General features: G+C 37.7%; 1 protein-coding gene and 1 long non-coding RNA gene across 4 annotated transcripts; both read left to right on the forward strand.

The window, feature by feature from the left end:
- Window positions 1-8470: 8470 nt before the first annotated feature.
- LOC148653382 (uncharacterized) lies at window positions 8471-12706 on the forward strand. Its single transcript, XR_015941651.1, has 2 exons — window positions 8471-8906; window positions 10703-12706. It is a non-coding gene; the product is annotated as an uncharacterized LOC148653382 (long non-coding RNA).
- A 15950-nt stretch (window positions 12707-28656) lies between these two features.
- On the forward strand, window positions 28657-60369 carry LOC148653383 (phospholipase DDHD1-like). Of its 3 annotated transcripts, XM_088648322.1 has the most exons (15): window positions 28657-29839; window positions 33423-33599; window positions 39741-39842; window positions 42758-42886; window positions 44917-45064; window positions 48223-48332; window positions 48781-48887; window positions 49757-50016; window positions 50475-50550; window positions 51368-51517; window positions 52062-52126; window positions 52298-52476; window positions 55122-55307; window positions 55807-56001; window positions 56048-60369. In XM_088648322.1, exons 1-14 carry the CDS (start codon window positions 29023-29025, stop codon window positions 55986-55988), a joined length of 2688 nt encoding a protein of 895 aa, XP_088504448.1. In that variant the 5' UTR covers window positions 28657-29022; the 3' UTR covers window positions 55989-56001; window positions 56048-60369. The 3 variants fall into 3 exon arrangements, with proteins under 3 accessions (XP_088504448.1, XP_088504447.1, XP_088504449.1); XM_088648321.1 differs by having other exon boundaries at window positions 55807-60369; XM_088648323.1 differs by lacking the exon at window positions 39741-39842 and having other exon boundaries at window positions 28658-29839; window positions 55807-60369.
- Window positions 60370-60948: the final 579 nt, after the last annotated feature.

A 60948-nucleotide genomic window follows, 5' to 3' on the forward strand; every position in this document is an offset into this window, starting at 1 on the left:
TCAGACACTCCAGCAGCTGTGAGCCCTGTAGTGGATATCTCAGAGTGCCAGGAGTAGTCATGTGATATCCTTGCAAACCATTCTTGGAAGTGTCTGCCCTGGGCAAAATAAGAGAGGCAGCCATCCAATCTGTGGTCACATCCCAGGATAAACATGGAGTCTGGGCAGAATTCCTGCTCAGTGAGAGTGAACTCTCAGACCTAGGCTTCACCACACTACCCTGACCCTGTAAATGTTAAAGGAACCAGACCTTTTGTTAATTTTAACCCCCTTTTCACTGTTAATGATGTAATTAAAACTAGTTACACTTGTTGCTGTGTGTACTTTATTTCTGTTTTCATTTATTTTTTCTTCTTCATGACTATCTACAATGTCCTAGGGTTCAAAAAGGTGCTTTATAGATACAAATTATTATTATTGGTATTGGTATTGTTATAAGATGTGTTTATAATTGCAATCCTGGCTAATTTGGATTCTACCAGACTTTTCCCAGTATAAGTCTGTTCTTAAATGGTTTGTTTACACTTGTATGAAACAGGAGGATGATTTTCCTCAGGAAGAAGAGCCATTAACGTGTATTTTCTAATCCAAAGAAGTGCTTATATTGAAGACCTGCTGACTCTGTGGTGTATGACAGCATCATTGAGCACAAATGCCAAACATAAATACAAAGGGATTTAATGACATTATTATATAAAAAATGCTATAAAACAGACTTTATTTTTTTCACAGTATGACATCCAAGTTGAAACTATTTTCTTGTTTGTGTTCTGTCTTTGAATTCTATTGCCAGATTGAGTTTTGGAAAGGGAATTTCTTTCATTGTTCCAGTATATATCCTCTGTGTATTTATACTAACAAGTTTTCTGACTGTATCAATGACCTAATTTTGAGGATGCATTCTAGAATTCATTTGGTAGAGTTTACACTAAAGTTCTGTACTGGAATACAGTGCCTGAAAAATTTGTGCTTGTGAATTTCACCTCTGATCAGACAAACCAGTGACCTGCCATGGTGTCTCACTCAATAAAATAGTCAGCTGTCCATTAGTTCCATGTCTGTACACACAGTTGGAACAACCTGATGCCAGCCAAAAGTCTCTGTTTTTATCTGCTGAAGGCTCTTGTGTGTTCACTGTGGTCCTCGTGTTACATCTTGTGATGAGATGAGCCACCCTAGGTTCACATCAGGAGATAAGTGATCAAAAGCACCGATAAAACGCAGAGCTGAGAAATGCCACACTTAGTAAGACAGTGTTGAGAAACTTTGCTTGTGAACAAATGGGAGAATAAGATTTAAAAACACGATCAAAGCGAAGCATGATTTGAAAACAAGATGCCACACTTTCAGAAGAAAAACAAATTCATAGAAGAAACTGTGGAATGACGGTCTTATTCCACCAGCTGGTGTGGAGCTCCTCAATAGCCTACAGCTTCCTCTTCCTCTGGCTTTTGGTTATTATGTGGCCCTTGGATCCAAAGTCCACTCTCAGCAACTTTTGAATAAAACAATAATACCTCTGCAATAAATAGGAAGTCTTTCAAACGATGATTATGAAGTGTTTGAAGATGTTGCTTATGAAGATGAGATCCTAATCTTCCAGACTCCTTTGAGGATCAGTTACACATCATTCACCCCACCCCCCCTCCCGAAAGATGGTTTCTTGTCACGTAACAGTTTCACGGTCTGCTGACAAAAATGTTATTCTCTCCTTTTGCAAACCGTTTATCAGCTCCAAGGTCATGCGCTGAAGAAGTTAGACTGTAATCTTGTGAATCTGAGATGTTTTTTTTACTTTTCGTGGCAGGGATGCATGAATGTTTGTTCCCAGCTTCGGTCAAACGTACACTGGATGGTGTGAGTAATAGCATGGGATTCCTTTTTAAAATTCCTTGTAAAGATGTAACTTTCCATTGAGCATTTTAGTTGTGTGTTTGAAAAAAGAATCAATTCCACTAGGCTTAAACCTGGATTACGTTCACCTTCCTGGTAACTAAATTAGAGTAATTATCTTGTGATGGATTATCTATACTGTGTATTGCTCAGCTACTATTCATACTTTAATTACAGAAAATATTCCCAAACTTGAATTGCATAAAAATGACTAAACAATGTGTTAAGTGTATCCAAAAGTGTTCCCAGTTAACGGCATATGATGAAATAATATGATTCATTTTTATTAATTTTCAACAACATTCACACACCATTCATAATTAAAGAACAATAGGATTAAGAGAACAAAAAACCCACCATACGCAAGGAAATAGTATACCATATCATAAACAGAAACTAATCTTCAATTCCCTTCTAGCTCTCTAGTGACATCAGTCCCATCTCCTCTCCAAATCCAGTTATCCTCCCCATCCAGCATAACTCAATTATATGATTCTCAAAAGAAATGAGATGAAGATGAAAAATGCCTTTGCATATGATCGATGAGCTCTGCCTAAAATAACACAGCAGAAAACCATGGTGATAGACAACACCAAACAGTAGCCTATAGTGAACAAGTAGGTTTATGTCAGTTTCTCTCACCTGAAAAGTAGATTCAGGCCTTGGATCTATGGCTACATAGGAGATGGGCAGCATCTTTTGGAGAAGACGCAAGATGCAGCACTACTTTGGAGTGTGAAATAAGATGGCTTTCCTGCAGAAGATACAGTACCTGACAGCAATCTGATAGTGGCTTCAAGTGATCTGACTACATTGCAAAATCATCTCATGGCCAGACCGTAATTTTGTGATTTTGAGAAGAAGCAGGGACAGTGGTGCCAAAACAGCAGACCCAAGGAGTGGTGAAACGCTTCTCACCACCAGCCCACACCCATCATATAAACAGCTTACTTTGCGCTCCCATTTCCTAGTTTGGAGTTAAGCAATCCAGCACAGATCATTAAATTCCTGGTACTTGCTGACAGGAAGGAAACCATCTGTGGAACGGCTTGTGTTAATTATGTCGGAACATACTTGAAGAGATGATGGGGTAGCTTCTTAATGACTCCCTCCCTTGGTGGTGGGGCAGAAGCTGGAACTCAGCAAATGCAGGGGTTTTGTGAGAAAGATGTGTATGCAGTGATCTGCGGGACTACTTTATTCTCCTGTACCACCTGTAGGACTAAAACTGAGAGTTTTTATTATATGGGCTGTCTGAGGCCACCGAAGAGACTGGGGCCTGGATTATTCATTTATCCTGCACTGATCTTCTTAACAGATCAAAAGAAAATGAAATGACAGTTTTTGTCCAAAATGGGAACCTGGCAGAATGTGACTACTGCACTGTTTAAGGAGTGCAGAGTATCACTCATGTAATAAGGAAGGGCAAACCTGGAAAATCTGGTAAAAAAGGTGGTTTTCCACACCAGAATCATGTCAATGCATAATCAAACATTGCACTTTTAGAGTGCACAGCATTGTTTAATTGACCTTCAATGCCATATCATTCAATACTGAAACAATGTATTAAGAGCTTATATCCCATTTACTGTAATTACACGCACCTAACCACATCAAATCAAATAATAGTGGGCTGGTTCACTTCCAGCGACAACAACAGCAACATACTGCAGTACTGATCCCATAAAATAATGAGCATCCAATTCTGGTGCTGTTGATTTTTGTTTTAGCACAGCTCTTAATGAACTAAACCAGTTGGTTGCTGGCTTAACTGAACTAATTTGACAGCTCCTCCCAGCTCTTCAGGTGCTGCTACTTCAAAGAGACCTTTGAAAACCTGAAGACACAATCCTTTCATCAGATGTTCATGGATGTCAAGGGAGAGATTACAACTTGCGATTATCCAGCTAACAGCAGTTGATGTACAGTAGTTATGCGTGGGATGTAGGTAACCTCTTACAAGACTAACTTCTTATGACTTGAATTGTGCTTGTTAGCCATCAATAAACCCTTATGGCTGTCTGAATTGACACATAACCTAGATCTGTTGATGCCTTCAGAGAAAGACCAGAGACCACATTTCAACAGCCATGTCTCTTGGGAGTTAAATTAGCATTCTTTTCCATATTCTTTTCCATAGTTGAACATAATGCACCAAATGCTGATTTGCTATTACTTTACACTCTGCCTCAGTGATGGGATCTACTATGTGCTGTGCCTTTTCCACTTTTTAGAGGATGGATGGGTCACTACCGTGGAACATATCCATATTTTGGAACTGCAGTAGATATATTACTTGGAAAATAACGTCCATCTTACATAAAATAACATTAAGTAGCTGATTGGTAGTAATGTGCCCTTAAAAAAGGACATTAAAGAAAACTCTCTTAATGTTAATCTTTCATTTCTATCAAACCCAACCCACATATTGAGATAAGGAGCTGTGATTCAAGGCTTATCATTATACCTGAGAAATGCTTTATGTTATCAAAGACTAGTCACATACTCTGCAGCAATTATGTGGAAAAGACAAGATAAGATTCTTCAATGCTGGGTTTAATAGACATTCTATAGACTTACTGTGCCAAAGATGTGGGCTTTATCTGATAACCTATTACACCAGATAGCAGAATCTGTAGGTTCAGGCCCATTGGTAATTAGACAGATATGAAGAAAATATGTGTATCATATTTCTATCACTTGTCACCATATATTTCTTCTTAACTTTCGGTACAAGACTCAGGTGAACTAACTCTACACATTCCTTACATTGAAAATGTATGTAGTGCTTTACATGATTCACAATTAAATAGAATCTTCTTTGAAAAGTCTAAAAAGGTACTAAAAAAGGCTTTAGCCAAATGACTTGTCAAAATAAACATATTGCAAATTCAGTCAGTCTTGGTTTAGTTAGTTGAGTAAAGATGTTGTCTTTGAAGCTGTTGTACAATACATCGACCAGTTGATTAATTGAGACAGTAAAGTTCAGGTTAAATTAGCCTTGTTTAAACTCATGAGATGATAATATATTATAATAAAATACATTTTGTTGCTTTTGTTAACTTCTCAGGTTCATGAGCTGCAAAAAAACAAACAAACCAAAAATAAATTAATAAGTACTAAAACAATAGCACACTTGTGCAGTGTGGATCCTAATTATCATCATGCCATATTGCATGTGCCAGCTGAAAGAGCTAGGAATTACACTTTGTTGACATTTCTGCCTCAGTACATCTGCTTTCTTTATTTAAAAGATAGTCCATCCTGGTAAGCACTTAGATCCTTCTGACAACCATAACAATACAGTCAGGCAGTGCTGAGAGGAAATCACTGGGGACTCCTGGCAAAAAAAAAAAAGAACTTGCTTTACAGGCTGAATTCACTTTCCCAGCCATAAATCACAAGCCAGAAACTGAAACAAATAAAAAACAGAAACAATGCTTGTGGTCTCAGATGACAGCTCAGACTATATGACCTCTGTTTCACTGTTCTCATGTTGGTGAAAGGAATTCTTTGCTGGCCGTCCAGCAATCCGTATGAAAGTCCAGTGTTGATTCCAGTGCAGCAAGGCACTAGAGCTGAAAGCTCTGCTTTAGACACACAGATGGTCTGTGGCGTGAATCCAGCCTGATCTAGTTAGCAGCTTATAGTAAATGGCCACACCTCAAAATCTCCTAAGTACAGTCTGTGTCAGTCTTAAAACTGAAGTTACTTTCTACTGTTATTACAGTGCATGTCTATGTTCTAAAAAGTAGACCTTCAGAGCGTTTTATTCTTTTTTAAAGGACACAACTAAATAACTCAAGGATTTTGGACCCAAGCTCGGTACTGAAAGTAAAAGGTACCTGATAATCCTCTCAAACAGTTGCAAAGGCACTTAAATTTGAAGGATAAAATGATTGCACATTTCCTCAGAGAGCCGTGTGTTTCAGCAGAATAACGTGTTTGGGTTTTCCACCACTGAGGGGTCTGCGCTGTGCTGTGGGTTAAAGCAGTCTGAGAGCACAGACTCTTCTCTCTGTTAAGGCAGGAGCTGGTGCTCATTACAGTGTAAAGTTGCCAGCCATCACAGGGAGTTGTGGCCATCTGGGGATAATAAGGGAAGCATTTGGATCATAAACCTTTCTTTTACGCAATTTCAGCCGCACATCATTGCTGTTCTCCAGCTAACGGCCTCTGGCACTTCTACTTAATACTTCCGTTTTAAATGCTGGGTGGGGGAAAGACAAGCAAAAACAAACCTTTAAACAATGTGAGATGGTGAAGGAAAAGTTTCAGCTTGTGCATCTTTCACAGGGAGTCTATGTAACTTGGAAAACTATTTTTTAAGCATGCAAGTAGACTCAAATGTATCCTATGTGAACATACAAGTGCACATGGATGCTGGCCCAACGTATGCCAGTAAAATAAGTATATTTACTAATACACATATAAACATGCATACCCATTCGGAAGCACTTTGTGTTGGACAAGAAAGCTCCTATACATATATCTTACAGAAGGCCACCTCATGGTCGTTATATTATTGTCCTTCCTGCTCTCACAGACATAGTCAGGCTGATCCACACACATGCTGGTTCACTTTCTAAGCCTCTCAAGTTCGTTAGGTATACGAACTCTGACATCCCCAAGAACAATCATAGTTAGCATCGTACAGTACATTGTCAGGAGAATAAGCTCACAGCTGGGAAGCTGGACACTAGTGCTGCCAAATCTCTAACACATGACTCTTTCTCCTTGTCAAAATCACCATGTGTGCAATAATGTGATTACAGCCTCGTTACTAAAACAACATCTTCTGTGGAAGAAACACACTGTGGAATGTACGTTTCGTGTGTGTGTGTTGGGGTGGTCACGTCTAAGGAATAGTACTGACCCCCTCCCCTCAAACTCCCTGACGTCAACACTGTTTTTCTCTCAGAGATAAGCTGGGGCGGGGGGGCTTTGGGGGCAATGTCTCTGTGTGGAGCCCTCCGTTTTCTGAACTATGTCAGGATTGTTATGACGAATCGTTCCATTGAGTTCAAAATGAGCGAGTGGTAGTCGGAAGTACGAACGTTGCCATGACGTCAAAACTCATCATAGACCATTATGCTGAACTTGAATGTGGATTAACCCCATGCTAAAAACCAGTGTGTTGAATGAAAGAGTAATCTATGTACTTCAGGAGGTATTTTATTGCTATTTTTGGGGGGTGGGGGAAATCTGGATAAAGTTAGTCATTTTAAAACATTCAAGGAATTCTGTTGGTGATGGTGATTGCTAGACTTTCTTCAGTAACCCTATGCTATCATATGACAAAGGGAAGGCATGTAGGTAAGTAATAGCAGATGTAACCACGACTATGCCACAGCAGGCTTTATTGGAAGCCTATAAAACTGGATAGTTGCACACTTATAACTGTAGAATGCTATTTCCAGTAATAATACAATACTTCTGTGCTGTTGGTAAGTACTAAAACCCTGGTCCCTTTCAATTCTGTATTTAAAGAGGTAAACAGTTAATATGCCAAACAGTGCCGTGCAGGCAAACCAAAATGTTTAAATTGCTGCTTTGTTGTTTAAAATTGGATGCTCTGGACTGAATCAATCAAAATCTTAATAAAAAGAACATTATTCAGGAAAGGTTCTTACAGTTGGAAAAATTCCGCCCACAATCCAGGAAAGCTGAAAGGAAATTTGTTAAACTTGGAGCTGTCCCCTCTCATGCCAGCCCTGTGCCAAGGAAGCATTACAAATACTTTGGATGCATTTGAATGCTAAAAAGATCTGCAGTACATGCCACCCATATTGTGATTATAGAACACAAGCTGTTTAAAGTCATGAATATGAGATTACTGTTTCTAGCCTTTAATACTGCAGAGGAATGAATTCTGGAGGAGAAAGTGTGCTGGTAAGCTGCTCTAGAACAATTTAATTCCCTGCAGTTTTACCTCTCAGAATTAAAGTCCTTCAGCTTAGTGTTAAGCTCAGAGACTGGTCTTGGCACTTTGCACTATAAGGAAATAAAAGGGTGGATTTTTTCAGCTGCCTGGAAAGGTCAAATCAATCACAAAACATAAGTAATTGTTAACACCCCATTGAATATAATTTTTAAATATTTTTTTCTTATAATCAATGCCTTGTTTTAATGTGAGATTTTTGTTAAATTAATTTCCTGAAACTGCTTTCAGAAGCACGTTCCATCAGTCAAGAACTGATATATATGAAGCTACTTGAATTTGTGAAATACACATTCATTCTGTGCAGCTTTCCAATACAGTATTGCCTTTGTTTAGCTTTTGTATTTTCAATATGAAATGGAATATGTTCAGCCTCTAAGCAAAAAGAATTAATGTGTTTTTGTTATCTGCGTTTCCAAGTTTATTTAAAACAATATTTGAAAAAACACATTGACTTTAAGAAGCATTGGAAGATTTAAAGTGACAAAAGGTGTGCTAAAAACATTGAAAAAATTGAAGAATTGGAATTTAGCTCTTTTTTCCCAGCCTTGTTTTTTTTCTTTAAAAAAATCAACTGTACAATTTGCATATATTTAATTATGTACAGTGGCAGAAGCGGTTAGGTGGCTAATGTTTAGATGTGTTGGACTGGTTAACATTTTTTTAAACATGCAGTGATTCCGTTACAAACAGATTTAATGTTGTTTGAGTGGCCATGATCCTTATATAAGCTTAATGCCATACTTTTATGTTAGCAGGCACACAGTATACTGAGTGTTGTAATGGGATTTTAAGTGTCTGTCTTGAAATGATAAATGGCATGCACCTGCAGTGCACAGAGAAAGCTCAAATCAAAACAGCAACATGAGAGCTCACCTGCTTAGGCACAGTGCAGTAAAACCCCTCCTTCTGCTTCCTCAAGACCTTCAGCTCAATCAGAATGTTTGTCTTGCTAATGTAAGATACCTTGAAAAATTTGCCTTTAATGCGTGGAGACTTGCTGAACAGACACCCCTGCCTCTTTTGTGTTCCAGCTCTTGATAATGCCAAATATTTGCAGGCGGACTGAGAGGTGAGTATTATTTTTCAAACAGAATTCCTTTAATTAATCAGTGTGTTTAAACAGCTGGGGTGCTCAAGACACTAGTAATGGGATTCTGTAGTGGAAGTGTGGATTAAAGACACAGATTCAGCAAAACGTTGTCAAGCAGTGAAACTCCAATAGGTCAAATTTCCTTTAGAAGCGAGTCAAGGGTTCTTTTAACGCCACATGCTCTAATGAAGAGACGAGACAAAGGAGAAAGAGCGAGATCGAAGGGAACAATCTCCAGAACAAATGAAAAGTAAGAAACGACAGTGAATGACCTTTGTAGGCATTTATTGATTTTTATTCAGTTCTGCTTATAACAGGCATCTTTAAAGTCTGTGATCCTGTGCAAAATCTGAATTGTTTAAATTGACATTCTTCACTGGGTCTTTCAGTTGTTTAGTCAAAACTAGCAAAAACATTTTGCCATTAGGCTTATTGAGGTAACATTGCTTTGGCAAAGTTCACCAGCTTGAAAGCTCGTCAATGGGCTCCATCTAAAACCCTGCAGTTGATTGTGATTTGCAGATGCTTACTAGAGGGACAGGGAGGTGGCAGTGGTGCAGACAGGGGAGGGAGGGCAGTGTAAACAAAGGAGAGGGTGAAAGAGTGAGTGGGGAGATTGTTTTACTTCCAGATGTCATCTTGGGTTAACAGGAAAGAATTGGGAACAAGTTCATTGAAACGGTGTGCTGATCCCTAATTTCCTGCCGTGTCAGAAGAACACATGTTGAGCTCTCACAGTCAAGTCCCCCCCCCACCCCCAACTACAACTACCCCCACTCCCGCCCCCGACCACCACTAATTCGGAACAATAAAAAAAATGGAGGTCTAACCCACCCACAGGCCTTGTTATAAACATTGTGATTTTCCACGGCCCTGATCAGCTATCCAGGAGCACCCAGACAGAGAACAAACTGTTTATACAATACATTGTAGCTTAGGGGCTGATTTTCATGTATGTGGAATGTACCAATTAGGCCATTGTATTTACCTATGAATTTCCTCTCCCTCGGTACTCATGCACAAGTCAGAGCATACTTCTAATTAAATCAGACATGAAAAAGGCCAGTAAGATTCAACATCCTTTATGGTAGCAGAATTCTTTTATATGTGGACACTGCACGGGACCTTGAAAACATTCTGTGGCTTGTTTATGAGGCTAATCCATATATAAAGTAATCAGCTGCTAAACCTAAAACCTGCATTTATTGTTTCATACAATTTATAGCTCTTATAGTGAAACGAAAAGCCCTCCGTTGTTTTAAGAATACAGATCATGCCCGCAATAATGTTTGGCAAAATCATGCAAAGGTTTGAGCATTTGAGAATTCAATAGTCAGCAATAAACGAGAGTCATGAAAAATTCAGTATCACTGAGTGCAACCCACAAAATAAACTAAAATAAATACAAAACATAAACATCTTGTTTATTTTTCCATTGACAGCCTTATAAAGTTTCACCACAAAGCTGGTGCTGATTTTCATTATTGCTGATTTTGTCATGCTGTAGAGAATGAAATGCACCAATGATGTCCCATTTCAACAGTAAATTGTTACAACAGTGATTGTTAAAGCAGACAAAGGGTATATAGATGTCACAATTCCAACTGACTGCAATCACGCATAGCTTCGGTGTGTATGCACAGAGTGCACTGCACCGTTCAGGTAACAGCTTGACATAGAATAGGGCTCTATAGCAGCAGAGTTAAGCACAGTTTAGGAAACATGATGCATTTCACCGTCAAAGTCTGAGTTTGGAATGTTTTGACTCTTTTAAGATATGGAAGATGGATTCGTTTATGCACTGAGTTTATTGGATCAAAGGGGCAGCAGTCTGAAATAACAGTTAGGGCTCTGGACTTGCAGTTGGGAAGATGTGGATTCCCAAGTGGCACTCAGCTGTTGTATCCTTGAACAATGCACTTCAACAGAAACGCTACAGTAAAATAGATAAGTATTTAGAAGTCACTTTGAAAGAAAAATTAGTAGATTTGTTGGCAGTTCTGAAGTTGTGATGAGCAGTTACCCATCTGGTCCTTCTCGAGACCCATAGGCCAGAAGCATACATTAGGGAAGGTGGGGTTTGGAGAGAACAGCACAAGAGGGTCTCATTGCCCAGCTGAGTGTCGGCTCCCACAGCCCCCATCTCTACCCCCACCACCTTCTTGCCTTTCGTCTGCACAGAGAGAGGAAACGGACGAAGGATTTACTGTTGGGTCCTGACTTGTATGCATTCCTGGTGTTGTTTTTCTCTGTTTTGGCCCCTCAGCCATACAAAAGGCCTCTAAAAAAACAGCCAGAGAGGTTGTGACAGCTGGCTTCAGACAGCTTCTATGGTAGCTTTACAGTAAATTTCCAAGCCATGGGACATTGTCACTGGAGAAGGTGGCTGTGGTGTAGTTGGTGTCATGATGAAATGCATTGGTTTATTTAGCCAAAGTCAGTAACAAAATCTTTTTTTCTAATCTTTTCTTCTGGAGAAGGATCATATGAGAAAGTTGAAATATAGGGACTAAAGTTAATGAGGGCTGCTGTGAATCTGTCTATACAGTGTACTGTAGACGGACACGCTCGCAGTTCCAGGTGGAGCTCTGGCTTTGAAGAGCCGCTCAGCTGCTTGTGGAGTTCCTAGCCGTCCAGGTGTGTGAGGGGTGGACCAGCCACCTGAAAGAGCTTTTTGTCTGGACGCTGTCAACCAAGGGAAGAGCATTGATCTCAGACTCCCACCATCCACCAGCCATGAAAGCTTAGATCTGTAAGCTGGGAGCGACAGTCAAAGCCCTCTCAAAGAAGGAGGGGGGTTTTAGGCACTAATAGGATAATTGGTAGCACTCCACAGGTGCTCTGTTTACGAATGAGGTCACAGCTCAAGTGTGGCTCTCTATGGGAATAAGGAGATCAAAATTCCTTTTGCTTGGAGACACCCGCACGCACACACTCTGATCCTCAGTGTACACACACCTGCCAAACAAAAAAAAAACAGACACTGACGTGTACAGTCTCTCATGGTAATGTGTCACTCTTTAGGGCAAAGAAAATATTTTAAAAATGAAAAAGAAACGAGTATGAGACAAAAGTTTTCTAATTACACAAACTAATTATACAGGCCTGTGCTCACTTCTAACCATACACACACTCCTAAAAGGCAAAGTGCTAGTTCTTTCTAAAACAAAAGCAATTCTAGTTCCATTTGTACTATAGTAAATTACAATTAAACTGTTCTCACATTTTACAGATATCAATCAATATCATCAGACAGCTGTTGCTATTGTGAGGCCAAAGAAAACTTAATTTGATATAACTCAGTTAAAGATCAGTAAAAGGGTAAAACAGAGGAAAATATGTTTCTTGTAGGTCACATGATAGTGGCAGTAGTCTATATAAGAAAATAAATGACAGTGTTGCACTTAATTTAAAAGAAAAGCTATATCAATTAAATATAATAAATAACATAATACTCTATTCAATTTACAGAATATATGCAATATTATGAGATCTTACTGTTACATAGACCGCAATTATATTTTAATAAAGACTAAAGTTTCCCTCAAACAGAAAACGATGAGAATTCCAGATTGTAAATACAGTAAATACAGTAAATATTGTATGCTGTTGAAGTAGAGGAGAGAGCAGTTGTCATTGTTGGATCGTAATGTGCCTTTATTTTTACTGGAGCATGCAGACACCCACAGCTGGATTGTGGGGTTGATGTCTGTATCCTATGTTGGAAAACGAATGGAAAACAATATTAATTTAATAAATGACTCATTACATCACCAGTACATTTTGTGTATGAGTTTGTATATTAAAGAAGGAATGTTAAACTGGGGATTTAATTAATCTCTTATACTGTATGTTTACGAGAATACAAAAAATCATACTTCTTATGATCTTAAGTCTATATGCAAGTGTATAATTATACAGACCTGTGACAAGCTTTACTTTGAAAGTGATCACACACATATCACTGAAACTGCTGAATTTTGAACTTGCACAGGCCTTTCCCATTTGGAGCTTTAAATCCGTTTTTGGAAGTGAAAATCAGTTTACTTTGTTTTTCTTTCCTAACTCACAGGAACCATGTTGTTGCAAGGAAGTGCTTCCATAGGGGTTTTATGGTGCGAATACGCCCAGTGCCAGGTTGGGCAAGAGTCTGTCTGTGTCAGTACAATCTGAGGTACACCGAAAGGCATCTTTGAAGGCTGAGGAGGCCATGCTGATGTTTTTTGGGTTTCTCAGCCGCACATATAAGAAACCCCATGGATGATCTTGGCCAGTTACAGTGTGAGAAATGCCTTTTATCATACAGCCTATAGAGTGCATGACTCCCACACATGATTAGTGGATGTGGTCTGCTTAAAGTTAAGTGTCCTTTATGTTCTTTGCAGTGTTCACTTTGGTCTTTTGAACAAGGATTCTGGCAACAGGGAAACTAGCCATACAATCAAATGATGAACATATTTTCACTTGAGAGCTCCCATCTGCTCAGCTGATAGTAGGTAATAGTGCATGAAGGAAACCCACCCAATGCAGAGGGAAGACAAAAAGAAGAAAACCCTCCAGAGAGAATTAAAAAGATTTTTATTGGCTTTGATCATCTTGTCAGTTGAATGAGCTGAAATTTCAGCTCCGTGTTGAGCATTTTTGGAAGGTTAAGAGGATGTCATTCAGCAGTTTCTGGCTAAACTATGTTGGGAGATTAAAACAAATGTCAGATGACGATGTGAAGTTAAAAACCAAGATGAAATTGGGTGACGAAGCGTAATGGCAAGGAGTTGCCAGTGATTTCTGGATCCATTGTGTTGGATTTGTGGAAGAAAGTGATGCAGATTTTATTATGACAATCAGTATGTGTTCAATTATTCTTAACAGTATAACATCTTTGACATCCAAATAGAAAAGCAAATTCCCTTGTTAATGTGCTTTCTTTGAGAACATTACAGTCAGCTCACAAAAAATGACATATTTTATATGACAGGATTTATTTTAACAAGTGGCCATTAGTATTGTGTCCTAACCAAAGCCCCTCCCTCCATTCTCCATTATTATTTGAGAAAATAATAAGAAAATAAGAAAATTTTTTGTTTAGAATTTATTCTACTTGCAAATGGGTTACTTCCTTCTTTGCTAAGCATGGATTGTGACAGCAAAGGCACTCAGATGTATTTCATTCGTCATATTATGTCTCTGAATGTTAACGAGAAGCTGTATATACAGTAGAGACACACTGGGCTACTGCTACAGCTTGTTTTCTACACATCCTAGCATAGTGCTGCCTCATCCTCAGATCTTTGTGAGAGATCATCATGCCTTCCATCTGAAGAATGCATTAAAAAAATTATATCATGATCTTTATTTTATGTTATAGTTTTCATTGTCTCATCCCATCATCTCGCCATACTTTACAGTAAAACAAACCAAAAGAACTAAAAGTTTGTAAATACACTTTAACACCATAAATTTACCGAGGAATTAATAGCATATTAAGCAGTCTTGGAAGAAGAGAACAAAAAGCAATGTTTCCTAAAGGTTTTGAGAATAGGCAGGACAGGGTCCAGAGAGCACAAAATGATATACTGGTGTACAGGGACATAACAGTTTACAGATGTACTTGGGATCCTAAATATTCAAGTCTTTAAAATGAGCAGCACTAACTTGAAATTTATTCTGAAATCCACGGGGAACGTAGCTGTCAATATGGAAAAGAGATCGACACAATATAGTTAAACTAAAATGAGGCCCTCTGATTGGCTGAGATAGTGAAGTAGTCAATAGACTAGCAATTAGCAAACCCTAGGTCAGATGCAACATGGAGGGCAGAGGGTGAATAGTTTCCTGTTATTGTGACTCTGTGCCCTCCCTCAGCCAATTAGCGGTGGAATTAATATTATTGGAGCTTTCCGGAGATGAAGCAGCTTAATGAAGCACAGAACATCACAGAACATCAACAATCAGAGAAAGAACGTTTGATCCTAATTGTCGAAAGCGTTTGTATTCCGGGATGCTTCTGCCCCTATGAGCAGCAGAAAGCAGACAGGATGATGAGCAGCAGGAAGAGTGCTATCTGGGATCAGATATTGTATTATGTATGGTAGCCCATGGGAGAGAAACCCTGATTTTACGTAGGCAGATATATACAGTATGTATCATATACAGTGCCTTGCGAAAGTATTCGGCCCCCTTGAACTTTTCAACCTTTTGCCACATTTCAGGCTTCAAACATAAAGATATAAATTTTTTATTTTATGTGAAGAATCACCAACAAGTGGGACACAATTGTGAAGTGGAACGAAATCTATTGGATTTTTGAAACTTTTTTAACTAATAAAAAAATGAAAAGTGGGGCGTGCAAAAGTATTCGGCCCCCTTGCGTTAATACTTTGTAGAGCCACCTTTTGCTGCGATTACAGCTGCAAGTCGCTTGGGGTATGTCTCTATCAGTTTTGCACATCGAGAGACTGAAATTCTTGCCCATTCTTCCTTGCAAAACAGCTCGAGCTCAGTGAGGTTGGATGGAGAGCGTTTGTGAACAGCAGTTTTCAGCTCTTTCCACAGATTCTCGATTGGATTCAGGTCTGGACTTTGACTTGGCCATTCAAACACCTGGATACGTTTATTTGTGAACCATTCCTTTGTAGATTTTGCTGTATGTTTGGGATCATTGTCTTGTTGGAAGATAAATCTCCGTCCCAGTTTCGGGTCTTTTGCAGACTCCAACAGGTTTTCATCCTGAATGGTCCTGTATTTGGCTGCATCCATCTTCCCCTCAATTTTAACCATCTTCCCTGTCCCTGCTGAAGAAAAGCAGGCCCAAACCATGATGCTGCCACCACCATGTTTGACAGTGGGGATGGTGTGTTGAGGGTGATGAGCTGTGTTGCTTTTACGCCAAACATATCGTTTTGCATTGTGGCCAAAAAGTTCGATTTTGGTTTCATCTGACCAGAGCACCTTCTTCCACATGTTTGGGGTGTCTCCCAGGTGGCTTGTGGCAAACTTTAGACGAGACTTTTTATGGATATCTTTGAGAAATGGCTTTCTTCTTGCCACTCTTCCATAAAGGCCAGATTTGTGCAGTGTAAGACTGATTGTTGTCCTATGGACAGACTCTCCCACCTCAGCTGTAGTTCTCTGCAGTTCATCCAGAGTGATCATGGGCCTCTTGGCTGCATCTCTGATCAGTCTTCTCCTTGTCTGAGCTGAAAGTTTAGAGGGACGGCCAGGTCTTGGTAGATTTGCAGTGGTCTGATACTCCTTCCATTTCAAGATGATCGCTTGCACAGTGCTCCTTGGGATGTTTGAAGCTTGGGAAATCTTTTTGTATCCAAATCCGGCTTTAAACTTCTCCACAACAGTATTACGGACCTGCCTGGTGTGTTCCTTGGTCTTCATGATGCTCTCTGCGCTTTCAACAGAACCTTGAGACTATCACAGAGCAGGTGCATTTATACAGAGACTTGATTACACACAGGTGGATTCTTTTTATCACCATCAGTCATTTAGGACAACATTGGATCATTCAGAGATCCCCGCTGAACTTCTGGAGTGAGTTTGCTGCACTGAAAGTAAAGGGGCCGAATACTTTTGCACGCCCCACTTTTCATTTTTTTATTAGTTAAAAAAGTTTCAAAAATCCAATAGATTTCGTTCCACTTCACAATTGTGTCCCACTTGTTGGTGATTCTTCACATAAAATAAAAAATTTATATCTTTATGTTTGAAGCCTGAAATGTGGCAAAAGGTTGAAAAGTTCAAGGGGGCCGAATACTTTCGCAAGGCACTGTATGTCATCCACTCTCTTTGTAACTAGGAATATTGCATCGTCTTGTACAGTATGTATTTGTAATGCTGTCATCCACAGCCACAAATCTATGGAAGAGAGTCAAGTGAAGCAAATATCATAATGGCTGTTAAGCTACCAGCTGTCTTCACCTAGTCTTTTGCAGTAAGTAGTTTTGGGACTCCAAGTGGAAGCATCCCTTAAAATGTGTATGTGAGCAAAAAGCAAAGGTAAGACGATTGTAAATGTTTGGTTTAGTTTATTTGAAAGCAACACTTTGCCATTGCTAATTGAAACATGGCTTCAAAAATAAATATGACAACCTCTGGGGGAACTCACAAAATGCAGAAATATATTTCCCAGTCAAGGGGTAGCAATTGGTGTCAAGCTGCGCTGCTGGTCTCAAAGTGGGAAAGTGTCACACAGCAAAGACTATTTCAGATAAATATGCATGGGATCAACTGCATACTGACATACAAAACAGAGTGGTGATTCAGTCTGGATTTCTGGAAATAGCACAGGGGGGTTTGAAAGGGATTTTTAGTTGTCAGAAAAAAAGATTATCAGAGTAGAAATCGCACGTTATGAACTTTGCTAACGTCAACTTTAAAGCAGTCAGAAGTTTCACCTCATTTCCATATGAACTGTGAAGCAATGTCATAACTGAAAGGATGTCAGCCTGAGTGAGTACATTCACATAGGGACTCAGACCAAGTCAAGAGAACCCAGTGGGGGATACAAGGGCAGTGATTGGGAGATATGGGAGGGTGGAAAGTAGCCAATACAGGGAATTCCTGGTTAATTGTATTTTAGATGCATTTGGAAGATTAGGCCTGAAGTCTTGGTTGTGGGCTGTTTCTTTCCCTTAGCTACACAGTTTAGACTTCCCAAATATTCATTCACGTTAAGCATTAATCAAATGTGCTCCTAGAAAAGATGAAATTAGAACTGAGAAATGCATGGCCAGGGCTGAATTATTACACTGCATTTCTACAACTAATTCTGTAACGCTTCAATGGCAAACAAGCCTCACCTGAAAGTTCCACTCTCCTGCCCCCCGCTTCCTGTGAAAAACGTAGCCCCCTGCCAACAGCCATCCCCTGACACATTCCTCTGAAGAAGGGTGCCCCCACAGAAACAGACATTTCCTCACTCTCTGAAGCACACACACAAAAAAAGCTTTTACTCATTAGCAGGTGACCTCTGACCCATAGGCCACATTTTAAGAGGCTCTACTTGACTCCTGACACGCCTGTCAGCAATGAAAACATGTGTGTTCAGTGCAGGCATATGGGTAATATTGATGTCAATGGGGGTAAATATGTTTATAACAGCAGTTCTACACATGACAGACAGGTTCATGACTCTCAGACAGTTTGTTACACAGTCCTTGCCTTTACATCACATTCATAACACTCGCTTGCTGAGTGAGTTAGGTAATGGCTGCCTGGAACTTTCTGTGAAATGTACTGTGAAACAACTGAAGCTGGTGGGAACCCATGGTGACCTCCGCCTCCCCCCCAGAATAATACAGCAATTAAAAGGATAATGGTGAATCTATATGTTAAATGTAGCATTCCCTTTGTGACAGCTAGATTCAAGTTTCTGTGGGATTAAAGCTCTCAGTTTTTTGTTTTTACACATGTTCCAAAGGCTTCCATAAAATGTTTTTTTTTCATCTCGCCAGTCCACACGCAAAAACGAAGGAAGCATTTAAAATAGTACATAAAGCAAATGCAACCAGTCATGGAGTTCCGCTGTACTGATGTGTTCATTGTGCACAGGTAAGGTTGTAATTAATGAATCGACAGGACTCAGCCTCAGGCTTAACTGTACTGGTGGAGTAATAGCTTTTCATTGCTGACAGATTAATACATGTTGCCTGTTTGATGTGGTTTTCCACTCTCTTCATAATTTGGCTACTTTTTGGCAAGAGGATGTTATTCAAAAATGTGGGTTTATTTTAACAAATGATTGACAATTAACAACCTCGTTTCATGTTTTTATAAGCTGTTAACTGCACACAATATGTCTTAGCTACTACCTGTTAAATGCCATTGTGTGTGTGTTGTAGAGATTTAAAATAAACTAAGAGATGGAATTCTTACTAGCAATCATTATAGGACCCTTCAGAAAGGGACAGTAATCTCAGGTTGCAATGAGACACTTCAGATTAACTTTATTATCTAAAGAGAGAGAAGACTCTTGGGTGATTACTTTAGGAGATAGAAGTGTTCCAATTTTTTACAGAGCCAACAAATTACACAGTAAGATAGTGCTTCAGTCCCCCATACAATTTGGTTCTTGCATGCAGCCCAGCATAATAATAACATTACTGTAGAAGCAAATACACTAGATTATGTGTTCAGTCTTGGAAGTAGGATGAGCGGAGACCCTACATTAGTATGTTTCACACCGCAGACCCAAAGCAGCCTAAAAAAATAAAAAATAAAAATAAAAGTCCAATAAATCCATATCCTACTGCATTTTAAGTTGAGTAAAAGATGGGTTAAGAAAAGCTAGAAGGCGTTATAAAAAAGTAAGAAGGGAGAGAAGTGTGACATGTGCTGTGAAATAAAACAGTGGTCTCTGAGTGTAGTTCGAAGGCCCGTTTGACTTCAGCTGATTCTGTCCCCAACAGAACCTTGGCTTTGTTAAGCGTTTATTTCCAGCTTTCTCATATGCTTGCCTGCAAAGCCCTGGGAGCTTCCTATGGCTGTTTAGCACGAAATCCTACCCGGGAATAACCATGGAGAGTGCAAGGGGGACATGTGGCCACCAGATTTTTGGTTCTATCTGTGTATCACTCCCACTAGTCTACTGAAAACAGACTGTCCTCTGCAAGAACTCACTTGTCTGGCCATCCATTCTTAGCTAAGGGCTGTCTCAGGGTCTTAATAACTTGGGCTAAGCCCAAGAACAGGAACTCTATGTTTAAAATCTTTTTTCTTTAGTAAACCACACTGTAGAATCCCAGCTATTCTCTGTTATCCGCTTGCACCTTTTCACTCTTAAGTCCAAATTTAAATGATAATCGATGGGCAAAGGTCTCCAATGTATCTAAAGAACAATTCAACTCCCTTGAATGTACTGCCCTCTAGTGGCAGCTCCTTTCATAATTAATGCCTTAGCAGGAGACCCTTATTGCTTTACTGTATGTTTCGATTCTCGTATTTTTTACTGTGCTATTTTTGTCCAAAATGTCAGTATTACCGAAATGGAAATATCTTGCTTATTCTGATGACCAGTGTAAAAGGGTCTCTACATAAATTCTGTTCATATAATTTGCTTCTTAAGAATGGTTCTGGGATTATTGGGAACTATTGTCGGGCTACTTTTCAGACAAAAAATCATATTCTCTCTAAAAACAAATCCCTTATTTTAATTTTCTCCTGGTGCTGCAATAAAGAGGCATACTGCCATTATTAACTATAAGTGTCAGGGATCAAACAAAGCAACCAGCAGTTCACATACCTCATACACTGAGACTGCAGAAAGTTAAACATGCTTTGTACAAACCCATGTGAGATTGCAGCTGTGAGCTTTCAGCAGCTTGAGCAACTGTCAAGAATAAATACTGCAGCCCTGCCAAGAATATGATAACTTCCCTAATTATAAAAGCACATGAATGCTGTGGGATCCTTGGCAATGGAACAGTGGACTGAAGTACCTTTTCGCTTGGGATCATCAGACACCTGCTTGTGTTGGCCTCAGAGCCCCTACAGATCATGCAGGATGACCAAGAACTTACACAACCTCACAGCAAGCCATTGCAAGCCCATATCTGACTCGAAAGCTCATTGCAGGCTTAACTGTGAGTGTGCCAAACCATTCTGGGTGTTAAGTTATATACAGAACCACTAAATCCTTCATTAAATTTTGCAGCCTTCAACTTTTACTCGGTGAGAATTCTAGTCAGAATTTTTCAGACGTCTGGTGAAGTATCTTTTGATGCCTCAGCTTTAACTGTTTCATTTTGATCTTGAAATGAACCAGATAACTGAGAAAGGAAAGATAAACATTTCCTCTAATTATGTTATTTAATTACAGAAAGTAAGTCAATGATATGGCATTACTGTTTTTAAAGCCATTTCTAAGCAGGCTGCTTTAAATTATTCATATTTTTTGGTTATTAACATTTTATTGGATCTTAATAAACCACAAAATCTACATGGAATATGTAAGATGGACACACCTACTAAACATTAGTGATTTAAAAATTATTTGGAATTTAAATTTGAATTTCTAGCCCTACCGTGTACTACAGTCTTCATGCCCCTTCATAACTACTACACAGAAATACTTGCACCATTAACTATCAATGCTTAAAAAGCCCAGTATTTAAATGAACCTGACTAAACTATGTGTTTCATACAAGCTTATGTGTAATTAGGCAGATGTACACTGGACCATTTAAGAGCTGGCATGTTTTCCTTAATAATGAAAGATGCTACATTGTTTGTTTCATTCTTATTTTTATTGAGACTGGCAATATAAACATGATGGAGGGAATACTAATTGTTTCTATCCCATTCATGAGATTCATATGGGTTATTAATGTATGTAGCATGTTCATGAAAAATAATAACTTCATTAACTATTAATCTGCACAACTGTTTCATTTTGAGTTTTTTTAACAAGCCTATCCCACCCTTAACACTTAATAAAGCTGCCACATAGCATTTATAGACATTTTCTATTTGCATTTTTTATGACAACACCATTTATTAATTATATGGATAACATTCTTAATTACTGTACATCACATTTTTTAATAATTTGGATTTGTTGTTTTTAAAAAGATAACTACTGTATGTGCAACAAGTTTTATTAAGCACAAATTAAAGAAGGGTACTTTTATCGTGACTGTTAAAACCTCTTAAAAGTCATGCCTCATCTCACCAAACCATAAACCTTTGAAAAACATACAGATGTTTGAGTAAAACTTATTTCCAGTCAGGCCTAGGTATCTTTGAAGTACCACCAACTGGCTAAAAAGAAACTACCGGCAGTATCAACACATCAACCTTTCTCTTTATCTTGCCAATCAATTGATTTCTTCTTTCTAAACCTCATTCTTTGATGTAAAACAGCATTCTGTATCTGAAAACTGTTCTGAACTTAAGAGTTAATGTGATTCATCTCTGCTTAACCCTGTTGTAGTTCCTGCACTACATTTTTACACTTTTCATTACCTACAGTAGGACCTTGAGGAAGGATTGTTACCCAAACATAGATATTTTATAGGCACATATCTCTCCAACGTGAGGCTAGTTACAGCAGAATGTCCCTTCTTCAACCTTTTATGTCAGCAGTGAATTTGCTCCATATAATACAATTTCGATCACCGAACGACTCACAAGAGTTCGTGCTGATCTTGTGGGGGGACAGAGGGCTCTGGCTCAGCGTTAGATAAAGCCTTTTCTGTCCTATGCAAGTTAACTTCATTAAAATGAAAAACAGAAACTCATGTTTCTAGCTAGCCCAATAACTAGAACGCTTTCCATGAAATACTTTCAGGAAAATCCAAAGTGCTCCGCAATGAAATTCTTCCTGTCACTGCCTTTTCATTGCTGCTTAAGTATTACGCACTTTCTAACAATTTTTTAACACACAAATGCTTAGGGAGTAAAGGTAAAAGCAAAGAAGCAAAGGCCCGAGGGTTAAAGACAGCTGCCAACATCTGTAGAGCCATGACTTGCTTGTAATTGGGAGGCCCTGCGAATGTGCAGCTTGTCAGAGGGGGGCTGAGAGGCTGCATATTTCAGCGAAGTGTTCACAGAGTCAATTTCCTGCCTGCCATGTGGACTCAATGATTCCATCCAGGACGTTGTGCGTTCATATGAAATATTAAATCTGCTGCTGGCCCCGAGCGTGGACGGACCACCTGCGAGCAAGCGTGGCGTGCGGCGAGCACCGGATCAAATGTCTGTGCACACACAGATGCACGCACACACTCTAACACAACCTGCACACCCAGAAGTACATAACAGCCTTAGCTCTAAACAAGCAGACACCTGCTGTGCACACTACCGCTGCCACCAGTTTGCAGACCTCTCCTTCTGCAACCATTAGTTTATTAGGTGAAAACACGCAGAGAAGGGAATTGTATGATATATTGGTGGCCCACAAATCTGGGATCTTTGGGATCTCAGCGTTAGACAACCTGTTTGAGTTTCTTTTTAAAAATCTTTTATCTCCTGGTACTGTTGGTTATCAGTGAATTTTTAGCTCCTAGATTCAAATGGCTGTGTGTCAGAAAGATAACACAAAATGTAACCATATGTGTATGTAAAAAAAAACACAAAACTGTGGACAGAAAAAGCAGAAGGATGTTTCTAGTTTTGGACAGATCTTTTGCCTCCTTAGAAAAGCCGCCAAGAACATGGCCACTTGACAACAGCCTGCTGGAGCTCCCTCAGTTTACACATCACGCACAATCCTCCTATTAATCCTCCAGAGGAGCCGACCCCCAGATGTGGAAGTGTTTATGTAGGGCAGTCATCACAAGCTGCATGGACAGCCCATGAGCCCTGAGAGAGGAGCCTCGCAAACTTCATTCCATAGCTCGCCCCTGATCTTCCTGCTGCGCTGTGCCTGCAGGAGCTACTCCTCTGGAGCTGTTTGTCTTTGATTTCATGACTTTACATTTACATTTGCAGTACTCAGATGTGTAGATCCAAATATCGCTTGTTTTGGCCCCATGTAGAGCTAGTTTTAGAATTTATGTTTTTAATTTGGACCTGGACTGGACTGCAAACATACACAAGTTTTCAGGTTGTGCTTTCTGAAATCAGCTTCTAACACACCTGAATTTGCTACTTATAATATTAGATACCTTCTCTAACATTTAATACATTTTTTTTTTGGTCATAATACTCCTCAAAACCCCAAAACTGATGCTTCAGGAAAACAAAAGCCAACACGAATCAATACTGCCACCTTGTGGATGAATACCTGTTTACTGCTGAAGTTTCCTCAAATTATGGGAAATTAGGGAAAAAGAGACCTGATGTGTCTGTAGGTTGTCTAGGTCTGTTTAAAGCAGGGACACCTGAAGAGCTGGCAGAAGCTGTTAAATTTGTTCATTTGAATAAGTTAAGAACCTGATTTAGCAGAACACAAATGACAGTCTGAAACCAGACTACTCCCCAGAGCTAGGATGTAACAACCTACTCCTTTAATGGTTTTCAGACCCTGATTTTGGGAACTCCCTGTATTCTGTTTCTTGTTTATGTCAAATTTATAATCACAGCTTTATTGATATCATTTTTTTGTTTTAGGTATAGTTTAAAATGAGATTTAAAAATGAACTGTCGGAGTGAGACTTTGAAAAGGAATGAGTAGAGAATCATTCCACAATGAAATAGAGAGAAAAGATTTTTCTTTCTTTTTACTTTTCAGCATGGCACTAACCTCTACATGTTCCTGTACCGTATAACTAAAACTGTTTTTAGCTCTTAAAAAGGTTGAACGGAATTTGTAATTACGAAGTTTCAGACCTCAAATTAATGAACTGGACTTTTGTTAAAGATAAAAAAGGTTATTTGGGGAGTGTCTGATACATTATTATTTCCACCTCTGTTCATAAAGTGAGCACTTACTGAGAACTGTTAGTTATAGAAATAATGGGGGGAAAACGTTTAAAACCAAGTTTAGAAGTGACATTTTTTTATCTGCGTAATTGTTTGGAATAATATGTTTAAATGGTTGTATTTTCTTAAACTAAGGACTGAATTCATAAATGAGTAAACAAAAGTCTATACAAATCGCAGGTTAATTAAAGTAATTAATTAGTAAAGACCAACAAGGACGAAAGCCAGCCAGCCAGGAACCATTATTCTAGATACTGACTTGGATTATATACCTATCTTAACAGATGCAATTGTGGACCAAGAGGAATATTTCCCTCTTTTCAACTTAATGAAGCTCTTGAGTGCCCCAAAGTAGCATAGATTAGCGGTCAGGACTCATGAAAATGTTGTGTGTTTAAATTTCTGTTGGGATGCTTCTGTTGTGTCTTTAAACAAGGTGTGTCAATTAAAATTGCTCTCGTAAATGTCCTGCAGTATAAGCAGTTCTTCAGGTTGTCACTGTAAAAAAGAATCTGAAAAAGAATCTCAACTTGCATACCTGGTAAAATACCATTTACCCGGTAGCTGTGTTAATGCTTTCCAATTACTTTTAGGACATTTGAAATCTAGCTGATGTCTTTTGCATTCTCTGAAGTTTAATTAATATGACTGGGACAACCAGAAAACGTGACAATGGTCAATGGGCAATAATTCTTCTCTGTGCTGTTCTATACTGTATGTTGTTTTATGTACTTCTATGAATAATCATGTCCTGAATTCAAACATCATAGGTAAATGCATTTCACCCAAAAATCAGAAAAGAAAGGGTATAGGAACAGTACCTTTTTGATCAAGCCTGATTTTGGAATGAAAGCTAGAGCAGTTGTGGCATAACATCTGTGCTTCTGTTTACATAGAATATGAATTTTATGTGGTTTAATTTAATTACATTCACGGTTGTGCAAAAACAGATACCATTTTCCCTTAGTAACTCTTAGTAACTTTCTAGAAAAATTGCAAAAAAGAAGATATATGCAAAATAAAATCAATTTGTTTTGAAAGAAGCTTACATGGAAAAACTTGAACAGTAAGATAAACAGGCTTGGTCTGCATGACCACTTTGTTGTGATGTTCAGGAAAACACTGCGTTCAAAAAAGAAAATGAAGAGCTACAAAAGACAATTGCTCTTGCATTTCGCAAATGCCAAGAGACTGAAACTCTATAGTTTCTGGCTGAATACACTGTGGATAAAAACACATCTGGATTTTCAACACTCCATGATAACAGATGAGTCTGCAAAGTCTTGTGCTCCTCCTGAGACAAGACTTGAGAAGTTCCTCAAAATCTATTAAAATAGTAAAGAAGGTTTTATTACATTGCCAACACTTGGGTTATTTTGTGTGGTAAGTAATAAGTACTATTTATTAAAGACTAACTGTGGGGAAAATGGCTGTTGTGATCTGTTTTCCATCCTGTAATGTAGAAATGCTTGCCATGTGGGCTCTGTTACTGCTGCCAATAATCTAAAGCACAGGAAAGAACAGGGTAGCCCCCCAACAGCTCAAACAATGTGCAAGAACTCAAGAGGACAGAAAACCATACTGGGTATGAAAATAAAATAATTTCTGAAGAAGATGTTGGAGGAGGAATTAGGTGTCTTTGTTTTCAGCAGCTCAATAATGAATTTTAAATATTTGTTTCATTCTTACACATTCTATGTGCTGCAGTTGCTGTATGTGCGAGCTGGGAAGTTCTTCTTCTTTTCAATATTATTATTTGCTTAGCAGATGTCCTTATCCAGGGAAACTTAAAATGTATGCAAACTTGAGTTAGGTGCAAGTACAAAGGAAACAAATTAATACATTAATTCCAATACAGGGGCACAGGGGTGCCGGAGCCTGTCCTGGCAAGCAATGGGCACAAGGCAGGATTCACCCTGGATGGGATGCCAGTCCATCGCGGGGCACACATAGACAGAAACAATTACACACTCACATTGAGGCCAGTTTTCCCAGAAGCCTATAACCTCCCTGTATGCCTTTGAACTGTGGGAGGAAACTGGAGTATCCAGAGGAAACCCATGCAAACACGAGGAGAACACACAACTCAATGCAGAGTGCACCCCAGAAACTGAACCCAAGGCTCAAGTGGTGTAAGGCAGCAAAGCTAACCAATTTAATGAATAATAATTAACAATAAACAAAATTACAATAATGCTACAGTAGATTTAAAAGTGCCTAATGAAGGAGGTAGTTGAATTCTGGGAGGTCCCAGGTGATTTCCACACAGATATGTCTTTGGCACTCTCTGAAAGGTAGTTGGTGACTGGGAAGTTTTGATTATTTGGTGGAGTTCACTCCATCACTGAGGGCCAAGGTTCAAAGAATGAAGGGGGGTTACAAAAAGTCCCGTGGAAGAGGACAATAGGAGAGCTAGATGACCAATTCATTAATTAAAAAAAAATAATAATACATTGAAAATTGAAAACAATAAATGAAACAGGTTATTAAAGGACACTGGCATGCACATGCAGTAGGTCTGTACACCTTAGTAAGATGAGATCACTTTATTGGTCAAAAGATGGAATAATTTCATTAATTAAAAACCTAGTTCTGTCAGCTTCTGTATATTATTTACTAATATGTAGGAAACGTATAGAATTCTCTAGTTGGAATTAAGAGGGATACCAGAAGTAAATTAAAAAAAAAACTTAAATATTTTAGATGTTGAGCATTTGAAATGGCTTGATTTATGTAATTATTTTCTCTGTAGTTACCAGTGCCTAGCTGTTATATAAGATAAGATCACTTTATTGGCCATATACAATTTCTTGTGTTAGGAATTTGTCTTTTCACATAACCCAGCTTGCTCTCCATGAGACACACAGACAGGGAGAGAAGCCTGGGGTCAGAGCACAGGGTCAGCCATTTATACGGCACCCCTGGAGCAGTTGGGGTTAAGGGCCTTGCTCAGGGGCCCAACAGAGTAGGATTCTTCTGCCGGCCACGGGATACAAACCTGTAACCTTCCAGCCACAGGTGCAGATCCTTAGCCACAGAGCCACTGCACCCTGCTCCAAGTATCATGAATAGTACATTTTCATACCAATACATGTTAAGATTCTAAACTGGTTAATAATAACTCCTTACACTCATATATTCTGGACAGTTCACTCAAAGCTCTTTACAGGTGATGGGGACTCACCAATAGCCCCGTGATGCGACAGCAGTCAGAACTCAAACTGTTCTTTCCATAGTCTAATATCCAATTTCATCTTATAAAGATGATTGTTTGATGGCAAAAAAATATTTTATTTCTCAGAGGTGCAAAGCCATGCAAATGTTTACACAAGCAGCAGAAAAGGTATTGCACTCCTTCATGAGAAATTACAGCCCTGTCCTCATTCCATTTTTCTAACAGAATTGGCTTTAGATGAGAAAGTGATGACGGAAACGGTGTCTGGGATTGAACTGCGTTTTCCCCTAACTTTCAATAAAGTCTGGGGATTGTCCAGACCAGTAAAAAGTTTATGACACCTGTCTATCCTCAATGCAATTTGAATAGGAGCACTATATTTTGGAATTTTGAGTCCAAATATAGAATATTGCAATTAAAAGGGTAACATGTTAGTTTAGTTATCTGTTAAAGGCTGTCCATGAAGATGGCTCATTGTCTTGTCTGCTGTGTCTGTCTCTATGAACGAACTGTTAACAAAACACATATTAGGTAGCTTGGGGGACAATTCTGGTTATGATAAGGGTTATGGTTTGTTATTAACAACTTTTTACTCTACAGTAGATATTATTTAATATTATCTTTATGTGGAAATATACTTAATTTATAAAGCTATAGAAAAGCTATTTACGATCTAATGAGTTACTTTTTAATGGTCAGTGACACGTGCCGTGTGTATTTACACAGCATATGAAACACCCGAAGCAGACTTCTGTCTGAACTCTCCAAGGGTATAGTATAGTTCGGATGTACACACTTCTCTTCCCCGTTTTTTAACGCCTACGTAAATCATGGGAAGCTGATCTAACCTATCCTGTCCTCATTCGTAAACACAATGCAGTTGTTTAGTTTAATATAGGTTGCAAATAAGCGGGTGAACTGAATGTACTTTTTAAAAATACCATTTTATTTGCTTTTATCAAACACAGCTCACACTATGAACTATGCACAACATGAAACGACAAGAAATCCCCAAATCAAAGCTGTAGTCATTAATTGCTATTTGAACCAAACGCAATAATAAATCGCGATTTGAAAAACAAAATACTGCGGAGCGCCCCGTGTGCGTGCGCGTCCACATGTGGTACGCGGCTAGCCAGCTTCGCCTGCGTCTGCGGTGACGTAGAGAAGTTGTGGCCGGGCGCGTGCTCGTGTTACCCTGCAAACCGGCTAGATGTTTTGAAACAAGAGAGATCGAGCTCAGCTGACAAGCTGCTAGAGAGACAGGAACCTAAGGGGGATTTAAAAACAGGGCAGCCGGGCCCGCTGGGTTCTATGTCCGGCTACAGAAGGGAAGTTGTTCCTAGCCGGCGCCGCTGCTGGTGGTGCTTGTCGTGGGAGGGAGAGGGAGAAGGGAGAAGGGAGAGCCAGGGCTGCTAGGATCCCAAGGATTTATCAGAATAATGAACCGTAGGTATCAGAGATGCAGCCATATGCATGTTAGAAAATATTTGGACTAAATCCCGAAACGTACAGGATTGAATCCGGGTGAATTAATATAAAACAGGCATGAGCAAATACTCAGACAAGGCGTCTCTGCTTAGTCCACCTGAAAGCCCGGAGAAAAGCGGTACCTCGGTCGGAGACAGTGAATGGGATTTGGGAAGCGACGTGTTCGTGCGCTGCTATGAAGAGCCGATGGGCGGGGAGCGGATCCATGGAGGGATGCGATCGGTCCAGGCAGGCTTGGACAGACTGCCGCTTGTACGGGCTCGGCACCGGCCCCCCCAAGACGGTATGATGTTGGGCCTAGTGGAAGACCCGTATCCTGGTTTCCACAGTGGTTCCGACTCGGGCGCTGCCTATCTGGAAACAGGGGAGCCGGACTACAGCGAGAGCGACGGGAATGTCGCCCCGGTGATGGAAACGAGGAAGCGGAACCGCTCCAGCAGTTCGAGACACCGGTACGAGGTCGTCACCGAGCTGGGGCCCGAGGAGGTCCGCTGGTTTTACAAGGAGGACAAGAAAACCTGGAAACACTTCGTCGGCTACGACTCTCTGAAAATCGAAGTGATGTACCGCAAGTTCCTCGAGCTGAACCCCAGCAAGGCCAGGCGCCTGGGGGTCGCCGGTTCGGAGGAGGGCGAAGAGGCAGCAGCTGGGTCAGAGGTATCCGTGGGTGAGACACGGGATGTTGGAGGCGAGGGTCAGGTGTCCGTAGAGCAAGCCAGCAGCGGAAGTGCAGACCGAGGGACCGACGACGGAGCAGACACCAGGGAGAGAGACCTCGATTCGATTATCATCAATGTCGAGCCCGTCTGCGTTAGAGGTGGACTGTACGAGGTGGACGTTAAAGAGAAGGAGTGCTATCCGGTGTACTGGAACCGTAAGTATTTTTGACCTAAGGGATAAACTAGTGCTTTGCGTGTTTTACGTTGCGTCCTGTTTTTTTTAAAGAAACGTGATAACACCACTTCTGCTTTCTTGGGCATTGGAACTTTATTTTGGGGATAATAGAGACACGCGGCTTTAGAAATCCAGAACATTATAGGCTCTTTAACTTCCAAGACAACCCTTCTTTGTGAAATTTAAGTAATAAATCAGGGGTTCATCTCAAACCGCAGGTTCATTTACATGAATGCATAGACATGCAGTCTCGTGTTCTGGTCATGCTTTTGACAGGTATTGGGGAAGTCAAATAAATGACCTATCTCAGTGCAGTGTAAGTGATGGAAAGAGTAATGCATATAAAGGGACGTTTCATGCAAGCACTTCCATGTTATCAGTGTTGAAATTTGGAGATGCACTTTTTTTCAGAAAATCAGGACTCACACCCGCAGTGCAAAACAGCCTATGACATGGCAAACAGGTTTTACATGACGTCAAGTTTCTTTTATGTGTAAAATTCCACGTCATTAAAAGTTTAACAGTATATAACATTATTTGAAGCTGAGGCTTACTTTCTTCAAAAATCATGCACTATTTGTAGAAGATAACTTGAAATTGCAAGTACCTATAAATACATCATGGTTTCAAGGTGGTATTTACTTGTCTTGCTCCTGCACTGCCAGATGTTTCTGTAAACTGCCTGTAATCAGGCCTTAACCTCTAATCACTTCCTGGGCAACTGATAGTTGCACCCAAATCCTAAACCGCATCGCTGAATGAAATTATACAGACCAAAGAAGAGCAAAATTGTACAGTTGCCTTACTGCTTTACTGCTGCTATTTATTCTGCAAGTTGAATGCAAAGTAGTCTCACAATCAGGTTATGGCCTCTGGGTCTGAGCTTGTTTTAACATTTGCCAAAATTTGCTTATATCCCTTCTCCTGTCAGTGTATTTTATTAACACAGACTGAGTCTCCTCTAACAAGGGATTGTGGCCGAAAGACAAATTTAACATTGCAGGGTTTGCCGTCTGTAGTGTATAACCTCGGGGCAACTGCTTTAAATATGTTGTCTAAATATTCAGAATGTTTAATTTTCTTACCCATGTAATGATCACTGCTAAATACATCACATTCCTTTATTTTCTTTGGTTATTAGATTTTAAGTTGGTGGGGACCGAGTAGTGGTACTTCCATTTTAATAACATCGCCCTAATTACCGTCATTATCAACTATCAAAATATTTCATTTACACCTTGAAGTTGGGCTTGTGATTCTGAGTTTGTGGTTATCCTATTGAACTCTGCATTTTATATTCAAATTCTTGAAGCTTGATATTGGTTTCAACAGTAACTATATTAATCAGCAGCAAAATGCATCTGACCTTTGTATTTTTCGTATTATATGTCGCCTTTGTTGACTAATGATTGTGCACTAATAATATATCATTATAAATAGAAATCCTTAAATACTTAAGACCACGTAACTGCATCACTTATTATGATCTTAACACTGGGAAATCAACCTTCGTTAAAAATAGCTGGCTCATTAGGCTCAGGGAAGCGTTTGTTAGCATTTTTCCCTCAATTTAGTAGAGGTACAGGTGGCTTCCTTTGAACAATGCAAGATTTGGCATTCACTCTATACCGGATTATGATCCTGAAACACAAGACAAGGAAAGGGAGATGAAGACTTTATCTGCTCTGTTCCAAGTCAGTGATTAATTATTATAGCTCAAGAATCACTTTGAAATTCCCTTTTTATTTATGTATGATGCACATTGTTAATCCAAAAGAAAAAAGAAACGTAATGTAGCACTTTTTGTTCCTGTTTTTGATTTTGCTTCCACATTTTTGTTTCCACATTCACAGTTTGTAATCTGTTGTACTTTTAGGATGCTATGAAATGGTGTCTGCTACGGAATTGGCTAGTTGTTCTCTTAAGGTCTGTTATGCCCTGCCCTGTTCAGAGTGAATTAGCTTTTATGGGAGAATACTGTGTCAATGAGGGTGAATCCCATAATCTCCTTCCCCCCAATCTTCTCTTTTGCTGCACCCTGTTAATAATGTATAAGATTGCGTGATGCAAAGTGTGAATTAATTTACCTGAGTGCAGTACTGGCAGGGGATTCAGGAAATCCTTGTCCATTAATCTTGAAAGGGCTGTTTCTTCCTGAATGCCTTGGCTGGTATTGAGTTTTCAACTCTATTGTACTACTGAGCATCTGCTCCCCTGGTGTATTGTTTCCATTATCACAGTGTATGGTGCTAAGTAGGTTTGACTTGTGTCTTTAGATCTACTTTTTTTCTTTTGTTGATTGTTGATTTTGTATTCTGTAGGGAAAAGAATTGCAGAAACATAATCTGTTATTTCTCTTAGAATAATAATAATTGCTTACACTTATATAGCGCTTTTCTGGACACTCCACTCAAAGCACTTTACAGGTAATGGGGACTCCCCTCCACCTATCAGTGGGGAGGAGAGCAGAGTAATGAAGCCAATTCATAGATGGGGATTATTAGGAGGCCATGATTGGTAAGGGCCAATGGGAAATTTGGCCAGGACGCCGGGGTTGTACCCCTACTCTTTTCGAGAAACGCCTTGGGATTTTTAATGACCACAGAGAGTCAGGACGGTTTTACGTCTCATCAGAAGGATGGCTCCTGTTTACAGTATAGTGTCCCCGTCACTATACTGGGGCATTAGGACCCACATGGACTGCAGAGTGAGCACCCCCTGCTGGCCCCACTAACACCTCTTCCAGCAGCAACCTTAGTTTTTCCCAGGAGGTCTCCCAGCCAGGTACTGACCAGGCTCACACCTGCTGAGCTTCAGTGGGTTGCCACTTGTGTGTTGCAGGGTGATATGGCTGCTGGCTATATATATAGAATGATTTTCTTTCCTTTTATGAACTGAACTCTTTATGTGCCATAACCTCGTCAGTGTTTTGATTTGTGCGTTTTATCTTTTGTGTAGCATTGGTTAATGAGTAGAACATATATTGTATTTTGTTCTCTTCTCATTAATAGTCTGTCATGTAAGGCATGACTATACATCCAGATTGAGAAGGGATTTCTCCTGCGAAGTCTTAAAATAACTCATCATGCAAGTGCTTGGAATAAAAAATGATACCTGAAGGAAGAATGAGTTGTGATCTGAGTAGCTCCTTATCTGTGCATTATATCTCATTACAGATCAGAGTAGTGCTTGATGTAAGTTAAACCAAGCTGCACCAAAAGAGTTTAAATGATTGACTTGCATAAAAAAATCACATTTGCATTAATAGGTTAAATATGAGCATGTGAAAACAAATTTATATTGGTTCATGTTGATGTAGGGGTCTGCAAACATTTAATTTGTAAGCATTTTTCATTAAATTACATTTTTAATGGCTAAAATGAGATGAATAGGTAGAAGATCTACCAGATTAAAGAAGACCGCCTTTTCTGAACTTGCAACAAAATGTCATTTATAAAGAAAATATCTCTTTCTTCTTCAGTGTCTTTTGATCCTACAGAAAGGTGGCTGAGCAGGTCTCCTCTTGTATTATAATACTGCTCTGTCTTTTCTTACCATTGTAGAGCAGGACAGGATCCCAGTGATGAGGGGACAGTGGTTCATTGATGGCACATGGCTTCCACTAGAGGAAGAGGAGAGTGACCTCATTGAGTTGGAACACTTGAGCTGCTTCCGTGGACACCAGATGCAAAACAGTTTCGACACTGATGTTGTGGCTAAGACAGTTGACAGCAAGGACGGTGAGTGCACAAAGCTTGTACCTCATGGAGGAGGTGAATTGAAAACTGTACATGGTCTATGAAGAATTTCCAAGACAGTCATTCAGCATGTACCAAGGGGGTGGAAAAAATATGTTGAATGGATTTTTAGTGTAGTTTAAGTGAAAAGGCACTTCTATATATACTTATGTTGCATCCTTTCAGTGAACGATTTAAGTGCGCAATGCTTTATTTCCCATGACTTCAGTGAAACCTGTCACTGAAGATTCAGCTAAATTGTCCGATAGTCCAAATCAGCAGTTTTATCAGATATTCTGAGAACTGTCAAAGAGAATGGCAGCCAGCAGTAGCCTACAGTCTTAAGCAGCATTTGAACAGCATTATGTAGCTAGCTCATATTCAGTAAATTATGAGTGTAATCATTGTGAAAGTATTTTTTACTGAACATAGTCTAAACTACACATTTTCTAAATCCAATTGAAATATATTAGTGAGGTAAACATTTTGCTGAAAATTCCAGACAAAGAACTGCTCAACTATTTTAAAATCAATATTTGTTTCTTCAATTTAGACTAAAAAAAATCCTAATAGAAAACTGCCATTGAGTGGCCTGCGAATGCTAGGCATTGATCTTGCGCCAGTAACTGGTTGAATATATAAGTATATTCCCCATTCTGTATACACAGGGGAGATGAGGGAGATGAAGGAGAAGGTATTTGTAGCAAACATCAAAATTAGATAGTTAAACTTTTTAATGGTGTGTATCGTGTACTATACATAGTGTTAATGTTAATCACCTTGTCATTATTTGAGATATAAGAGTATTTCTAGATCTTGAATGTCTTGTATTTAATCATTATGTACGTGTTGCTGTAGCAAACCTTGTTCCCTTTGCAATTGGATTTCCCTAATGAAATTTAAGATACACTGAGTCTTTTTTGAGTGGAAATTGTCTTTTACCAGTACAATAATAGGAACAAAATTCATTTCTTGTAAGTCAAACCCTCCCTGTGTGGCTCAGAATTCTTGAGATGGAAATAATTCAGTTCTGATAAAGTCAAAACCCTGGCACTAAATGTAAGTGTAATCAAGAGCACGGTGAAATGGTAATGCTGTGAATATGATTCACATGAGCAATACTACTTTGAAGTCAGTCATTAGAAAAGTGCTAGCAAAACAGGAGATGCTGCTTTGCTGTGAAAATGTAATGCTATTTTACATATCGTTAAAGTGATTGAAAGAGGGAAGCCATAGATGGGTAAAAAAAAGTTTGAAGCTGTAATAAGATATAAAGCATTTTTGAATGTAATAAGATTGGAAAAACTAAAGCAGAATTTCAAACCAACAGTTACCCTCAGCAGCGTTCGAAATGTTTAAAGATGTTAGTACTTTTATAGAATTGTTGGTGTACAGTGCCTTGCGAAAGTATTCGGCCCCCTTGAACTTTTCAACCTTTTGCCACATTTCAGGCTTCAAAGATAAAGATATAAATTTTTTATTTTATGTGAAGAATCACCAACAAGTGGGACACAATTGTGAAGTGGAACGAAATCTATTGGATTTTTGAAACTTTTTTAACTAATAAAAAAATGAAAAGTGGGGCGTGCAAAATTATTCGGCCCCTTTACTTTCAGTGCAGCAAACTCACTCCAGAAGTTCAGCGAGGATCTCTGAATGATCCAATGTTGTCCTAAATGACTGATGGTGATAAATAGAATCCACCTGTGTGTAATCAAGTCTCTGTATAAATGCACCTGCTCTGTGATAGTCTCAAGGTTCTGTTGAAAGCGCAGAGAGCATCATGAAGACCAAGGAACACACCAGGCAGGTCCGTAATACTGTTGTGGAGAAGTTTAAAGCCGGATTTGGATACAAAAAGATTTCCCAAGCTTCAAAGATCCCAAGGAGCACTGTGCAAGCGATCATCTTGAAATGGAAGGAGTATCAGACCACTGCAAATCTACCAAGACCTGGCCGTCCCTCTAAACTTTCAGCTCAGACAAGGAGAAGACTGATCAGAGATGCAGCTAAGAGGCCCATGATCACTCTGGATGAACTGCAGAGAACTACAGCTGAGGTGGGAGAGTCTGTCCATAGGACAACAATCAGTCTTACACTGCACAAATCTGGCCTTTATGGAAGAGTGGCAAGAAGAAAGCCATTTCTCAAAGATATCCATAAAAAGTCTCGTCTAAAGTTTGCCACAAGCCACCTGGGAGACACCCCAAACATGTGGAAGAAGGTGCTCTGGTCAGATGAAACCAAAATCGAACTTTTTGGCCACAATGCAAAACGATATGTTTGGCGTAAAAGCAACACAGCTCATCACCCTCAACACACCATCCCCACTGTCAAACATGGTGGTGGCAGCATCATGGTTTGGGCCTGCTTTTCTTCAGCAGGGACAGGGAAGATGGTTAAAATTGAGGGGAAGATGGATGCAGCCAAATACAGGACCATTCTGGATGAAAACCTGTTGGAGTCTGCAAAAGACCTGAAACTGGGACGGAGATTTATCTTCCAACAAGACAATGATCCCAAACATACAGCAAAATCTACAAAGGAATGGTTCACAAATAAACGTATCCAGGTGTTTGAATGGCCAAGTCAAAGTCCAGACCTGAATCCAATCGAGAATCTGTGGAAAGAGCTGAAAACTGCTGTTCACAAACGCTCTCCATCCAACCTCACTGAGCTCGAGCTGTTTTGCAAGGAAGAATGGGCAAGAATTTCAGTCTCTCGATGTGCAAAACTGATAGAGACATACCCCAAGCGACTTGCAGCTGTAATCGCAGCAAAAGGTGGCTCTACAAAGTATTAACGCAAGGGGGCCGAATAATTTTGCACGCCCCACTTTTCATTTTTTTATTAGTTAAAAAAGTTTCAAAAATCCAATAGATTTCGTTCCACTTCACAATTGTGTCCCACTTGTTGGTGATTCTTCACATAAAATAAAAAATTTATATCTTTATGTTTGAAGCCTGAATTGTGGCAAAAGGTTGAAAAGTTCAAGGGGGCCGAATACTTTCGCAAGGCACTGTATATCACAAACATTAGATCAGTGTAATAACTACTACAGTGTTCCCCGTCTTCTCTTCTTTTAAGGAAGGATGAATCACTATAAAAATCTGACAGTGAGTGATGAAAAGGCTATATCAAAATGGTGATGGTGTCCTGTGTGAGCTATGGCACTTCATTCAGATACTATTTTAATGGCTGGGTCAAAATCATTCTTAAGTTGCAAGTGAAACAAGTTTAACTATCTCATTTTAAATGCCAGAAACATCAGTTCCCTCTTTATGATTTGGTCTGTTAGATTGGTCTAATTTCAGATTGTGTGTCTAAGATAACTGTGGAACAATAGGAACAAATAGCAGTGAACATTACTTTTTTTGAAACATTGGCTTAGTGCACAGACATGGCCCTGGTGAGACGTACTGCTTATTTGAGAGTAGTCTTTGATCCTGGCACATGGTTTGTAAACTTCACAGTTTAGGATGCTTTCCAGTTTGGTTACAGAACATATTAATAACAGAATTATCCCAAGCGAAGCAAATTGTAGAATATTTAACACATAAAAGGAATGGCACTGTGGTTTACCTGTTGGTCCTTTTTAATACCGTAGAATGTATTTTAAATCATTTATTTTTTCCTTTCTTTTGAGTTTTTGAAACGTGGTGTATGATATGTATTGATGTGTTAAATGTTGAGCAGCATGTGTAACTACCTGGGGACTTTTAATCCAAAAGCATCAGCGTATCTTAAACGTACAAACTTACTTCATGATGTGCCGCAAATCAGTATAATACAGTGGCAAACAAAATTAGGATAAAGAAAATATATTATTAAGATATCCCAGGATTTGATCAACCTGATTACATTAGATAACTGTGAGTTTACCATAAAAAAATCTAAAGCTTTCAGCAGATATAATTCTACCCCATTTGTGATTGGAATTTTCAGTGAATCTGTTATGAATTTTCGTTTTAGAGAGCAACAGTAAATCAGTGAAGATTTATTTCATATTAGATTAAATGCAATTGATATATATATATACATTTATATAATAGCACACATTTCATTTCCCATATCTTTACATTAATATAATCTCTGTAATAATAATCGTTTTCACTTTCCATTCATTTTGTTTTTAACATTGTGTTACTCTGCTGTGAAAGAAGGATGTTAATGTAGTGCTGTTTTACATTTCTGCCCATAAGTTAGATCTGGGCTCTTCTGGAAAGGAGTTGCCTAATCAATAGATTTTCAATCTTGCCCAGAGATGCCAAGTAATGTGTGAAATACCTCGTTGTGAAGGACATATTTAATTTGTCTCAGTATGTTGTGGTGATATATCCAATGTATTAAATATTTATTTTAAGATAAAAAATGCAATATATGTATACAAAAAGGTGACCAATATTTTAAAACTTGACTCACACACTTTGTCGTTTAACGTGGCAGTAAAATATATTTAATCTTGAACAAAGAAAATTAATAAATGTGCAGAGAGGAATGTAACCTCTGGGATTACATGGAATATCTGAGGTGATTAAAGAGGACTGGCTCCATGTCATCTCCATGATTAAGTGTTCATGTGGGATGCTAATACCGCTATTGTTTGTTATAATCTTATAAATAAGATTAAATGGAAGCATTATAAGGTTTTGTTAAATGGGAAGCCTTCCATCAAGGGATCACATTTATTTAACAGGACAATTGAGGATTTTACAAGACATTTTTATAACACTTTTGTATTCAATTATTATAATCTATTACGAGTGTTTTATAGAATATTTTTACCTGTTTAAATTTTCTCCTTTTTTTGTGCATTATTTGCCAATAGTTCACTTTGTCTTTGATACACGCACGCTCCAAAACTTCTACCCTCTGAGGTTTTGCCATCAAGAGTGTAGCGGCAAGAGCAATGACCAGGAATGGCTAAGGTTCAAATAATCACAAACTAGCATATCTGAACTTCCAGGAATTGGAGGGAAAAGGTTACAATAACTGTTCGTGCAGTTCAGCACAAGTCTTTTAGACTTCTCGTGCATTTCTAGCACACGATTTTACATAAACAATTTCTGTAAAAAATTATATGAGCATTTTGATCAATTCAATTTGGTAAGGGTACCAAACTCTGCGATGGAATCTTGAATGAAACTGTATTTAAACCACTATTGGTTTGCTTATAATCATTCCAGAAAATCCTACTACCTGCAACCTTGTGAAAAGCTCACATCAAACCTGGACATCATACCATTGCAGTCCTTTTACAATACAATCTGTCTAAGGAAACCATCTGCTGTCTATTTTTACTTGAAATTTTTGCCAGAAAATTAAAAAAGCAGTTTTCCTAATGATTGCTTTTTAAGAACTGTTTAATCAGTAACAAGTCTGACCTTCCTGCTTTTTCTGTTTACTATTTGAAGAAATTCCTTGGCTACTTAAGGCATGCTTTTTATAATGGTACAAATGACTGTACAAGAGCCTTTTATTGTCAAAATATTAATATATAATTTTAATAAAAGTAGCATAACAGAACATCTTTATTTTTATTAGAAAATACAACTAGATGAGGAAATTCAGAAATTTGCAAAGAAATCATGGAACAGTCCTTTTTAAATGATTTTTTTGCCTCTTGTCTTTTTATGTACAAAGAGTGCAAAATGGCTTTTCACTTAAATGTCCTCTCTGAATTTATGATTAGTCAATTCTCTTGCTGTTGTTCCTTTTATGGCCGTGATGTAATCTCATTTTCATTTGGGCAAATAGTTTTGTGTACAAGCATTGAGAAATATGCATAGAATGAGAGAGATCAGAAATCCTTCTGAATCACCATGAGTGTCACTGGTAAATTTAAAATGAGACTGATTTCACTTGGCAGCTAATTGATTGCCATAAAGTTACCAAAGGGATTCAAAATCCTGATTGTCTAAGAGCACTAACAGTAGATTTACCTTAAGTCGGCTGTGTTGTTGACAAAGATGTGCTCTGTTTTTTGTGTGATGTGTAAAATTAAGATTTTAAAGTACACATTCAGCGTTGTTACAAAGAAAGACTTTTGTAATTAGTTGTTCAGAGGACTGTGATGGAGAGCACATTTTGCTGACTAGCCTTGCCCACCACTGCCATGACACTCACTGTTTCTTAATTTGTTAGTTCTCTCCCATCTGCCCCCTTTCTACCTCCCCTTTCTGTTCAAATGGAGAGGATATCAGCCGAATGCTAAAACTGCATGTCACAAGCGAAAACGTTGCCAAGGTACAGTAACAATATACTTTATTAACATGCCTCATTCTTCTTCTCCCTAAATGGCTGTTTTAACTACTGCTATCCTAGATTGAGCCTGATTAGTTTTGCACTCCTATTCTTCTGCCTAGTCACTGCTGCTTTTTTCTACTTCAGTATCCTATTGATCATAAAATCTATCATTCCTGGTCTTATTCATGTAAAGCAATAGATGCATCTTGTCATTGCTCAGAACCATTAGGCAGCATTGAGACATCCAATACAAAATGTCAGGAACATTTTAGAAATTCAAATATTTGTCTACATCAGGCTTCAGTGTAGTTAGTGAACATGGAGAGTGTTTGTGTTGCGTTGAAAACTCTGAGAACAACCGGTACTTTTTTATCCGAAGGGTTGGGAGTATGCACAAGCTATCCAGCCATGTTGTTGAAGCTGAGATCCTGGATTTCTTCAATCTATTAACTACTAATTGGGCTAAATGGCCTGCTCTCATTTATACACATTGCTAAACACATTGCTTGTGTTTAGAAAGATAGGGTTCTGTGGCCCATGTTTCGATTACGTTTCCCCATGTCTTTTTGTTGTTAAATATGAGTCCAAGTGGAACTATGCTGTACTTTCTCTGAATTTGTAAAATATAATGCTGGGTGAGAGCCGTGGAGAACAAACTGCAGCACATTTCTGTTAGGAATATTTAGAATAAATCAGTTTTGTTGGGCGCTACACAAATATTACTCCTATTTTACAGGATTTAGAAACATTTAATGGAAGGGGCTAACTGCTGATACAGAAGTAAAGGGGGGAGACTCCCAATCAAGATCTAAAACATTTAACTGTGAATCATTTAAGTATACGAGTGTAGCTAGTTAATATAAGGAAAATTTGCAGTGATCAAGATGGTCATTTCTTCGTCTAAAACCAAAGATGCTTCCTGAGTTAATCCGATTTCCCAAAATCCTTAGGAAATCTTTTTGTTCTGCCTTTTTACTTGCTGAATCTCTGTTTATGCTTAGATCTGCTCCCTCCATATTGACTGTTTTCCCTTTTCTGTATTTTTTGTATCTTAAGTATATCTTTTATCTGTTTTGGTAGAAGGAATTTGCTGAAGGTCTTACTTCCATTGCTTCAATCTTGTTCTTACTACAGATGCTAGAATTAAAGCTGTTCTTACTTTCAGTTTTTATGACACTCATTTGTGGTAAATCACCTAATATTGTTTTCAAGCACAGATATTTTGTAGCTTCTTTTGTCAAATTTTGTTATGCCTTGGGTGGATGAATACTACACAGTACATTTAAAGATCCTTCATGCAATAGACTGCTGTGTGACTTATGCTTTCTTTAATTTCTCTATTTAGAATTAAGTGAAAGTTTTGAATGACTGAACATCATTGCATGTTTTTCTGAAACTGAATTGTATGTTTTGCAGTGGAAAAGTAAGTGCTGTAATCACTGAAATTACAGAGAATTGAGAACCTTTCAACTAGACAACTTATGCATGTTTGAGGTTCTATATGAAAACAGCTGCCTGGAGTAAATGACTCCCTTTCTTTTTCTGTCATTGCTGAGTGGGGGTATGGTATTGGATTGCCAAGAAGAGAGAGTGTTTTAACAAGCTTGTACATTTTCTTCAGGGACTTTCATTATATGCAGCATCAGCATTACAAATGACAAGTGTAGACGTACAATGTGGACTTAGTCTCACAGAATGATTTAAATGATTTTAAAATATATGCAACTAAAAATTCAAAATCTGCAAAATGTTCCTTTGTTTACTTTTAAGACAGAGTGATCTATAGATTAGTATTCGTGTTTTGCATGGTCTCCTTGCCATGTTTTCCAATCAAATGATTTGGATTCATTGATGAAACGCTACAGTTGTGAATTAGTAGTGGTGGGGATTTCCTCTGTCAAAGCTGAAGCATCGCATTGTTTGGTTTAACTAGTAATTTGCCTTAATTGCTGCTAACAAAATCATAGAAAATGCAAATGAACGTCATGAAAGGACGCAAAAACATGAGGAATGAAAAGACCTCACTGTGAACCCATTTTTTCTTGATCTCTGTGATGAGACAGGCTAGTCTTTTGCACATAGAATCGAGTAGATTTTGCAATACAGGTAACAGACATAGCAGGAAGAAAGACATAAACTGAAAGCACAAGTGTTCAACTTACCAGGTTAAAACTTGAAAAACAGTGGCTAAGGATTTTTTTTTTCATGTAGTAACCTACTGTAACTCTACATACTGTACAAGATGATTTTCATACACTAAGGGGGAGCATTCAACTTATTTAACTAAAAGAGTAGTAATGTAGTTTTTCTCTTACAAATCATTCATATCACCTACTTTTGCTGTGCCTTCTACCTCCAATATTAAAAGTCTTTCTTGTTTTGTATCCTATCTATGAGAGGTTAATTAGGATCTTAAAATGCTCTAGAGAATTTAAGCAAAGCTTGTTTCCCTGATATACTTAAGATACCACTCATCTCTGTTTTAATGTGGGAGAATATTTTCAGAACCTGTTTACATTAGAATAGTTAGCAGGTTAAATTACAGTTTAAGAAAAACAGAATAATACACACTTGTAGAACATGAAATGAATTGAAATATAAGGCAAATTTAGATGATGTCAAGTTCTCTCTTAAATCTTTTAGTAGCATAAAATTCTAATTTGCTTAAATAATGCAGTATCTATCTAATCAAACCGGAATTTGAGATTCAGATTGATGAAAAGCAAACTATAACCGGATTAATCATCAACCTTCAACCTACAGTAAATGAAAACAAGATGTGAATTTACAATGACATTTCTGTTTCTGTTTGTGAATGTGAATTCAAAGTGTTTTATTGCTGACACGTCTCTCCTTGTATGTCTACTTTTCTGTGTCTCTCTGTATGTGTCTCTGTCCTCCCTCTGTCTTTGCAGCTATTCACAGCCTAAAACTGAGCCGCAGTCATGTTGACTGGCACAGTGTGGATGAGGTGTACCTTTACAGCGATGCCACCACCTCCAAAATAGCCCGCACAGTCACACAAAAGCTAGGCTTCTCCAAAGGTTAGTGTTGCATGCTAATACCATGTGTAAGTTCTATTATACCAAAAAATGATATTTCTAATGTGATTTTAGGTTTCAATATCATGTGGATAGATCAAAGATGGCTAATTTTAAGTACCCTGATAAGCAAACCCTTGTGATAGAAAATTTCAAAGGACTATCGGAAATGTCCTTGCACTGCTGGCATGTAGTCATTAGCATACTTAAAAGAGACCTAAAGCTAAGATATTGATTTGCTTGTTTTTCAGAAATTTCAGATGCCCAAGTATGAAATGATTTGTCATAAAACTGTTGGTATTCTGTTATGCAGAAAGCAGTATTTTAACTGAAGTACAGCAGGTCTTTAATTTTCATTCATTTTAAATGCATAGCCCAGAAAATCCACTTGAAATTATTTATGCAGTTAATGTCCAGTTTGTGTACTTATTCAAACTGACTGATGGAATACAAATTGATAAATGCTTAGATTTATGGGAATAAAATAATATCCTTTTAAACATTTCTATGCTGGCATTACAGAAACTTCCAAAGTATCTAGAATTTCTGAAATGCTTTATTCTGATGGGACATTTCAGTTTTAGGTCTAAAATCCTGTTATATGTTGCGGATTAACCATATATATTAATTGATTGAATCCAGTTGGAACCTTCACTACTTGTGTTTAACCATCGACACACAGGCTTTAAAGAACAAACACTTGGTTGTGACTCACATACAGTAAGCTAATCACACAAAGGCTGGAAAAGGTTGCTTACCAGAATAACTGACATTTATGCGTACGTTATAGGGTAGAAAACGACAAAAGTGAGTTCTTGATTGGGTTCTGGAGAAATGATAATAGTAAAAACAACTGTTAGAATGAAGAGCTTTTTATAAAGTGAATGACCTTATGTGATTAAAAAAATATGTACGTAAGCAGCTGCTTTAGAATTTAGTTCTCTTGTTATGCAGGTCGAACAAAGCTGTCTCTGTGTACATTCCTCACTCAAGTCTCTGATTTCTGGTTTGGAATCTAACACTATACATAATAGTAAACAAAAAAAAATGACTTGTGATTGTTGTATAACTGAATTGTTGCTTATATGAAATACAAAACAGCAATGGCAAAAAATGGTTTTAGATTTTAGAAGCAAGGGAAGCAATTTGTTGGTGATGGAGTAAAGAGTATTATTTAGTGAATTTTAGATATCGTCTTTGGACAGTAAAAAGGTGGATATACCCTTTGTTTCAGGCATTGTTAACAACTTCTAAAATAACAGAATTTTGGGGAAAAGGACTGGTCAGCTATAATGCCTACATTCCTCCTCATTTCAGGACTGCTAAGGCTAAAAGCAAACAACAGAAGAAAAAAAATAGAATTAATCCATTATAGCTGTGTCACCCTGACTCTGTCTGTCACATCAGAGGCTGATCAGCATTGGTTCAGAGACCATGGGCTGAGAATCATGGATTTGAAAGACAAAACGCTTTCCGTGGTCAGGCCAATTGAGGTCAAGCCACTGCAAATCTCCCCAAAGTAGTAAATAAATACCAACTGATAAATTCCACTCATACTAAAACTAACTTGTTCAATGGTATCCCTTACAGATATATGCTAGCTAGCAGTGTGCTCACAAGGATGATCTAAGTGTAGTTAATTTTTTAATTCTTATTTGCATGTTTTTAAATATTTATAGAGTTTAAAAGGAAGTGTTAAGTAGGTTTGAATCCATATGCTTGCTTCCAGTTGTTCTTTTTTATTTCCTTTATCTAAAAAGCATATTGCTCCAATTAAGAATGTAAAGTTTTTGTTCTCAAACCATCACATAGGAATCTTTTCTTCCACTCTTAAATGTTGGGGGAAAAAGTATGAATTATGAACGATGTAGTGCAAGCTTCAGATGTTAAAATTTGTTTGGAAAATACTGTTCTGTGATATACATTTTCCTGAACGTATTCTTAAGGTACTTCATATCTAATTCAAAGTTATATTTGCCAGTTAAAATGATTCTGTGATATGGCTCCTGAATCAGTCTTTTGTAAATTTGTAGCATCAAGTAGTGGGACACGTCTTCACCGTGGGTATGTCGAAGAGGCCTCCCTTGAAGACAAGCCACCTCGGACTACACACATTGTGTTTGTCGTTCATGGGATTGGACAGAAGATGGACCAAGGACGCATCATAAAAAACACTGGCATGTAAGTCGATACTTACCTGCCCAAACAAACATGGATCTAAATTGAGGAAGAATCATACAAATATTTGAACCCACTGAGCCACTTCAGTGCCATTTTGACAGGAAAAGGTATATATTTTACATTGAATTATCCCATCTTTCTGCAGAGCCTTCATTTGCTTTGTAATTGCTGAATGATCTTGTCTTTTCTCTTTCTGTAGAGCCCTCGTCAATTTGATAGAATAACAGTGTGTGTTAAGGAGAGATCGCTTTGCTCTTAGCATTGGGAAGTTTTTTTTGGGCAGGATTTTGTGCGTTGTTATGAAAACCATTGAATTCCAAATTTGTTTGCTAATTGAAATGACATTGCTCATTTTCACCTTGTGTAGCAACAGACACTTACATATCACTTAGTTATTTAGTGCTAAGGTTCAATAAGCATTTACACACCTCATACATTATTGGGAGCAGACTAAGTTTCTTGGTCATTGGAATTTGCATTTTTCTGTTTGTGAATAATAAGTGGTTGAATTTGTGTGGCTTTAAGGTGAGTACACCTGGCATTGTCTTTTGTTCTTTGCACTTTCTGATCCTGCACACAAGCACAGAAATAAGGTTTTACCATGACTATTATGTATGGAGACATAATGGTGCTATGCTGCTAAATGTAGCAGATGAATGGGAGTGATCTATTTTATTATATACATGGAACTTTAATATTTTTAGACATAACGATTATTGTAATGATTATTGTTTTCTGTTGCTTAGACATTTTACATGTTCAGCAATATGTTGATGAATACTTAGTTATCGCCATCTTGCCAAAAGATGGAATAATTACATTAATTATAAACCTAGTTCTGTCAACGTCTGTATATTAATTACGAATATGTAGGAAACGTATAGAATTCTCTGTTTGGAATTAGGAGGAATACCAGAAGTAAATTAAAAAAAAAACTATTTAAGAATATTTTAGATGTTGAGCATTTGAAATGACTTGATTTATGTAATTATTTTCTCTGTAGTTACCAGTGCCTAGCTGTTATACAAAATAAGATCACTTTATTGGCTGTATACAATGCCTTGTATTAGGAATTTGTCTTTTCGCATACCCCAGCTTGCTCTCCATGAGACACACAGGCAGGGAGAGAAGCTGGGGGTCAGAGCACAGGGTCAGCCATTTATACGGCACCCCTGGAGCAGTTGGGGTGAAGGGCCTTGTTCGGGGGCCCAACAGAGTAGGATATTCTGCAACCCGCGGGATACAAACCAGCAACCTTCCAGCCACAGGCGCAGATCCTTAGCCACAGAGCCACCGCGCTGCCATTAATAATATTGTAATGAATTCGAGTTCCTGGGCTTGCGCTCTCTCTGCTCCTGTCCTGGTTCATCCTTCACCACATGGGCTCGAACCCGGGTCTCCTACGTCGCTCAACAGTGGTTTTGCCAGCTGAGCTACAGAAGACCTTTAGTTGTGGGTGGCAGCAATTTACAAGTTTCATAGTGTGCAGTAGTTCTTAATTTGAATTGTTCCTGTTATTTGATACCTTTTGATTTTGATGTAAGTATAGTATATGCAGGTCCTATCCCAACTTTCTTAGCTCTAAGTTTTAGTTTTAGGTTGGTGCTTACATTCAGCAAGATGCCTTTAATATTTTTTAAATTGATAACTGCTACACAGTTTTATGTCTTCAACATTAAAGAAATGACATTTGAAGTCATGAAAATGATGTGAGTAATGGACAGTATGAATGTACTACTGTCTTGACACTTGAAGAGTTGATCAAATTGCATTAACTGGTAAAACATTTATTATATACTGTATATATAAAGAGTATAAGGTTGACTGTACACTGCAGATGTCTGTTATGAAGTGTTTGTTTGTTGCTGCCAATTTGTTGGTAGGAATTTCCATAGTTTGTGCTTTTTTCTATAGTATGGGAAGAGCAAGAGCCATGACTTTTCTTAGCGTTCTTCTTTCCTGCACACTGACATACGACAGCTGATCCCTGGTACTGCCAGAGGCTTAGTACGTTAAGACGGGTAAAGCAGACTAAAGTAGACAGCTGTAAACTCAGCTTCTCAGAACAGATTAGGACCTCTACTCTACTGCTTCTCAGGAACATAAGTCTCCAAGCTTCCTCCCTTACTGTACTGATGGTAAAGTCTTTGGATTTTGGTCTTCAGGCAGTGTAATTTTAATATTTTGTTCTTAATATAAACCTGTTTTTTAAAAGTATTTTTTCCACATAAATGGCAGTTACACGAAAAATCATGGACATAACACCTTTGATCTTGGATAAATATGGTACATTTTTGTAACACCTTTGATCTTGGATAAATATGGTACAGTTTTGTATTTCCTTTGAGGATCCTGAATATTATACAATTTTAGTTTTTTTTTTTGATTATATGGTTACTTTACTAGATTACTAGGAAATAGTGACTACCAGACACTTGTAGATTTTGTTTTTCACTGATGCTAAATACATTGGTAATAGTTCATTCCCCATCACTGCTTGCAGACAACGTATAAGTATTCAGTAAATTCAGAAATTATAGTGCATATATATTTATGTCCATGAACAATCAAACCACATTAGTGATTTCTGCTATTGTTGCAATTTTATTAATCCTGCTTACTTTCAGTGACAAAAACAATATTGTTTAGCAAACGTCAATGCACATTAATCAGAAATGTGATCACAACGACTTAAGGTACACTATGTGCAGCTATTATGATGTCTGGTTAATAACTCATGTATAAACTTTTTTTAAAAAAAATTCCTTTATGGAACACCAATAAATACAAAAAAGGTACCTTTTGTGATTCAAAACACAGATCTCTCGGGATGAACTCTTAGCTTAAAACCAAATAACTAGAATGTCCATAGGTGATATTGCCGTAGAACCATGTTTCTGTGTAGAGAAGAAAAAAAAACATGCAACGTGTCTTAAGAATTTTGTCAGATATGTTACTATATCAAATTATATAAGATTTATATAGTATAGAATATAAGGTTTACTCTGAAGATGTTACTGCACAACACTGTACATGTATGAATGCATCTTAAATGATCTCAGGACTTGTGCTAGCTTTGTTTAGAGCAATATTCTTTACAAGAGGGGGCATAGGAATTAAATATATTAATCAGAACACGAAATGTTGTCTATTTTAAGGATGAGAGATGCAGCACGAAAAATGGAAGAAAAGCATTTTTATGATCATGCATCGGAACATGTGGAGTTTCTGCCTGTGGAATGGAGGTCAAAACTATCTCTGGATGGAGGTAGGACTGTTGTATTCAACAGACTTTTCACAACAAGAGCTCATTGTCAGCCAGTATCATGGTTGAGAAGTTAGGAGAGCTGAAACTGTGTTACCTAATGCGTTTACTTTTCTAGGACATGCACTGATGTATTGTGATGACGGCATAATAAGCATGATGATGGAAGTTACAATAATAATTAATGCCGAGTTATTTTTTGGAAAAGAAAGTTTAACTGGTGGAAAGATTATATAATTTGTACCAGTTCTGAATCGTTAACAGCTCATAGCTATGATTTAGAAAATGCCAAATTGTTTTGCCTTTTTTCTGGTCATTATGTTTCCAGGCCCAAACTTTACTAGACTATAAATTCAAGAGAATTTATAGTTTATTGTATCGTTGTGCCCTTCTTAATAAATCTGGTAATCAAACCTGTATGCTGAGGTGCTGCGTAATGTTGTTGTTGTAGATACTGTGGATTCCATCACACCAGACAAAGTGCGTGGACTTAGAGACATGCTCAACAGCAGTGCCATGGACATTATGTACTACACCAGCCCTCTGTACAGAGATGAGGTCAGTGCTTCTAGTAATCAACAGGACTGCTTGATTATATTTCTTTCTGGGAAAACCTACATTCATTTATTGCTAAGTCAGTTTCAAACAACTAGCAAAATGTGTTCCTATAATGACAAAACCTGCTTGTTTAATAGTTAAATCGTTATGATAATATATCTATATATATATTAAAATGTATGCTATTATAATTTTATGGGACCTCCTGAGTGACTCAACGAAGCTGAGGGTAGGGTTGGCAAGGTCTTTTTCGGCTCTCGGCAACATCATGAACCCTGCAGTGATGTGGCATCTGAGGAATGCTCTGAACCTCCGATATAGGCCAGTGTTCCCTGTGACGTGCGAGTTGGCAGCAGGGGTGCTGGTTGAAGAAGACTTCCTCTTTTACTCCTGTACATAGTCATGGAATCTGTAGGTGCACGCCACAACCTGCAAACACACAATTGGCTATATCAAAGTGGGTGACTATATCACATAAAAACAATGTATGGAATTTTAGGATTAAAATGCTGAAAATGATTTCAATACATCAGTGTGAGCATTAACACAACATTTTGATGTCTTTTCAAGCTGTGACAGAAATGTGATTGTCCTCATATTTCCGTTTCGTCACAGGTTTGTATCGCATTAATCTTTCTTTTTAAACAATATTTCGCTTAAACTTGTAATCAGATTTCAGATTTAATGAGCGAGTAATAAATTGCCATTCTGATTATTTAAAGTATGAAAACTGATTGCCCCACAATAAGCAGAAGTCAGGATAAAAGCATATTCATGAGGATTACACAGGACGGAAATGGAAGCAGTTTGTGTTGATGCAGCTTTGTTTTTTCAGCAATGTCAGATCAGAATGTCTTTTTCTGATGCAGATCACTAAGGGCCTGACTCAGGAGTTGAATCGCCTGTATTCGCTCTTTTGCACCCGAAACCCAGACTTTGAAGAGAAGGGAGGTAAAGTGTCCATTGTTTCCCATTCACTGGGCTGTGTCATCACCTTCGATATTATGACTGGCTGGGACCCTGTGAGGATGTATCAGCAAGAGCATCAGGAGCTGGAGGAGGTGGACATGAGTTGGCTGAATTATGAGGAACGCCATCTTCTGGAACAGCTGCAGCTCACTAAGCGGAGGTACAGAAGACTTCCTGCCTAATGAATATACTTGGCTGTTGCTGCCTCAGTTATTCATCAGTGTTTTATTGTGTTGGCCTGACCTTTACAACACTACTGTCTCCTGTCCTTTAAGAAATAGATGTAATAAATCTCTGTAATCTTGAATTGAGGCACCTAAGAAATGGATGTACTCCTTTATTCACAATTTAGATATTTATTCAATGTGATTTACAATGGTGATTCTTGTCTTTCTTAATATGTATTGTAATAATTTAATGTTTTGTTAAATTCATTGGCAATCTGATGATTTTGTTTGCATATACAAGATGGAAATCGAATCCTAAAAGCCTGTTGCTTAGTATTTCTCCATCATTTGTCTTGTTTTCAAGAAGCTGCAATCCTAGGTTTAGTCTGAACCTGATAACTCACTCTCCACCCTCTCTCCTGTGTATTGTCTTGGCGTTTTCATGCTCTAGGCTAAGAGATCTGGAGGAACAACTTCAGGGGTTGGAAACCTCTAAGGCACTGGCCTCACCAGCTTTAAAATTTAAGGTATGGAATTCCAATTTTCAGATTATTGCACATAAACATAATTTCAACATTTTAATATAAACCTTTCATCAAATTCAAAGACCTACTTTATTTGAATATTTCTATGCATTATGAACCAGAAATGTTTAATAAAATGTTCTATCCTTCTTATCTATTTTTATGTAAGAGCAGTGTTTCAAAGTTATCAGTGCTGGTTTATAGTTATTTTAAAATCATTAAAAAGGTTACTTTGTAAAAAATTATCTTATTGTAACCTGTCAGATGAATCTGTTATGTGTACTAAATTTATTTTACATCTATGGGGTCTTGACCATGTCAGTCCTACTGAAATGCACCTCAAAATTTAGAATAACAAATGTTAGGATCTAAGAAATACATTTAATATAATATGATATTAATAACTATATACCCACCAATGTGAATTAGAACGGGAAAGGTGGAAAATGAAAGTTTAAGGAAGAAAATTTATGAATACATAAATGTACTTAATATAAAAATTAAATGATATGATGAATGCATGAATACCACTGTTGTGGAGAATTGTGACCCTTTTGTTACGATATCAAAGTTATCTAAATCTTTTGATAGTTAAACAACCATTTGGTAAGTGTACAGTATCTGTAGTTCCCTACCTAATTATTAATCATTCAGAACCTGTATAGTGAACAATAAAGAGTTGTATCTCTACATTTTCAATGTTGCCACTTGGCAATGTAAAAGTAAAAGATGCATATCGACTTCTTGAAGTAGGGAAATTATCATTTTGAAGGTGTATTGAGGCTGGTTGTTGATAAATGCTCTGCTTTGGCTACTGCAGGTTGAGAATTTCTTCTGTATGGGATCTCCAATGGCAGTGTTCTTGGCTTTGCGGGGTATCAGACCCGAAAACAATGGGTGTCAGGACCACATACTGCCCAAGTCTATCTGCCAGCGCCTCTTCAACATCTTCCATCCAACTGACCCTGTGGTAAGTCAGCCACATCTTGCCCTGCGTTTACAGATAGAAATAAAAAAAGCAGTGGAATTTCAGTCTTTGAGTATAGAGCGCCCAGAGGTGTATCCAAAGTGCCTTCCCCTGCTGATGGCCTGTCATGTTTTGGTTTCTAAAAAAGCTGTGTTGCTTTTGCCTTCATCTTAGCTATGTGCTTTGCTAACCATAGTGCAGTTGCTTTTATGTTTACAGAGCAAGTCATTAACATTTGTTTTGATTTTTTTTTTAACAAGGTTGTCAAAAAATTGTTAAAAAACAGTTCCTTTTAAATTTAAAGTTGTGGTGTGAAATGTGTCCCGCTGTTTATAGAATTTCTTTGAAAATGAAATATTCAGTGCATGCAAATATTCATTTTGGATACATAACATGCATAACTTCTGATATTATTGTTAAAATGTATAGATACAATAATTCATCCACTTTAGATTATTTAGTTATATGTGTAAGTGTAGATCTCTTTGTTCATGCAATCAAAATACAATCCTGGCCCTGGTTTTATCCTTTTTTTTCCTGTTCACAGGCTTACAGGCTGGAACCTCTTATTCTAAAGCACTACAGCAACATTGCACCTGTCCAAATACACTGGTGGGTATCTTTTTGTATTTCTTCGTGGTAAAGGTTTAATAGATATTCTTGTGACATTTATCATAAGTATTAAAATTAACATTTCTACCTTCTACTTCTATGTTTTTGTGTTGCCAGTAAAATTAAAAATGAGTATTGAATAGACTTAGTGGAGTTGCTTCTACATTGCAGGTGTAACACTACCAACCCTACTCCTTATGACCAGATAAGACCTACGTTCATCAACCCCATTAAAGAGACTACCTCAGCCTCAGACTCCGAGAGCATCCCCAGTCCCAGCACCTCTCCAGTCATGGCAAGACGTCACTATGGAGAATCTATCACCAACCTTGGGAAAGCCAGCATTCTAGGTGAGAGGAGCCTGTGCATCCTCATTAAGAAATGCCAAAGAGTCCAGTCCAGCATATTGCAATTTTCTTTTAGCAAAATAGTGTAAATGTCATTCTTTTCCCTATATGATTCCTAGTCATCAACAGCTATATTAACCTTATGTTTTATCAAAAAAGTATTTTCATACATAAGCATCTTAGAAGTAAAGTAAAATGGTTACTGGATGTAAAACAAGCAGAAAGAGTCAGGCAATGTGTTTTTTTTTTATTCTCCATTCCTCATAACCTGTGTATGGGTACTGCCATCTGGTGGTAATAGCAAAAATATTCATGTTTGCTTTAAGTTTCCAGATTTGCTGTTTTTACTACCCTTTCTCTGCTTTGGCCACAGCACTCATAATCTGCTCAAAGATTGACCACCACAACCAGTCAGTGTTTATGTTCAAAACAAGGAATGCAGGATTGGTGTTTAGTGACTGATTTTTTTAAGTGTAAGGAAGTAGACATTTTCTCAGCCTACATTTAACATAAGATTTTATAGTGTCTTCTATAGAAATATATATAGATAAAAAATTGCTTAAATGGTAATACATTGTATATTGTGATTATTTTTTATCTACATCACAGTCTGATCTTCACTTACAGTACATGCTTCGTTCTAAGTTTAAGTTAATGTCTAAAAAAAGTCTAAATAGTACAAGCAGATAATTTTATATGCACCTTGCACAATGCAGAATCACAAGATTGTGGCAATCGCTATGTAGTGACAAAGGAAGGGAATATTTAAGGCTTAATTTACAAACAGTTCAATGTGTAAGGATTAGGGATGTTAATGCTGTGAAGACACACTGAGCCAGTAGCATACCCTTTTCTGAAATATTCTCTGAGATTTTCTGTTTCTGTTTAGTGCTTTTTATTTTGTGTTTTTAAGGGCATTGTGTGTAGTATGCAATTATTCATATTTTTATTAAAATGTAATGTGTAGAGAAGTGTGCAATAGGAACATACTGTATGTTTGCTCATTTTACTTATTCTTTTCAAAGAAATGCAGCTGGATTTTGGATTAGAAGTCTGTTCTTAAAACTGACAAGAGATTTGTCCTTGTCTTTTTCCTTGAGGGGGTGCCGATGGCATTTCTGCAAAAGAGGCCTGGACAGGGTTTGCATTGCTGCATGATGAGATAGCAAAAGCATAAAAGTCTTTGTTTTCTTTTGCTCCTCCTGACTTGCTCTCATCATCCTCCTCTTGAGAACTTAATGATGTGTTGTTGTGAAACCAGGAGTTTGATGAATAAAGTTTTTCTTTTTGTCCTGTTTCGTTTTATCTTTTATTTCCGTTTTTCCACTGATTGCATATTTAAATAACCTGTAAATGATGACCTCATCATTGTATTCAGAAAAGTTAAAATGTAGCGGAGTTTGTTAGCTTAAGAAAACAATGTTTAAGCAAAGAATATGCAATTACCATTAATTGCTAAGTTTAATAAAGTATTGTTACTTTACATGCTACATACACAATTTAAACTGTATTTCAATTGCCTAAAATATTGTACAGGTATTTATTTTATCAATGCTTTCTAAAACCGTTGTAAAAGCACAAAACATTAACAGGATTGAATAAATAAAAAACAGTATAATAACCACTTTATCAAAAGCACTTAAACATGGATAGTTAAAATATACAGTAGCTGCATAATGTCACAGTTAAATGAGAGCTAATTATCTTGGAGGAGAAAGCAGCTTATGTACATGAAAGAGCTTTGTAGAGATTATTATTAAAAATGCTGTGTGGGGATGTTTTGTGCTACAACAACAGTTTTAGAATAGCAAGCCATAAAGATGCTTTTTTTTGGCAGTTGGCATCAGTATGATATCAGAACAGAGACAGGATGGGGCCTGAGTTCTCTGACCACTGGACTTCTTGACTTTTATAGACTCCTGTTGAGAAACACATGCACCTAACACACTTATGACCACATACATAAAAATAGAAAGGCACCCCAGCTTTCGTAGATCAGTCTTGTACTTTGTTCCAGAGTTTTCTCTGAGATCTTGCAGTATTGGAGTCTTGAGTAAGCTTCTTGATATGATCGACGTTTGATACAAAATGAGCTGAGAAAAGAACCTTCAAAGTGTTACCCTGTTGGTTGAACATTTACTACTAGCTGATAATGTGTTCTGCTAAATGGCAATCCTTCTTTACAGTATTCTGTGATTCCTGTATGTTATTGACTGTTTGATGGACGTTGTTTTCACTGTTCTGAGCTGCACAGGAATGTTCTTGTCATTTAGATTTTTACTTTTTCCTGCTGTGCTTGAGTTATTCCATTTTTATTTTCTTTGTTATTATTATTAATTTTCTTTATTTTTAGTGTTGCAAGATGCTTTGGGTAAACACATCTTGTAAGCTAACCATCATCTTGTAAACTAACCATCATGTGATATTTCTCTTATGTCTTTATTTTTTTTTATTAATGCCTTTATATGAGACAAGGTGTGTGCTACATCTTCATGTGAAGTGGCACCTAGGGTTAAAACAACTAAAGCTCCTTATTTTGAGTGTAATGGGAGTTGAAGAGAGCATTGTAGTATTGCCAAACATCTCAAGATGTTTTGATTGTTGTGTGCTTGATGCTTAAGGCTCTGTGCTATGTGTTTTATGAACAGGTGCTGCAAGCATTGGGAAGGGCATCGGAGGGATCCTGTTTTCTCGGTTTGCACGGTCTAGTAGCCAGGTATCCACAGCTGAGGGCACTGCTGCAGAGGGCGAGGACAAGAGGCCAGTGGACACTCAGTCATCCTATGGTCTTTCCAGCCTCTCTCAATCCAGCTCCACAGTAGTCGACACAACATGTCAGTATCTTGTGTTTCCATTAGCATGTAGTTCCTTGTGGATGAATAGAGGTTTATCAAACCTGTATGAAAAATATGAAAGGTTTTCGTATTTATTTACAGTTACTACATGTCAGAAATCACTGTGAGGTAAAAAAAAAGTAGTAAATAATATGTGATGTTTCCAGTTTCATTAGTGTAAGCATTATTAAAAGAAAGGTTGGAGAATGTTTTTGTTTTCTGCAAGGTCTGTGATTTTAAAGTTGTGGCTGGTTAAAGAGGTTTTGACTAGATTTTTAATTTGGTCCTCTTTTATTCAGTGTGAAGTGATGTAAAGAGTGTTTTATTAAATATTGATTCAGACCTCCTGGGTATATGGGCTCTTAAATACTATGTTCAAAAAATCTTAGTTTAAGGGAATAAAAAAATGGAAGCACACATACAACCTCAAATTTGTCCAGTTGAAGTCTGACAGTGACATCGGTAACTTCAATAACAGTTTGTTCTGTTTGGGTTTCAGTGGAATTGGAGCACCGGATTGACTTTGAACTGCGTGAGGGTTTGGTGGAAAGCCGATACTGGTCCGCTGTGACATCGCATACAGCTTACTGGTCCTCCCTGGATGTTGCATTATTCCTGCTGACTTTCATGTACAAGCAAGAGCTGGCTGAAGGCACTGAGGAAAGTCCTGAACCTGTGTAACACACACATTTGTACACACACACACACACACACACACACACACACACACACACACACACACACACACACACTGACCTCCATCCTTCCTTCTCCTTGTTCAAACAGCACTGACCCTGTGGAAGTCTCAGTCTTGAAGACGCATGAATCCACTGCACAAGAAGAACTGTCAATCCAGATCAGCTGGAACTTTCACTGAGACTGGAAACTTTATAAAGCCACAAGTGTGGAGCAAATGTCACAGACCATCAACAGGACCCCACTGGTGGAATGACATACTCACGTGGAAACTTGGGAGTTTTTCCACGCACAAGAATGACTTAAAGCCCTTCTTCCCATTCAGGCTTGGGCCATCCACACTTTTAACAGGAGACCATTCTGCTGTAATTCCTCAGACCACTGAGCTAATACAATGCAGTTCCTTGCATTCCCATTTATCCACTTTGTAGCAGCAATCGCCTAGCTTTGTCAGAACTGGAATCTTCATTATTTTGCTTAATTCTCAAAGATATTTAACTTCATTGTTATGATTACGTATTAACAGCTACTTAACATAAACTGGAAGACTGTTTTTATTAAAATTTCCTGTGGGGGGAGGTTTAAAAATGGACAAAGTGGAGAAAAAAGCATTTATTTTAGTGCTATTTATTTTCTTACTTTTTTCTGCAACAAGATATTATCGTGCATAGGTTCCCTTCACTTTCATATTACTCATAGTTGAAATATACCAGGAGATGATAAGCTAAATCACTTTTATTTTGCAAATTTATTTTACGAAATCCTTTGAACATTTGATGTAGTGTATAAATTCATGTTGATTAATATTTGTAATATTCTTAGAAATCACCAGGGTCATTTTTCCCTTTGTAATGGCTTTCTCTAGATATCACATTTCTATATTGGCCATAATAAAAATGATCCAGCTTTATAATCTACTGGTATATAAAAAAAATGGTGCTGTAATTTTGTTTCTTCATTAGATCTATTTCTAAAGTGCAGTTTCAGAATTAAATCTGGCATGAATACCGACAAATAAAACTTCAGTTTTATCTAATGATCAAGTACATCTAAGTACTACTATATCAGTTCTTCTGCTATCATTCCCATTGACAGGGTGGAATGCATTATGTCTTAGACAATGACAAAGTTGTGTGTTGTACCAAAACTACTGCTCCTGTACTTAATTTGTGATTTTGACTCCCACTTTTCACCTTTACAAGTTATTTCTGTGATGATCATTTATTTCCTCACTACTGGATTCTAATACATCCCTAGCTGGGATGTGTTGGAAACAAGGGCCAGTATTTGAGATGTAGTACAATTATTTGAAAACTGAGGAGGAAAGGAGGCAGTCCGACCATACATTTCTAAGTATGAAGCTGTCATGAGCTGTGTTTGCATGCAGTGACCTTTACAAGAATTGCATGAGGTATTTGAATTTGTTGGCACAGGTCTCCCAGTTCAGGTCATTGAGGACTTTAGGACATTCAGTCTGCCATGCTAATGACAGTCTGCTTTCAGTGATATGAAGTAAAGGGAATCTAATGCCTAATTAATTGTTGTGGCTGAATGTTTGAATTCAGTCTTTAAAGAGATGGTCTGTTTTACTTGCTTTAACTTTACGTAATAAAGGTAAAACGTAAAGTGAAAGAGCATTCAGACCACCCATATAGTGCCATTCCATGAATTAAAGTCATGTAGGGCAATGTTAGTGGTAATTTAAAGACATGACTTTCCTTGTGTAATTGTGAATGATTTTACTTTAAAAATGTATTTAAAAAAAAAAACACTTTCCTTTTAAAATAAGTCAAACATTAGCACAACCCTAGAGGAAACCCCAGAAGCAAGCTACTGAGTCATTTCATGAGTAAACTCTACAGCTAGACCCAGTAGAACTAGCCCCCAAAACTACTTCAGTTTTTATGACATTTTCAGTCTAAAACAGAATAAAACCTTAAATTTGACAACCTTAGTAGGATAGTTATCCTCAGAATAATTTATCTGAATCCTTCCTAAAAATTAAAAGGATTATATGAGTCATTGTATGAAGTTTATTTTGTCCAGAAACGGTATGCAGCTGTCTCGCAACCTCATCTTCCCTTTATAATTTATATTTTAATTATTGTGATTTTTAAAAATTATATATAGATTATTTTGAATCATACCAAATCATAGGAATGCAGGGCTAAAGTTTTTACAAAGAATTTCATGGCAAAATGGAATTGGTTTTTTGCCGTCATTTCATGCTCTACTTTTGAAGCAAATCATCTTGACTTTCATTGCATTGCACGTACTGGTTTGATAAAACTCATGTAAATTAAGTTGTCTTCAGCTTCCTTCCAGCTGATGTCTATAAAATACTTAGAACAAAACTGAAGATTTTGTAGATGTAATGTTTACATTTAAAACCAAATCACTGTAGGAGATTGTTTTATTTGATTTTTTCCACATATTGTGTGTTTGCTTGTTTGTTTTTTGGGGAAAAAATAATAATTCCAGTGGTTGGCGAAATCAATATGCATAGATTTGCTTTGATATTTTAGTTTGTTTCACCAGATATTTCAGATTTTCACACACACCAGACTGATAATTTTGTTTAAGAAAAGAGCATGGAAATAAAGATAACCAAGGCAATTCTTCAGCCTTGGGGGGGATACACAAATTGAAGTTTTAACAAACCACAAGACTTGGAGCATATGATAGATTTAAAATTATAAAGCAAAAATTCAAAAGGACACGTTGAATGCTGAAAACCTCTTTGTTTTCTGTAGAAAGTTTTGGAATACAAAAAAAGAAATTAATGTACCATAATCTCTTAGAACCTCATGTAGCATACTTTCTTGTTGTCTGTTTTCACTATTTTTATAAATACTACTGTTTTTGAAATACAACTAATTATTGAATTGTACTCATCTTATGTCCCACAAATTACTTGTTGTTACAGTCATTCCATTTACATTCAAGAACTTTTCAAATGAATTGTTCTTGGTCTGTTCATGACAAGCGAACAGTTTTATTTTTATTTACAGTAGAAAAATATATATTTTTTCAATCTTTCAATCTAAATCTCAATTGCCATTACCAAATTATTTCTCGTTAAGTATCATGGCTTCCCCAGATATTTTTAAAACATTAAAAAATGTTGATAAAAAGCTACTTGATTGATGTATGAAAAATATGGAGAGAAAACAATTGGTACCAATGTCATCTTGGCAAAACTTAAGAAAATTAAAGGGGTTTACAGAGTTGCATACAGTACCTTTTGTTTGTGTTTATTTTTTGAAGGATGCCCTTTTTTTAATAGCAGTAGCAGCAGGTGTTCCATCCACTGGGTGTCAGTATTTCTACTTTCGAACAAAGAGCTAACAGTTCGGGGACTTAAAACTGGGAAATTGATCCTCAAAACTATGTGCAAATGAAAATACTGTACATTGGCATCACTGTGCTTAAGTATCCTGAATTGTAATAGTGCTGCTGGCACCTACAATCTATAAATATAGGTATGTTTTCATAATGGACCTGTCTGTACTTTGCCAGACAGCAGGAAAGCTTCTCTCCAGTCTTTGAAGGTCAGAGGCCCTGTATGTCCTTATGTACTTTATAGTTGAAATTTGATTAATCGCTTGCTATGATTAATGCATCATTTCTGTAAGCAGTTGATGTGAATGTAACTGGCAGAATCCAAGCCTTCACAGACTGGAGTTTGCATCACTGCTGTAAACCTCAAGCAGTGTCAATGTAGAATTTCTCTCAGTAAGGAGAGATTAATAAGGCTTGAGGGAGGGGAAGTGTTCAGCCAAGGATTTTAAGGAGTCAGTCTTCTTAGAAACTCATCATTTTGATTTTGATCTGCTCAATGTTCAGATCTTTGCAAATTGAAAATGCTTGGCGCTACATTTACCAAAGTTAATTGAGTGTAGCACTGTTTCCCACTAGTTTCTTTGTGTTCAGATGCTTAATTTTTTTTAAATAAGTAAACCTGAAAGCCTAGGGTTTGATGTGCTGCTGAAATAAAAAAAGACATGGAAAATATTGGGGATCTACTGAATTATGAAACATCCATAGTTGATCCATAAAGTGAAAATGCAGTGAAACACAGAAAGCTACATTTTAATTTTGAAATCTGTGCTGTGAAATAGACCGTGATCTCAATATGTACCTTGAATAAGATTATGGATTCAAGAATGTGTAAATTTGACTGGGCTCTCTTATTTCTAAAACCTTCTCAAAGACTGTTATTTAACTTGACATTAAAACGCTACGCTGACAAACTATTGACTCTTTAAGACGTGCAATAACTGATGCCTGTAATGGATTAACTCTGCCATTCAAATAGCTGTATTTTTTTCTTTTATTAAAAACCTACATTTCCTTTTTGACATAACTTGTGTGATATAAATTGTTTGATTTGGTAAATTCCTCTTTTGAATTGCTCTTTCTGCTTTTACAGGAAAGGGGTTGACCTGTTTCTGTAATCAGGGTATGGACATGATGAAGTGTGAGGATGAGGTGTTTGCATTGTGGGGGGTTCTTTGAAGTAGAATATTCCCAACCAGTTGGGACACAAATTGTCTTTGAATCTAAGATTTTCTTTCCCTTGTGATACTGTATGCATCATGAACTGCTGGCAAAGAAATCCAAACTGACAAGTCAGAGGCTAAATCTTCAAAAGTAATATTAAAGGTTTCCTTTCAGATGCCACTATATATCTACCCTAGCAAGACAGCTAGAAAGTCTTTTATTCCTGTGGAAACTTCGTTTTTTTCTAAAACTAGTAATCTCAAATTATTTTGAGTGAACAATACATACATATATGAATAAATAAATTTTGTTATTAAGAAAATAAGGATACAATTTAGGTTGGTCCTCTTTGCTTCTTAGTTTTTGCTAAAATGTCTCCTTTGAGTGACTCTTAACTGTGTTTGGAGAGTAATTTAAAGGTTTTGTAAGCACAGTTAGTACA

The sequence above is a fragment of the Lepisosteus platostomus genome, chromosome 10 (genome assembly GCF_059453375.1).
Source record: "Lepisosteus platostomus isolate fLepPlt1 chromosome 10, fLepPlt1.hap1, whole genome shotgun sequence".
NCBI lineage: Eukaryota > Metazoa > Chordata > Actinopteri > Semionotiformes > Lepisosteidae > Lepisosteus > Lepisosteus platostomus.

Excerpts from the sequence above, each read along its gene's own strand:
- LOC148653383 (XM_088648321.1), top strand. The coding sequence starts at position 29,023 with ATGAGCAAATACTCAGACAAGGCGTCTCTGCTTAGTCCACCTGAAAGC. Across the intron at positions 48,333-48,780 it reads AAAACTATCTCTGGATGGAG|ATACTGTGGATTCCATCACA; the intron begins GTAGGACTGTTG and ends TTGTTGTTGTAG. Across the intron at positions 52,477-55,121 it reads TGGGAAAGCCAGCATTCTAG|GTGCTGCAAGCATTGGGAAG; the intron begins GTGAGAGGAGCC and ends TTTTATGAACAG.